Genomic DNA, 72,089 nt, shown 5'->3' on the forward strand with positions numbered 1-72,089 from the left:
ACATAACCATCGGTCCCTTCTGGGAGCGTGAGAACCGGTGCAGAAGTTAACCTATCCTTTAATGCCTGGAAACTCCGTTCACAAGCATCAGTCCATTGAAATTTTGCCCCCTTCTGAGTCAACTTTGTTAAAGGTGCTGAAAGGGAAAAAAATCCTTCCACAAATCTCCTGTAATAACCTGCCAACCCAAGAAAACTACGAACCTCCGTTGGTGTTGTGGGCCTAGGCCAAGTCTTTACTGCCTCAATCTTTTGTGTATCCACCAGGATGCCTTCACCTGAAATGATATGCCCAAGGAAAGTTACAGAGTTCAACCAGAATTCACACTTAGAAAATTTTGCATACAACTTCCTTTCTTGTAGAACTCTGAGCACCGTACGCAGATGACCAGCATGCTCATCCTCTGAACAAGAATATACCAGTATATCGTCAATAAATACAATTACAAACAGATCTAAGAAAGGCCTGAACACACAGTTCATCAAATCCATGAATACTGCTGGGGCATTGGTTAGACCGAACGACATAACCCGAAACTCAAAATGCCCATATCTAGTCCTGAACGCTGTCTTCGGAATATCTTCATCCTTAACCCTTACTTGGTGGTACCCGGACCTCAAGTCTATCTTTGAAAACCACTTGGCACCTTGCAACTGATCAAATAAGTCATCAATCCTCGGGAGCGGGTACTTATTCTTGATCGTCACCTTATTCAGTTGCCTATAATTAATACACATTCTTAAGGAACCATCTTTCTTCCTTACAAACAACACATGTGCTCCCCACAGGGACGTACTAGGTCTGATAAAACCTTTTCCAAGCAAGTCCTTTAGTTGTTCTTTCAATTCTTTCAGCTCTGCGGGGGCCATTCTATAGGGAGGAATAGATATTGGGTGAGTATCTGGTAGTAGGTCAATAGAAAACTCAATTTCTTGCTCTGGCGGGAGACCCAGAAGTTCATCAGGGAAGGTATCTGGAAACTCATTTACCATAGGGATGGACTGAATAGTTGGTGACTCTACTTCCACATCCTGAACCCGAACTAAGTGATAAATACAGCCCTTTCTGATCATCTTCCTTGCCTTGAGATAGGAAATAAATATATCTCTCGGCGATGCCGTGTTACCTTTCTACTCCAAAATAGGCTCCCCCGGAAATTGAAATCGAACTATCTTCGATCTACAATCAACATTGGCATGACCAGAAGCCAACCAATCCATCCCCATTATAACATCAAATTCTACCATATCTAACTCGATTAAGTCTGCTAAGGTAGGTCGACCATGAACTATTATTATGCAATCCCTATATACCTGCTTAGCTATCACCGAGTCCCCAACAGGTGTAGACACCTCAAAAGGTTTAACCGATTCAGGTTTTATTTCAAACTTACTAGCAATCAACGGAGTAACGTATGATAAGGTGGAACCTGGATCAATTAGTGCATATACATCATATGAGGAGACTGATAATATACCTGTAACAACATCAGGCGATGACTCTTGGTCCTGTCGTCCTGCTAATGCATAAATGCGGTTCTGAGGGATGCTCGAGCTAGATGCTCCGCCTCTACCTCTACCACGACTCATTGGTGCTTGGGGACTTTGCCTAGGGGGCGTACGATGATGATGATCCAGCCATAGATCCCCCTAGCTGAGCTATGCTTGCATCACCTCTCATCGGACAATCCCTCATAACGTGGCCCGGATGACCACAAGTATAACATGCACCTGACCCCATACGGCACTGCCTGGTATGCTGCTTACCACATTGAGTACATCGTGGTAAGGGTGGCCTCATCTGATTTGACTTACCCCTATACTGAAAACTTGAGGCCCTAAAATTCTGGCCAGGCCTTGAATATGTAGAACGATCAAATCTCTTTCCTCCAAACTGAGGGGCGCGCTAGCCGAGGGCTGGGATGGATATCTCGAATACTGTTGCCTCTGACCATCTCGATCACCAGAAGGACCCGAAGACCTCGCACTCTTATTATGGGCCTTATCATGCTCACGATCGGCCCTCTGTTTCTGTTTACGCTCCTCTACACCTTGAGCATATGCCTGAATACGAGAAATATCCATGTCTGGATAAAGTGAAACCGACATACAATCGTTAAGCAAGTAAGGTTCTAACCCCATCACGAACCGGTGAACCCGATCCTCCATCTTAGATACAATAGTGGGTGCATACCTAGCCAACGAATCAAACTGAATACAGTACTCCCGAACACTCATGTTTCCCTGCCGAAGGGTCAAGAACCTATCAACTCTGGCTCGCCTAAGCTCTGGTGGCAGATAATGACAAAAAAGCTTCTGTAAACTCCTGCCATGCCGCGGGATGGGAATTCTCACCTCTGGACAATTCCCAAGACTCGTACCAATTAACTGCAACATCTCGGAGCCTATAGGAAGCTAGCTCAACTGACTCAGTCTTAGTGGCCTTCATTACCCGTAACGTCCTCTGTACTCTATCAATAAATACTTGAGGGTCCTCATTCGGGTCTGCTCCAGTGAATACCGGAGGGTCTAAATTAATAAAGTCACGAACCCTCGCGCTCACGGACCTATCTGTGTGACAAATACCTGCTTCCTGACGTCGAGCCTGTGCGGCTACTAATCGGGTAAATAACTGAACAACATCTCTCATCTCCTGACCTGGCGTATCCTGCTGAGGTGCTGAATGTATAGGGGCGGGTGTTGGAGCTGGTGCCCTACAGAACTCTTCTGGAAAAGGCGGGGTATGTGAAGTCTGAGATGGAACCTCACCATGAGATTCTCCCCGAGCCTTGGTAACTCGTGGTGCTCGACTAGTAGTCTCACCAGCCATGGACTTTCCCTTCTAGGTGGCCGTACTCTTTGGAGGCATTGCTGAAAATATAACGTATCGTTAGGAACAAGAATTCTTGTATTGCACGATCTTGTGATAAAAGAGAGGATAACATCCTATATGTCCTGTAGCCTTCTGTTTATAAGTGTTGTGCACGACACACCCATAAACAAAACTCTACTACATATGGTCTACAAACAATCCTAGGACAGAACTACTCTGATATCACTTTTGTCACGACCCAAATCGATGGGTCTCGATGAGCGCCTGAGTCTTACCAATCAAACACCCCTAAGTATACGTCTAAAATATGAACCTGAATAACATCTGCTGCATTACAAAATTAACATACGTGAAAGAAGCCTGCCATCATGGCATATGTACGTATACAGACAGAATACAGTGGGCGAGCCGGCAAGGCTGCTATAGACAACTATACATCAAAAACTGAAAGCCGACAAGGCCACGTATAACCCAACTAGACATACAGTCTACAGACCTCTAACAGAAACATAACTGTACAAAGACAGGACTGAGCCATGTCATACTCATATACATATATATGTACAAACATATCGTACCAATATCAAAAGTAGCTCCGAATCAAATGGAGCATGCCAACTCTCGCTGATCAGGGATCCTAAGAAGGAGGACCGTCAGCTTGCCTACCTGCACCTGCAGGCATGAAACGCAGGCCCCGTGGAATAGGGAGTCAGTACGAAAAATGTACCGAGTATGTAAGGCATGAAAATTAGTACGTAATAGACATAGATGAAACATGGAATACTGAAACACATCTTTAAATCTGAATAACTTTGTATATTTTGAAACGTTTATAATGTGATGCACGTGCGTGTAAATGCCAAGCCATGCATAAGTATGGATTTACATAATATCATCAGTCTCTAAGGGCATTCCATCACATCATATCGGCCACTGTGGGCAACGTCATAATCGTATACCAGCTGATTAAGTGGTGGTGCATATATAACGCCATAACCATTCCCATATCCCATATACATATATATACATACATATATATGCGTATATAACGCCGTTTGAACACATACATATATATGCGTATATAACGCCATTTGAATACATACCCCTATATGCGTATATAATGCCGTTTGAATCATATTTCAGCCACTGTGGGCAACATCATTATCATATACCAGCTGATCAGGTGGTCTTGCGTATATAACGCCGTAACCTTTTCCCATATCCCATATATTTATATATTTACAAATATACGAGTATATAACGTCATGGGTCAATGCACATGTACGAAATGCATGAAAAATACGTAATAATCTCAATATTCCTTCCGGATAAATTTTTTCCAACTGCGTATTATTTTGAGACCCATGAACAGAAGGAAATAATAATTCTCATGGGGAATCAAGAATATAGTCACCCTTACTATTTCTATGAATAGAATAATTTATAGAAACCGTGTATCTGCTCGTTTCTTTCGCATAATCTAAACCATGCCAAAAGAAAGAAGGGAGGGCCTTAACATACCTGTTCCTGGAATTATTTAAACGAATCTGCTTCTCCAAAATTTACATTTGGATTCCTTGAATTCGTGGACGAATTTGTTCTGCTCCTAGCGTTTTTGTGTACTGGGTTTAATCTCTGTTGTAGAACTTTAAAAGATTGCTTGTCCTTGTGTATTAAAGGCAGAAGCTTAAGACTTGTGACCAAATCTTGGACGTACTAATCATTTCTTTCCCACAAGAGACCAAGCATTTAAATGTTGAGCAAGCTTTTAGAAGATGACTCATTCTTATGAGTTATGTAATTTACACGTTACTTAGTATGAAGCATATATGACCATGAGTCATATGCTTAAGTGGTAGTTTACTGCCACGTTTTTAGAGTAAGTTTTTGTTAATTTTTTTTATCCACTTATTAGTTAACCAAGTAATGTTTCGTTACCCGATAATTAATCTATTACCCGCATAATTTAAGAATTATCACAAATTACTTAAAATTCTATTTATTTTCAAAATACTTCATATATATACATTATATATTACACTACCGTGGTCATATGGTACCTTACATGGTACTAGTTTATAATTTTCGGGTATTATCGCTTGACCCATATTTTATTCCAAATTGTCCACTTTCAACGAAACTTGTTTTCGTTAATCCGTGTACCCGTTTATCCCTCATAACACTTATTTATTGCTTGTTAATACGTTAACTTAAAGATGATCTCCTCCCCGATTCTACGTTAGTTGACCGAAGACGAAACTTTTAACGTACGAAAATGTGAGATGTAACACTATCATTACGGATAATACTCCAAATTTGAATAGTTATTTGATGAGAGATATATGTGAACAATTCAAGATAACGCATCGGAACTCTACTCCTTATTGTCCCAAAGCCAATGGTGCCGTCGAAGCAGCAAACAAGAACATCAAAAAGATTTTGAGAAAGATGATTCAAAGTTCCAAGCAGTGGCATGAAAAGTTGTCGTTTGCATTATTGGGGTATCGCACTACTGTGCGCACATCGGTCGGAGCAACCCCGTACCTTTTGGGTTATGGCACGGAAGCCGTAATACCCGTGGAAGTTGAAATCTCTTCTCTCCGGATCATTGTTGAAGTTGAAATTGAAGACAGTGAGTAGGTCAAAACCCATTTGGAACAGTTAACCCTGATCGATGAAAAGCGAATGACTGCAGTCTACCACGGGCAGTTGTATCAACAAAGAATGGCTCGTGCCTACAACAAGAAAGTGCGGCCTAGAAACTTTGAAGTGGGGCAACTTGTCTTAAGGCGTATTCTCCCCCATCATCAAGAAGCCAAAGGAAAATTTTCTCCTAACTGGAAAGGTCCATACATCATCAGAAAATTGTTGCCAAAAGGGGCATTGTATCTGGGAGATATTGAAGGAAATGACTTTGAAACAGCTGTAAATGCAGATGCAGTCAAAAGGTACTATGTCTAATCCTTCTGCAGCAATAACATTATCCGATTGGGATGACGAAGGCTTTCATTCTCGCTACCCTAAACACTCCAATCCTTTGCTAACCCTTTGAGCCGCTTACCTTTCTTTCATTACCCTCTTTGGAACCTGAAAGTGTCATTAAAAAAAGAGAAAACAAAACAAAACAGAAAAAACAAAAGAAAAATCAAAAACAAAGTTTCTTGAACTACGTTCGACTTGATTCCGAAAGGATACATAGGCAGCCTCTCCCTGGGGTTCAGTCACACCAAAACAAAAATCTAAATTTCCCCAAAAGTGAAACTGGGGCAGACGTTATAATAATTCGGCGATGAACCCACCCGAACGGTTCCAAATTTGTAATTCGATCCAAGTTCTTTTTACCCAAACCTGTTTCAAGTCCTTTCGATCAATCGGCAAAAGGTTTTTCAAAATCAAAGAACGCAGTTGCTTGGATCTGATGCAATCAAGATGAGAGAAATAAAATGAGAGAGTCTTATTGGTGAAAACCTACGGGCACCATAAGGCAATGGCGAGCAGAGAAATCGAAAATGAGAGAGTCTTGTTAGTGAAAACTCGTAACGAGCACTATAAGGCGGCGGTAAGAAGAGAAATGAGAGAGACCGATTGGTGAAAACCCACAAAGGGCGTCATCGATCGAAAAGAAGAAACCCCTCACCACCATTGGTATTGAAAGAGTCCTGGCAAGGTTTCTCGGTTTTGAAACACAGGTCGCAATGGGTTTATGAGAAGATAGGATATTTGTGCGGATCAGTTGTCTAGTCCAAGAAGTATGTCATGTCTATTTGAAGTCTGCATGCACCTCAGATAAGTCTGTCCTTCCTCCCCGAAAGGGATGCTTCTCTTTTAAATTCATTTTCTTGTCCTTTGTTTACTTTTCCTTGAACATCTTTCGGTCTAACTCTGTTCCGTAACTAATACAAAGAAAAGGTGGCAAGATTGGTTTTACATAGTTCTGCTTGATAAAAACCAAGTTCAAAGAAAAGTACCCCAGCCTCAGCGGGTGCATCAAGTCGATCCCGACTGGCCATAATAGTCGATGCTCTAAAATCAGAGTTATTGAAAATGGAAAGAAATTCGAAGTCAAAGCCCTAGAGGTGGATTAAAGTGAAAGGGCCAAAGCCCCGCACGGTTGAACCGCCGTTTGGAAAGTTTGGAAAGTTGAGTTCCTCGGTTTTAGGAGAGAGATTAATCTTCAGCAAACTGCAGAGATTCTCACCAAAAGAGCTACGCCGAGATTAAGTGATCAAAAACAATGAAGGCCATAAAACCGACCACCGTTTCAAACTAATAGTTGTTCTTTGTTTGAAAAATTGAAACAGGTGCAATCCAAAGCAACCATGCAAAAAGCAGGTGCAACCAAAAGGAAATGCGCAAGGGTTAGAAATAACTATGCTGCAATAATCAACCCAAAAGGAAAGTCTCCTCCCAATTCTTTCCTGCATTTTTACTCATTTTCTTAAACTCAAAAATAAAAAATAAAATAAAAAAATAAAAAAAATAAAAATAAAAATAAAAATAAAAATAAAAATAAAATGAAGATTGATAAAAAATAAAAATAAAAAGAAGAAGAAGAGAAATTCAAAATCATGGTAGCATAGGGTCTCCAATCTCCAGCTACGTCCTTTCCAACATAGGATCCCATTCCCTAGTCGATGCCAGCATAACCTGGTAATCTTTTCCCAGCTAGGGTCTCATTCCCTAGTCACTGCCAGCATAACCTGGTAATCTCTTTTAGTATTAAGTTCCACTCTCTAGTTGATCCCCGTCATAACCCGAAGACCTTTTCCTTTCTCCGGTATAACCCGATGACTTTCCCGGCATAACCCGTGGATCTCCCCGGCATAACCCGAGGACCTTTTTTCTTTTCTGGCATAACCCGATGAACTTTTCCGGTATAACCTGTGGACCTCCCCGGCATAACCCGATGACTTTTTTTTCTTTCGCGGCATAACCCGTGGACCTCCCCGGCATAACCCGATGACCTTTTTCTTTTCCGGCATAACCCGATGACTCTCCCGGCATAACCCGTGGACCTCCCTGGCATAACCCAAGGACCTTTTTCTTTCTCCGGGCATAACCCGTGGACTTCCCTGGCATAACCTAGGGACCTTTTTCTTTTTCTCCCGGCATAACCCATGGACCTCCCTGGCATAACCCAGGGACCTTTTTTTTTTCTTTTCTCCCGGCATAACTCATGGACCTCCCCGGCATAACCCGATGAATTTCCCGGCATAAACCGTGGACCTCCCCGACATAATCCGAGGACCTTTTTTATTTCCGGCATAATCCGATGACTTTCCCGGCATAACCCGATGACTTTCCCGACATAACCCATGGTCTTCCCTGGCATAACCCGAGGACCTTTCCGGCATAATCCAATCATTTTTCCAGCATAACCTGGTAATCTTTCCAACTTGGGGCCTCCGATCCCCATTTGATTTCATTTTAGATATAGGGTCTCCATTACCTAATCTCTTTTTCTCTAGGATACACAATCCCGATTTTATTGCTTTCAATAAAGAAATAATTTAGATTTTGTTGCAATAACTCACAAAATTTTCCTAGTGAAAATTGGGGCAGAAAAATTTTGTTCGTTTGTTTGTTTTGGTGCCTAAGCAGGTTTTACCTTGAGGGACAAGTTTCGAGGCGACCAAAAGAAGAAGTCTCTTTTCAAATAAAAGAAAAGAAAAACAAGAAAAAAGAAGTGAGCTCTAAAGTGCAGAAGCGGAGAAAAGATGCGGACGACTTAAGATAGGATTGAAGCCACAAGCTTCGCATGTCCTGCCTTGATCCAAAAGCTGAAGAATGAACCAACGATTGCAGCTAACGAGCATCAAGATTCAGATCGGAGTCCAACAACAAGAACCAGCTAAGACTCAAGATCAAGCTTCAAGAGACTTATAGATGAGAATCTTGTAACTCATAGTTGATAGGCTTAGCTAGTTTAGCTTTTTATTTTTCCATTTTTTTGTGTAATAAGGAGCTCAGCAAGCAGAAACAACAGCAACAGCAGTGAAACCACAGTTTTCCGGTAATCCCAGCTACCAAAACTTTCAGAACTACACTGACTTGATTCCTTTATAGCTAAGGATATGTAGGCAACCTCCGAAGCAAGGTTCGGTCAAACTTTTTCAAAATTCTTCCAAATGGAGTTTCAAACGGGCAAAAATTGCTTGTAGTTGCTCACTTTATCTTTGCCCGAAAACTCTTCATGTTTTCGAGCAAAGAGGGGCAGCTGTGAGCAGCTTATTTTTGACCATGTTTGAATTTATTTCTACTTTTCTCTACTCACTACCCACTTTCCCCACTTTCTCCACTCACTACCCACTTTCCCCATTTTCCCCACTCATGTTCCCCACTTTTCCCACTTTCTCCACTCACTACCCACTTTCTCCACTCACTACTCACTTTCCCCATTTTCCTCACTCATGTTCCCCACTTTCTCCACTCACTACCCACTTTCCCCACTTTCTCTACTCACTACCCACTTTCCCCATTTTCCTCACTCATGATCCCCACTCTCCCCACTTTTCCCAATCATGTTCCCCACTCTCTCCAAAAAATATTTCCTCCACCCACTCTTCATCATTCTCTCTACTTATAACACACACATCAAGACCTCACCTTAAAAAAATTATATATAGAAAAGGGCACATTTTATAAGAGAGCTCACTTCTTCTTCTTGGATTTTTTCTCCAAGCAATAGACAAATACAGCAGATCTCACCTTTTCTTCCCAAGAAAAACGGTCGCACACACTCATTTTACCACGAAAGTTTCTTTGAAAATGCACACCTGAATTCACACCCAACATTTGAGAAACTCACTTTGAAAGTTCTTCACACTCAAAAGAGCTGAAAGCAAAGGCTTCAAAATTCAAAATTTTCAGCTGGATTCGGGTAAAGGTTTGCTGCTCTGTTACTACTGTTGAAATTGCTTCTTGAGCTCCTCATGTGATTTGGATTCTGCTTTTCTTTGGCTTATCTCTTGGTGTCCGCTTAACTCTGTTAGGTCAGTCCCAAATCCTTTGTATTATGTTTTGCTGAATGGCTATATAAAGTTATTGAATTCCTTTTAGATTTTTGGATTTGCTCAAAAATACGATTTCTGCTATTCTAGTGTGTCATGGATGAATGTTTGGTTTCCATTTGAATAAAGTAGTGTAATGAATCGAAAATGTTAAACTTTAGATTAAATGTTGACGAAGTAAATGCTGTAAAGATTTTTGAATCTGTTATTTGCTTTGGGAGTCTTTACTCATTTTCTTTAATTTCCACTTCTTGTCATCGAGGAAGAGAGTAAAATTCAAGCAAATTTGCTCTTAAATCGAGGATCTGATGGCCAGCAATGGTTATCTTTTAATAGCAAACAAGCCGTAAATTATATTCTATACTCCACTTTCAGAAATAAGATAAGCGGCATCATGAGGTATATAGTTTTTTTTAGTAGCAAAAATATAAAGATATATAGTATCACATGTTTCAACTCGTAGGCATAATGATTCCTCAATAGTTTGTTAATGAGTTGTTTGTGCACTCCAGCTTTTACAACCACAATCTACTTTATTTATTTGATTAGTTTAACGTCAAAATTTGTCCCCCTATCCTCTCTGCCTCACGTTTTCTTGTTCTTGGACTTTTTGCCTCCTGATTTATCCAATCCTTTTTTTTACTAGTCTATGTATTTTCATGACTTGTACATTAAGTTACATAAGTCGAGCAAATTTAAATATATATCTTCCTTTTTTACAAAAACTTTTGAAGTATGTATATCTTCGTGCATGTATAAAAGAGATAGAAAACGCAAGCTAAAAAAAATAGAAATTGGCTTGAACTTTCGTAGTTTACTTTAGGTGCGTTAATTGAATAATTGTCATAGCTACGGGTACGGTTCCCGTAACGTAGTTTGTGACACCTAGTTACTAAAATCCGGGGGTACAATTATGTGACCCGACCACAATTTAATCTATATAAAAAAAAATTAAACGTGTTGTAGATCGTGAGTACGGTTCTCGTGACATAATTCGCAATATGTAACAATAATTAAATAAAAGCGGTTATAAGGTAAAAATGCACAATAGTTTAAAACATGTATTAAAATCAGATAATATGCCAGTTATAATAGTTTAAGCGACCGTGCTAGAACCACGGAATCCGGGGATGCCTAACACCTTCCCCGGGTTAACAGAGTTCCTTATTCAAAATTTCTGGTTCGCAGACCTCAAAAAGGAAAGTCGAAATTTTCCTCGATTTTGGATTTAAAATAAATCGGTGACTTGGGACACCAAATAAACTATCCCAAGTGGCGACTCTGAACAAAATTGAATAAATTAATCTCATTTCGACTAATGTCACTTTAATTGGAAAAACTCCCTTGTACTACCTTCGGGTGTGTAAAAAGGAGGTGTGACAACCATTATTCAAGGCAACTTGGTCCTTCTTGATAAAAATCATGACTCAATTTGGTCAGCACTTTCTGGGAACGTCGTTCGAAATATTTCAGTAACAGCAGTTCTTCATGATGATGGAAATTTGATTTTGAGGGATATGTCCAATTCGTCAGCACCCTTACTACTTTGGCAAAGTTTTGACTACCCAACGGACACGTTATTGCCTGGTGCTAAGCTTGGATATGACAAACGTACCCAAAAAAAAAGTGTTCTAACTTCATGGAAGCATTTTTATGATCCGGCACCAGGATTGTTTTCTCTGGAACTGGACCCAAAACATGGTCAGTTTGTTCTTAAATGGAAAAGGACTACACGGTATTGGGCTAGTGGTTCATGGAATGGTCGTATATTCAGCTCAGTGCCTGACTGGCTGAACACAGTATACAATTACAGCTATACAGACAATGAGAACGAGCTATATTTTACATATTCCCCTTTTAATAGGGCAATCGCATCAAGGTGGAACATGGGTCTCTCAGGACAAGTTCAACAACTATCATGGTCGGATAGTTCCATTGCTTGGACTCTACTCTGGTCACTGCCTAGAGAACGATGTGAGGTTTATGCTAGTTGTGGGACGTTCGGGGTTTGCAGTAATGCTAACGCATCCTGCAATTGTTTGAGCGGTTTCAAGCCAAGATCAACTGGTGATTGGAACTCGAAAAATTATTCAGGTGGCTGTGTAAGAATTGGAAAGTTGCAATGCAGTGACATTGCTGAAGACAATGACAGTTTTTGGATGAATTTTACTATGAGATTACCTATTCCACAATATACTAATGTCACAGTTGAGGACGCCTCACAGTGTAGATCTACATGTTTCAACAGTTGCTCTTGTAATGCTTATACTTATGATGGTTCCAGTAACTGTTAAATTTGGGCAGGGGATCTGTTCAATTTGGAACAGCTCAGCGAAGATGAAACAGGAAGGACTATCTTTGTCAAACGTGGCTCACCTGAAGGTTAGAATAGCATACAAGAATAACTTATCTTAATTCTTTAATTCATAATGGTAAAAAGCACTATGTTGTGGATACAATTCCTTATTAATATTAACACCTATGACAATGATTCTCTTATTCCTTTTTCTTTGTTGAGGAGTTAGCGAACAAAGTAAAAATATCAAATCCTTCAAGATAGATGTTAAATATATCTAACTTGTTCTTGGCTCTCTACTTTCAGCTCAAACTAAGGCTACGAGATCGATGAAGCTGATAGCTTTACTTTCATCCATAACAACTTTTATGGCTCTACTGATAGGCAGCTTTAGCTACATCTACTTTAGTAGTAGAAGAAGAAGAATGGCAATAAGAGCAGGTATTTACTGAATGGAAGATTTTTTATTTATCCCTTTTTGGACTTAATTCCAAAGGACTTTCTCAATCCGATTGAGGTAATGAGCTATGTTTCCCAGACTCAGGTGCGGGTATCCGATCTGGGCTTGGATCTAATGGTCGTATCCTTCATAATCTAAAATTTTAGATACTTGGTTAAGCATAAAGGTACGGATAAAGGGGGAGATTCGGTTAAAAATAATTCAAAATTTTCAAAATAGATCTATAAAAATATCCTACACTATGAGATATTATGTGGAAAACTTACTTGTAAGTTGTGGAGTGCATCCAATAATTCAATCTTTCATTTTGAGAATTTTTCAAGTTGTAGGTACTACGCACTGCCATGCAGTAGCTAAATTCAATATTTCCTTTTTTTTTCTTCAAATTTGTCCATAGATTGTGGTCAAAGTACCCGATCTCGATTGATCACACCCGATACGAATCCCACACCTTTACTAGTCCTAGTGTCATGTCGAGACGGGTGCGGCGGCTAAAATGAAGAGCCCGCACAACATAGGTAATTGTATGATCCAAAACTTAGATTTAGGCTTATACAATCGAATTTTATAATAAAGTGGGGTTAGTCTTAGCCAATATTAATATTCAAAAGATTAATCAAATGCTTCTTGTAGTAGGATCTCATGTGTGCTGCTTGAATGACAATAAATAACAACAATAATGCTATAATCAATGATCAAAGAATATGGAAGATAGCAATAAATGACAATAAATAGTAATAAATTGCATTTATATAAATAAAATGGATGTGAGTCACCCGGGAAGGGTGTGATTCCTTGATATTCCTTCCGACAAAGATAGATGATGATAAGTTCTTTGAATATTCGGATCCTCCTTCGATCGTGGGAGAAAAGATAGATAAAGATGTGAGAGATAGGTAGACTTTATATGTATATGGTAAAGTAAAAATCTTCAGAGAATGTTAATGTATTGTTCTTTACAAAACCAGTATCCAATCTCCTCTATAACTACTTATTTTTCTATTTATAGGGGTACATAGACCAAAAAACCCTAATTAGTACAATTGGGAGGAATATTCCTAAAACTAGCCTTTACTGCAATAATAAAGGGACTGCTCGTCCTCATCTTCGCTCCTCGTCTTCACCCTATGTTGATCTACCTCAACCTCATCGACGACATATCGTTTCTTTCACGACGTCGACCTTCTGATACCAAATCATCACGTCCTGTTGGTGAAACGTGGTAGCCTCTGAAGGCTTACTTAATATTGACAAGGCCCACATATATTTATGGCAATTTTTAACCCATACAATTAGTCCCTCTGGTTGTTGAGGTCATCCTCGTGGGCGAATTCAATGAGCAGATAAGGGTAGTCGTGGTTGTTGTAAAAATAGTTAGTCCCTCTGCTTGCTGAGGTCATCCTCGTGGGCGAGTTCAATGAGCAAATAACAACAGTCGTAGTCGTTGTAAAAACAGGCGACGTAGCGCTACGCGGACCGCATATCTCAAATCTTAAATTTCCCGGGTGATTTAATGGAACTATCTTGTCAAAGAGACACGTGACGTCATTCGTCATTCGTCATAATGATGATGATTCTCGATGCGTCACGTCGGTTCACGCGCGCCCCTTGAATGGCTTTGTCGTTTCGATACTAGTGACAATTATGATAGACCATTTCAAGTCCGGTGCTTTCATATTGTGCCTCCATTATTTGAATTTCACTTTCTTTAGAGCCATCTTTTTTTTTGCAAAAATTTTACTAGCTTATCATACTCGAATATTCTTCGCATTTTGATATTTAACTTTCCTTAATACTCTCATCTTCCATACTTCATCATTCTACAAATTCCATAGCTATGTTGAATCTTTTTTTTTAAAAGTTAATGAGGAGGATCAACCTACTCCACTAGCCGTCGTGTTTCCCGTCCATGGGGGAGATGTGGACCAGCTCGCAGATAGCTCATGGTGTGACTCTGCTACATCCGAGATGGGGAAGGAGAGGACAATGGAGGTCGAGGGTGCGGCGGCCACTGAATTTGGACAATGGAGGTCGAGGGTGCGGCGGCCACTGAATTTTTGTGTTTTTGTTCATCTCTTGTACTTTTGGTTGGCGCCTTTGAACGCCTTTGTATAAACTTTCTCTATGAATATAAAGGTTCTTTTTGGTTTCATATATGCCTTTTGTCTTTGTGCGTTCTTATATTTGTACTTGTGTTTTGCTTCTGTGTTCTCTTCATTGTTATCTTCCACTCGAGTTTAGGCCTAGGGCTGATAAGTGTTGTTTGAACGGGTCGAACCATATCGTTGAGTTATGTCGAGGCCAAGGGCCGATAAATGCGATTCGAGTTTTCCGATCATACTATTTTGTTTAAGTCGTAGCTGAGATCTAATAAGAGTCAGTCGAGCTGTTCGAACGTACCTTTGATTGGGTTGTGGCCATGGGCTAATAGGAGTTGTTCGAGCTGGTCGAACTTTCCTTTTATTAGTTCATGGCTGAGGGCTGATAGGTGTTATTCGAGCTTGGTTGAAAGTACCTTTCGTTAAGTTAGGGTTGAGGCCCGATAGGTATTGTTCGAGCTTGGTCGAATGTACCTTTCATTGATTTAGAGGGCCGATAGGTGTTGTTCGAGCTTGGTTAAACGTACCTTTCTTGTTAAGTCGTAGCCGGGGGCCGATAGGTGTTGCTCAAGATGGCAAACACACCGTTCTTTTTAAGCCATGGCCAGGGTCGATAGGTGTTGTTCGAGCTGATCGAACGTAGTGTTCTTGTTAAGTCGCGGCTGGGGTCGATAGGTATTGTTCGAGCTGGTCGAACTTACTGTTTAGGAGAGCAATTTCAATAAATGTGCATCGTTATTATTTTGTCGTTGTTGCACTTATTACATCATTTTTCCTTTAGGCAATTTTTTGGAGAAAAATTACATGTTTTGGGTGTTAGCTGGCATTCCGGTCCTAGTTCCAGTATATCTAGTCCTTTCATTCAACTTGGAGATTCTTGAGGAGTCGGGCAATGAAATATGTGTCTGTTCTCGTTTACATCAATTCAAAGTGTCCCGTTCGTCGCCTCGTTTAAAACCTCCTTGAAAAAGCCCAACTGGGAAAAAACTCAAGTGAGGGAAAAAATAGTACGACTTACGGGACATTTGTTATTTTTTAGAAGTTGAAGTACATAAGATGATTGTTACTCCAATTGTTTGGTAGGAGTTTCCCTTCCATAGTTTCCAATTGGAATGAACCCTTGTCTACTCTGGCTATGATTTTGTATGGTCCGTTTCAGTTAGTTCTAGGGGTGTGCATTCGATTTATCGATTCGATTTGACCCTTATCGATAATTACTTATCGATTATCGATTTGTACATATGCTTATCGTTATCGTTTCAATAAGGTTTCGATTTTTTCAATTTCGATTTATCGATTTTTGGGGCTTATCGATTCGGTTATCGATTACACGAATAAGAAAATTTGCGGGATACCACGGAAAGTATATTGCTATAAACACGCCTAACTAATATGAACAAAAAGAAACTAAAATAAGACGAACACCGTTTATAACATAAAAATTGTGTCAACATGCACATGCAACGAAACTAAAGTAAGGGATCAAATGTATACCACCAACACTCCAACGATATAAAATAAAAATAAAAATACATCATCACGGCTAATTCTATTTTCCATTAATTTGAACTTCATTTCCTTGAGCTTTAAATATGATCATTCCTTAAATGTGGTAGATGCAATAATAGGGTTAGGGACTTAGGGTAAAGGAAAGGGTATTATAAAATAAGGGTAAAAAAAGGAATTTTTTTAGTATATCTTATCGGTTTATCAATAAACCGATAACCGAAGAGAATAAAATCAAAATCGATAACTTGATAAGGAAAATTTCGAAATTGAAATTGAAATCGATAAATCAATAATTCGATAATAAATAATTGATTTGATGTATCGATAAACCGATTCGAATGCACACACCTATTTAGTTCCCAACTTGCTTTCTTGTGGGGTCTCTAGTTGCCTGGGTCTTGGATTTGAGCACGTTGTACCCGACCTTGAGCAATTGAATTTTTGCCTATTTGTTGTAATAGCGTTCTGCTTGCTATTTTTGTGCGACCATCCTTATGTATGCCATATCTTGTCGCTCCTCGACCTCGTCGAGATCTTGTCTCCTGTTCTCGTCGTTATCGTTGCCGCTTTCATGGAAGTACCTTAGGATGGATTATTCGACTTCGACTGGTATTACTGTCTCCGTTCCATAGACTAGAGAATAAGGTGTCTCTCATGTGCTCGTCTTCAGGGTCGTTCTGTGCAGCCATAACACTTCAGGGAGTATTTCTAGCTACAGTCCCTTGGCGTCCTCAAGTTTTTCTTCATGATGTTTAACATAGATGTATTGGAGGATTCTGCCTGCCCGTTATCGGTGGGGTACTAGGGAGTTGAAAGTATCCTCTTAATGTGCCACTTATCGAAGAACTCAGTGGTTTTTCTCCCTATTGAATCGGGCAAGGAAGTCCCTCAATCCTTCTCCTAGGATTGTTTGATGGTGAAGATATCATTCACCCTTATTTTAACTTTCTTAGCCCCGACACGAGCTGTTACGAACTTATCGACCATCTCTTCGAATGTTTCTATGGAGTAAGCGGGCAACTGTGAGTACCATATCAATGCCCCTCCAGTGAGAGTCTCTTCGAATTGTTTTAGCAAGATGGAAGACACATGCTCTTTGGTGATGTTGTTGCCTTTCATGGCGGTGACGTAGTAGGTTACATGATCTTCAGGATTGGTTATACCGTCGTAGATTCTGAGATATGGGGACGTCTTGAAAGTTTTTGGTATGACGTGTGGAGCCGCTTCTTCTCGGTATGGCTGTTCAACAAACCTGTCGGCGTATATTTTTGGTATTAATTTAGGAGCGCCTGATATCTTGTCTACCCGTTCCTGGTATTCTTTCATTTGGTCCCTGAGTGCCCTGTTCTCGTTTTCCATTTCTTCCATTATTTTCATCACGGTGGCGAGGATGTTGTCACTTGCACTGTCAGTAATAGTGTGAGTTTTACCTGAAGTCAGAGGGCTCGGTTGGTCGTCCTGTTCGTTCCTGTGTGGTGCTGCATGGACTCTCGCGGTTTCTGTGGTCATGCATGGGGTTTGCTTATTGAGCATGCTGGCTAGAGTATCAGTTAGCCATGCTTCGAGGAGCTTTTTTACGATGGATGGCGCCTCCTCTTCTGTGGACGTGGAGGCCCTCTTCCTGTTTGGTTTTGTTGTGCTGCAGAAAGGTGTAGGTGACCTCTCTAGCTTGGGAGAGGCCGTGGGCATTACCTCCTCGTCATGGGTATCATAACCTTCGTTTATGGTACTCATGAGGTTGAGAGGAACATTATCTGTTACCTTCGTTCCCTTTCCTTGATTACCTACCATGGAGGTTTGTTTTGTTGGCAGAGAAAAAGATAAACTTTGTGTTCACGCAAGTTATAGATCTAATGGAAACTAAAAAGTTGGGTTAGAAAATTCCCACAGACGACGCCAAACTATATGACCCAAAACTTAAATTTAGGCTTATGTAATCGAATTTTATAATAAAGTGGGGTTAATCTTAGCCAATATTAATATCTAAAAGATAAATTAAATGCTTCTTGTAGTAGGATCTCACCTGTGTTGTTTGAATGGCAATAAATAATAACAATAATGCTATAATCAATGATCAAAGAATATGCAAGATAGCGATAAATGATAATAAATAACGATAAATGACATTTATGTAAATAAAATGGATGTGAGTCACCCGAAAATGGTGGGATTCCTTGATATTCCTTATGACCAAGATAGATGATGATAAATTCTTTGAATATTCGAATCCTCCTTGGATCGTGGGAAAAAAGATAGATAAAGATGTGAGAGAAAGGTGGACTTTGTATGTATATGGTAAAGTAAGAATTTTTAGTGAATGTTAATGTGTTGTTCTTTACAAAATCAGTATCCAGTCTCCCCTATAACCACATATTCTTCTATTTATAGGGGTGCATGGACCAAAAAACACTAAATAGTACAATTGGGAGGAATATTCACTTAGAAACCCTATTCCTAAAACTAGCCATTACTGCTATAATAAAGGGAGTGCTTGTCCTCGTATTCGCTCCTCGTCTTCACCCTATGTTGAGCTACGTCGACCTCGTCGACGGCATAGCGTTTCTTTAATGACGTCAACCTTATGAGACCAAATCATCACGTCCTGTTGGCAACACGTGGCAGCCTCTGAAGGTTTACTTAATGTTACCTTCTGAGACCAAATCATCACATCTTGTTGGCGACACGTGGCAGCCTCTGAAGGCTTACTTAATGTTGACAAGGCCCACATATATTTATGGTAATTTTTAACACATAAAGTAACGAGGTTGTTATGTTTTTCTTCTTTTTCTCCCCTTTCTATTTCAGATAGAAGAAAAGGTAATCAAGGGACACAAATATCTCACTGGCACAAAGTTGAAGGAAAAGCAAAAGTATTGATGAATGAAAACAATGATGAAGTGATTGATGTTCCATATATTCATTTGGAGACCATTTTGGCCGCTACTGACAACTTCTCAAATGCAATTAAGCTCGGACAAGGAGGATTTGGTCCTGTTTACAAGGTGAAAATTTCATTCTTAAGACTCTGTGAACTGGTACGGCCACATTGACCTTAGAGTAATGAGATGAAAATTTTTTGGCAGGGTATCTTTCCAGGAGAAAAGGAAATTGCAGTGAAAAGGTTATCTACTCATTCAGGACAAGGCATAGATGAATTTAAGAATGAAGTAACTTTAATTGCAAAACTTCAACATCGAAATTTGGTGAGGCTATTGGGCTATTGCATTAATAAAACTGAACAGATATTACTCTACGAATATATGCTGAACAAAAGTTTAGATACATTCATATTCGGTAAGTTAGCCAAAACAAGTCTTTTATTCTCAAATTTTTTGTTTTTATAATTGATCTATTTTTTTTGACAAGGATAATTGATCTAATTTTATCGACATCACTAAACTTTTTCATGGTAATGATGCAAGATAGAACACATTGTCAATTATTGGATTGGGAGAAGCGTTATGACATCATATTGGGCATTGCACGGGGTATTGCTTATCTACACCATGATTCACGACTGCGGATCATTCATAGAGATTTAAAAGCTAGTAATGTGTTACTAGATGAGGAGATGAATCCGAAAATTTCAGATTTTGGCTTGGCAAGGATAGTTGAAGGAAAAGGAACGGAGGCAAATACAAAGAAAGTAGTGGGGACCTAGTAAGTAGAACATCCCTTCATCTCATTAATTCCTAGCAGGAAGTAAAAAAATCTTATACTTAATGCATTTTTTCACCAGTGGCTGTATGTCTCCTGAGTATGCACTGGACGAATTGTTTTCCATCAAGTCAGATGTGTTTAGTTTCGGAGTAGTCCTACTTGAGATAGTCAGCGGAAGGAGGAATACAGGATTTTATCAATCAGAAGAAGCCTTGAACTTGTTGGGCTATGTAAGTGAAAAAACTTCCCATGATGTAGTAATATTGTATCTTTTACTTAGCTTTGATTCTCTGATAGAAAATCTATCACAGGCATGGAAGTTGTGGACAGAAGAAGCTGAAATACAATTGATAGACAAGTCCTTACTTGAATCTTGCAACACAAGTGAAGCAACGAAGTGTATAAATATTGGGCTCCTGTGCGTACAAGAAGATCCAAATAAACGTCCTAACATGTCAGATGTTATTTTAATGCTGGGAGGCGAAGGTAGTAGTCTTCCACAACCTAATCGACCAGCTTTTGTAATAAGGACGCACACTTCTAGGAAACTTTCTTCTTCCTCCAGTAAGCAATACATTGTCTCCAACAATCAGGTGACAATTACAGTCGAAGAAGGACGCTAGCAGGGAGGGGTACTTTCAAGTGTTTGTACTCAACATATATATTTTTTTGTACTTGAGAAATACTGGAGCAATATGTTAAGCCCTTAATCTAAAATGCTAGAGGAAGGCCAGAAAGGAATTTGTTGTTTAGAACACTTCAGTTAACAAGTACAAATTTGTTGTGATATGTTAACAGTCAGAGACAATATAACACTTAACAAACAGTGGCACGACCGATTAGTGCAGTTTTAGTGAAGGGACATTGAACCTTTCAATATATATAATGTTCTCACTCATACCTGCTAATTGCAACTTCTCTGCTTTATATATATATATATATATATATATCAAGCAGTCCAACAACATAGAACAGTTTCAAACCAGTGGATCAGATTCATCTCAACAAGTGTTCATTTTCGTTAGTGCTAACAGTAGTTATTCTTATTCTCTTCTCACTCAGCTCATTTTCAACCACAAGGTGTATAATACCACAACCAAAAAGCTCATGTTATGGAATTTAAATTAGGGATATATCCCGTCCACCAATACATACAAAATTCTCCATCTACTTGTAACTAAACTGATTGGAGGTCTCTGGCATACCAAGAATGGTTTCCACGCAATACTAAACATGTGTAATTGAAAATTATGAATTCTGGACCATTGGTTGCTTTAAAAAGGATGATCACCAAGCTATTTGGAAATGGCCATATTAGCTGATTCAAATGGGAAAATTCATGTTCGAACTCCAAAAAACTTGCTCAAAGGTCATAAAACCCAAACATGGTCGAGGAAGATAACACAAAGGATTGATTTAAAACAGAGGAACTTGAGGGTAACAATTGAGACCCAAAGTTTCTTTCCCAATGCAGTCGATTCTTTCAAGTTCTCTTTCACCTACTGCTCATGCTTTAATGAGAGATTCTATTCTACTTCCAGGAGCAACTCATTACATTGCCTCAAAATTAGAACTGTTAGCTAACACTAGGAGCAACTCATCACATTGCCTCAAAATTAGAACTGTTAGCTAACACTAGAACTACAAACAACTCTAACAATGATAGAGTACATCTACCTACAGGGGAAAGGCAGATATCACACATATTGGTAGTGCATGTTTGCTGGATAAAGAAACTATAAAAAATGTCCTTTATGTACATGATTTTAGGTTCAACCTATTGTCAGTCTCAAAGCTCACAATAGCACTGTCTTGCAATGTCAACTTCTTTCCTGTTTTCAGGATCTCTGCAATGGCAGGGTGAAGGAGATTGGTAGAGAGAGAGGTGGATTGTATTTGCTTAGAAATGGAAGACTAACTAACAAGCTGAAGGTCATTTGTGCAATGAGCAGATTGTGTGGAGGAACCAGCAGCCTATGGCACATGAGACTAGGACATCCTTTACTATCAACTATGAAGAATATAAAGGAGTTACATAGCTATGTTAGTAGTATATCAGAGAATAATTGCTTTGTTTGCCCCTTAGCAAAACTGACTGGGTTGAAATTCCCACTTAGTGACTCTAGAGCTAATGGATTGTTTCATCTTGTACATATGGATCTTTTGGGCCCTTATAAGGTTCCTACATTCAATAACAAGTACTACTTCCTAACTGTTGTAGATGATCATTCTAGATACACATGGGTACATTTCTTGCAACTAAAGTCTGAAGTTGTAGTAGCAGTAAAATAGTTTTTAAACATGGTTCAAAATCAGTTTGGAGTCATGGTTAAAATACTGAGATAAGATAATGGGACTGAATTTTTGAACTCACAATGTGCATCTTTGTTGAGTAATCGTGGCATCATTCATCAGAGTAGTTGTCCTTATACCCATCAACAGAATGACATAACAGAAACTAGAAAAGAAGCATGGGCATATTCTTGACACTGCTAGGGCATTGAAGTTTCAGGGGTCCATTCCTATGAAGTATTGGGGCATATGTGTGAATGCTGCAGTGTATTTAATCAATAGGTTTCCATCCAAAACTCTAGGAGGCAAAGTGCCTTTTGAGCTACTACATGGTAGGAAGGATTCTCTCTTTCATCTAAAGGTTATATGTTGTCTATGTTATGTAACAAATCTGCTCAAGGGAGACAAATTTGCTGAAAGAGCCAAAATAGCAGTTTTAATGGAATACTCTGAAACATAGAAGGGATATATACTTCTGGATCTACAAACTAGGCAATTCTTTACTAGCAGGGATGTTGTTTTCAGGGAATCTGAATTTCCCTTTGCCAAAGGAAGCACTAATATGAGCAAGGAATCTGAATTGTGTATGTCTTGTCCTCTACATATGAAGGTGTCAGATCACAGTAGTACTCCTTGTGGATCAAACTTACCAGAAATAACAGTAAATGTAGATCACACAGAAACAGAAGATGATACAAAACATGAAGTTGAGGTGGCAAATTCTGATGGTTCTGATGCAGATGCAGCAATCTTTCAGGATGTAGAAGTTCAGAGTCCTAATGTCCAGGATGTAGAGGCTCAAAATGAGTCACACAATGAAATGCAACAATCACTTGAAGAAGAAAATGAAATTGTACCACCAAACATAGGCAGGAAAACTTCAAGACACACCAATGAGCCACTATGGATGAAAGATTATATCACTACAAAGAAGGCTGCTACCTACAATTATCCAATTTCAAACTATTTGTTTTATGACAAAACATCCTCCATTTATAAATGTTATTTAGCCAAGTTCTCTCACCAGGTTGAGCCACAGTCCTTCAAAGAAGCTGCCAAGGACAATAGATGGATTGAGGTTATGAAGTAAGAGATAAAGGCTTTGGAAGATAACAAAACGTGGTGCATAATTGATTTGCCAAAGGTTAAAAATACGGTATGCTCAAGATGGGTATATAAGATTAAATATAAAGTAAATGGGGACATTAAGAAATATAAGGTAAGGCTAGTGGCAAAGGGGTATAGTTAAAGAGAAGGATTTGACTATCATGATACTTTCTCATCAATGGCAAAAATGGTCACTGTGAGGTCAATCATAGCACTTGCTGCCTCAAAAGGTTGGAACCTGTTCCAAATGTATGTATACAATATCTTCTTGAAAGGTGATTTGTATGAGGATGTTTTTATGGAATTGCCTGAGGGATTTAGAAAACAAGGTGACGAGAAAGTTTGCAAGTTAATGAAGTCCTTATATGGGCTTAAACAAGCTTCCATACATTGGAACATCAAGCTAACAGAAGCACTCCTAAGTGCAGGTTTCATTCAAAGCAACTATCACTATTTATTTTTTTTAGCAATCCGCTAGGCAAGCGCCTAAGGATATTTTTTATTAATAATAATAAAAAAAAAGAACAGAAAATACAACAATTAGGAACAGTACAAATAAGGGGGACAATAGCACCGGTATTGTTACCTATATGTCTTGGCTATATAATAACTCCTCTGCGCCTCACATTGCGTTATGATGACAGCCTCATGTAGAGGATTCATGGTGTAGCTGCCGGCAAAGTCTCACGAAGGCATATAATCTCATAGCCGTGTGGATATTTTTCCAAAGGCATAGGACCAAGGCAACTCAAACCGGGCTAAACCTTACCTTACTAATCTTATTGAGTCAATGAAAAGGCCTCACCTACTATCACTATTCCCTATTCACTTTGAGAAGCCAAGAAGAGGTATTGATTGTCCTAGTATATGTGGATGATCTTCTCATCACATGAAGAAGTGCAAACCTGATCAAACATGCCAAGAATACCCTACACCAGAAGTTCAAAGTCAAGGATCTAGGTGAACTTAATTACTTCCTGAGAATTGAAGTACTAAGATCCAAGACTGGCATTTTGTTGAACTAGAGGAAATATGTACTGTAACTCATCTTAGAGATGGGGTTAAGTGGGGCTAAGCCTGATTGTACACCCTTGGAGGCCAATACAAAACTTGCTTCAGTAGAATATGATCAGGAAAATGGAGTCAAAGATGATCCTCTATTGCAGGACATCAGTGCCTATCAAAGGCTAGTTGGAAGTTGTTGTATGTCACCATTACAAGACCTGACATCAATTATGTTGTGCAAACCTTAATCCAGTTCATGCAAAGGTCCAAGAAGTCTCATTGGGATACTGCAGTTAGGGTTGTAAGATACTTAAAGAATGCACCAGGACATGGAATCTTAATGGCTTTTAATCACACATGGGAGTTAATATGCTGGTGTGATTCAGACTGGGCAGAATGTCCCAATACAAGAAGGTTAGTTACTAGTTATGTGATAAAGTTTGGAAGTTCCTTGGTATCTTGGAAATAAAAAAAACAACAAACTGTGTCAAGAAGCTCAGCTGAAGCTGAGTATAGAAGCATGGCTGCTGCAACTGCTGAGATCATATGGTTACTGGGTCTGTTTAAAGAGTTGGGTATGAAGATTACACAACCAGTGACAATCCTTAGTGATAGTAAGTCTGCTATTAAGATTGCAACAAATCCCATACTACATGAACGGACAAAACACATAGAAATAGATTGTCATTTCATTAGGGACAAGATCAAAGAAGGGGTAGTTCAAGCAGTACATGTGAATACAAAGGAGCAACAGGTTGATTTGCTAACCAAAGGTTTGAGAACTGCTCAACATGTGCATCTTCTTGACAAGCTTGGAATGCTCAACATTCTACACCCTCCAGCTTGAGGGGGCATATTGTAATATAGAATAGCATCATATAGCACATGTATTAGTTAGTTAGTCACGTGCTTCTTTCTGTTAATGACAGCTGTTAATGAGCTTTCAATTAGTTAGTTGTTTAACTTAAGATAGTGGTAGTTAGGTGTATAAAATGTACCGATCATCTTCTTCAATAGAACAATTGTTCATTTCTCTCTTAGCGGACTCTCTCTTCTCAGAATATCTGCCATTGTTACACCTTCAAATCCTTGCATTTTATCAAGTAATTTTCTAAATTTTCTCAAACAAATGAATGATAAATTTGTTGTCTAAAGGCACAAATTGCTAAAAGATACAACTTTCTAAAATGCCAAATTTGGTGTATGAAGAAAACAATACAGAAAAAGTTGAAAGAATATTAATAATTACATGGAAGGAAGAGGCTATTATATTTTTGTAAAATGCCACAGAATACGACTAACGCAAATAGAAATTTCTTCTTCAACGCATAAAGAGAAGATAGAGAAGAAAATTATGCACAATTAATTATTGAGATAGTTGAAGTGGACCTTCGATAATCTACACACACACATATATATATATATGCATGACTTTGTTGAAGTCATTCCGTAGAGAGGTCACTGAGCACATCGATCGGTTGGGTTTAAAAATTGTCAAGTTGCTGGGGGTGAAGAAGGACGAAGAGCTAATGAAAAGGGGAGATGAGCTTATGAGGGCCATCAATAGGTGCAGCGAGCTTGAGGCAGCACTAAAGGCTAAAGAGGACGAGCTCGAGGTGAGTAAGGGGGTGATGACTGAGACGTAGGTGGCATCCTTAACAGCTGAACTCACGTAGAGGGAGGCAAGGGCTATCGATCTGAGGGGTGAGCTGAGTGCCAAGGTCGAAGAATTGAGTTGGGCCGAGAAAGGCAGAATGGACGCTATGGCTGAAGCGGCGGCCCTAGAAGACGCCCTCCATGTTTGCAGGTCCGAACGGGTTAATGACGTGGAGACATCAGCACTTAAGATGGCGAGGTTGGAAGAACGGATTTAGGGTTTGGAGGCGGAGTTGTCCAGGTTAAACGAGCAGGTCATTATCTTGAGGGCCGAAGAGACTCGACGGCAGTCGCAACTGTCTAAATCTCACACTTCTGTCGATCCCGGTGTGCCGCATAATTTGTATGAGATATGGGTCCATAGCGAGGCTCAACTTGACGTGTACAAATCTCTGAAGGCTGCTGGGAAAATTTTTGAAGTTGAGGTTGAGGGCGTCCGTTTCAAGGCAGGTGCAACCCATGAAGCTTGTGGTTACAACCATGGTACGGCTGGTACGGATGAGGATGACAACGCCGCAGATAGGCTTGCCTCTGAACCTTGATATGATGATGAGTACGCCGATGTGTATGATGTGGTGTGAAGCTGTTGTACTTAGTGTTTTTTGCTTTGCTATTTTTTTGAGGGCGTCCTCGAGACCTTTGTAAAAAGTATTATAATCCGATAATTGAAATGGAACAATTCTTTTTTTTCTTTGTATTTCTGGATTCCCGTTCTTTTTTCCTTTTTTTTTGCTATGTGGGGAATCCCCTGGTTTTTGCTATTTGTATATATTTGATATTGGTTTAGTCAAACATAGACTAACGTGAGGTCGAGTATTAATTAGCTCGAATGAGTTCGAGGTTTGATGAGGTTGAAAATCAAATTATTTGAGCGAGGTCGAAACTAAAATAATTTGAGCGAGGTCGAATGTAAAGTAATTCGAGCGAGGTCGAATGTAAAGTAATTCGAGCAAGGTCGAATATAGATTTATTCGAGCGAGGTCAAATGTAATGTAATTCGAGTGAGGTCGAATGTAAAATAATTCGAGCGAGGTCGAATGTAGAGTTATTCGAGCGAGGTCGAATGTAGAGTAATTCGAGCGAGGTCGAATGTAGAGTAATTCGAGTAAGGTCTAATGTAAAGTAATTCGAGCGAGGTCGAATGTAATGAAATTTGAGTGAGGTCAAATGTAAAGTAATTCGAGCGAGGTCAAATGTAAAATTTAATTCGAGCGAGGTCGAATGTAGAGTGATTTGAGCGAGATTGAATGTAAAATGTAATTCGAGCGAGGTCGAATGTAAAATGTAATTCGAGCGAGGTCGAATGTAAAATGTAAAGCGACTTGGTGGAGTTGTGCAAAGATGATGCTTTATTTTATTCATTGGAGAATATTACATGTTTCCGCTTGTTCCATACATATATTGGAGAAGTTCTAGTGTACCTAGTCCCTTTATCGTTTGGCCTGGAGAAGTAGTCGGTAGGAGGGGTGATGAATTATACTTGAACTTCGAGATATCGCTTTCGTCGTCTCATTAAAAACCTCCCCGAGAAAACCCAATTGGGACAAAACCCAGGCGAGGGAAAATGAGTACGACTTGAAGGGTGTCCGTTTTTAGAAGTTGAAGTATTTGAGGTGGGCGACATTCCAATTGTTTTGTGGTAGCTTTCCCTCCATTGTTTCTAGTTGGAATGATCCTTTGTTTGTTGCTGCCGTGATTTTGTATGGCCCGTCCCAATTGGTTCCTAGTTTACCTTCTCTTGAATCTTTGCTCGCCTGTGTTTTGGCCTTGAGTACATAGTCTTCGACTTTGAGTGGTCGTACTTTGGTTTTTTATTGTAGTACTGTTCTGCTTGCTATTTTTGGGCTATCATTCTTATGTGAGCCATGTTTCTTCGCTCCTCTGCTTCATCGAGGTCTTGTTTCCTGTTCTTGTCGTTGCTTGGTTAGCTTTCATTGGAGTATCTCAAACTAGGTTCCCCGACCTCGACTATTATCGTGGTGTCAGTCCCATAGACTAGTGGATATGGCGTTTCTCTTGTGCTTGTTTTTAGCATGGTGCGGTATGCCAAAAGTACTTCTGGTAGTAATTCCAGCCATAGTCCCATTGCGTCCTCAAGCTTTTTCTTCAAGATATTTAGTATTGTTTTGTTGGAGGATTCGGCCTGGCCATTACCAGCAGAGTGATATAGTATGGAGAGTATTCGCTTGATGTGCCTTTTTTTTGAAGAATTTAGCGATCTTTTTTTCGTTGAATTGGGGTCCGTTGTCATAGTTGATTTCTATGGGGATGCCGAAGCGACGTATGATGTTTCTCCATATGAATGTGATAACTTCCTGTTCGGGTATTTGGGCAAATACACCTGCTTCTACCCACTTGAAAAATTAGTTAGTTAGAACCAAAAGAAATCGTATATTACCTCGCCCTACTACAAGGGGTCCGACAATGTCCATTTCTACTTTGATGAACGGCCATGGAAATGTAACCGAGTGGAGATGCTCGCCTGCTTGGTGTATCATGGGAGAGTATTTTTGGCACTGTTTGTACTTCTTGACGTAGTCGGCGGCTTCCTTCTTCATTGTGGGCCAATAATAACCGACTCGAATGAGGCATCTGACGAGAGCTCGGTTGCCGGTATGGGCACCGCAGTGGCCTTCATGTACTTCCTCGAGGATGCATCTTGTTGGTTCGGCCCTAGGCATTTCACCTAGGGGCCTCCAAACGTTCATTTGTATAGGTCGCGGTTTATGATGTTGTACCTGGCCGCCTGCATTCGATGCTTTTTGGCTTCCTTTTTGTCTGATGAGAGTACTCCCTCCTACAAATATATTATAATACGGTTGTGCCAGTCCCAAGTCAAATTTACAGAGTGTACCTCAAGTTGATCTATTAACGAGTGGATAAGGAAGACCACGTTTTCTCTTGTAATGTGTTTGGTGGCCGCTGCTAACTTGGCAAGGCCATCTACCTCAATGTTTTGTGCTCAAGGTATCTGGTCGAGTCAACATTCATTGAATTCTGGTAGCAGTTTATGAATTTTTGCCTGGCATTTTTGTAGCCTCTGCTCTTTAATTTGGAAAGTCCCCGTGACTTGGTTGACAATGAGTTGTGAGCCGCATCTGAGGATGACTCGTCTTGCTCCGTATTTGAGAGCTAGCTTTAGTCTTTCAATTACAGCCTCATACTCGGCTTATTGTTAGTCATATTGGGGCACTATATGGATTGGCATATGACTTCACCTGTTGGGACCGCGAGTACGATTCCCAGTCCATGTCCTAACGCGTTAGATGCGCTATCGGTGTATAGGACCTATAGGTCAGGTTGCCTGGGAGAGGTACCAGAAGTTTCCTGCTCGACCTCAGACATTATTTTGGCACTGAAATCGGCGATGAAAATAGGGCCGTCACCACCGATATGGTGTGGCATTGAAAATAGGGTCTAAGCTTTCGTGAAGCTATAACCAAGGCCAAGGCTAATTTTTCGAGGTGGGGGTACCTCGTTTCGGCGTTGACCAGAGTTTTGCTAATATAAGAGATTGGAGATTGTGTACCTTTGTTTTCACGGACCAATATTGCGCTTACCACGACATCTGATACGGCCAAGTATATCAGGAGGTGTTCACCAGGTTCTGCTTTGGCGAGTAGCGGGGGAGAGGACTAGTATGCCTTTAGTTCTCTTAAGGCCTCGATGCATTCTCAATTCCACTGTAGCTTGTTGTCCTTCTTAAGCACGTTGAAGAATTTGTGGCATCTGTCGGAGGATCGTGAGATGAACCTTGATAGGGTGGCTATACGGCCTATCACTTTTTGCACTTGTTTCTTGCTGGTCAATACTTCAGGTATTCTCTCGATGGACTTGACTTTGACGGGGTTGACCTCGATGCCTCTTTGTGATACCAGAAAGACGACGAACTTGCCCAAAGTTAGGTCGAAGGCACACTTTTGGGGTTCAGCTTCATACCGTATCGCCTTAGTATACCGAAGGCTTCTTTCAGGTGGTCGATGTGGTCTTCCTTCCTTTTTGATTTGACCGACATGTTGTCTATGTAAACTTCCATTGTTTTGCCAAGTTGGTCCTTAACCATATTGGTGACCAGCCTTTGATAAGTCGCCCCTGCATTCTTCAACCCGAATGGCATGACTCTATAACAGTACGTTCCTTGATGGGTGATGAAAGTAGTCTTTTCCTGGTCCTTCTCCTCCATGAGATTTTGGTTGTAACCTGAATAGGCATCCAAGAAGCTCAACAACTCGTGCCCTACCGTTGCGTCGATGATTTCATCAATATGAGGCAACGAAAAGGAGTCCTTTGGGCATGCCTTGATTAGGTCTATGAAATCCACACACATCTGCTAGTTTTCGTTTTTCTTTTTCCCCATGACTACATTGGTGACCTATTGGGGGTATTTCGATTCTCCAATAGAGCCGTTAGCCACTAGTTTATCCACCTCATCACTAACTGCCTCGTTGATTGCAGAGTTGAATTTTCTTCCTACTTGTCGTACTGGAGGGTAAAGTAGATCGACGTTTAGCTTGTGCATGGAAAATGTCCTTCGGGATACCTGGCATATCTGCATGGGAGAAAGCAAACAAATCAGCATTGTCAATTAAAAATTTATGAAATCTACTTGGTTCAGAAAGTTTATGGCCGATGTAAGCTTTTTTGATGTTGTCGCTATTGTCTAGTTGGACGGGGTCGATGTCTTCTACCATGGACCCTGCGGCTTCCACGACATTGGGGTCTTTGATGACGTCTTTTCATTCATCTAGTTCGGCCCCCGACTTTGGTAATTTCTATGCTTATGAGTCTGTTCCCTTTAACTGTTGAGTGTATGTACAATCTTGGGCAATGTGGTAGCATTCTCGGTCTATGTGATGTTCCCCTCGTATGCTGAATATCCCTCATGGGGTAGGGAACTTGATTACTTGATACCGGCTGGATGGGATGACCCTTATGGCGTGTATCCATGGTCGCCCTATGATGGCATGGTAAGCTGTGTCCTGGTCCATGACATGAAACATTGTTTCGAAGGTGACGCCCCCGGCCAGAACAAGTAGCGTTATCTCCCCTGAGGTTCGCTCAACTGCTTGTTAAAACCAGTTAGTGTTATGTAGTGTTGTACTATCTTGTCCTCGAGTCTCATTTGTGTGATAACTCGAGGGTGAATAATACATGCACCGCTTCAATCATCTACCATTATTCTTTTTACATCAGTATCTGAAATACGTAAAGTAATGACAAGAGCATCAAAGTGAGGAAAAGTCAAACCGTGGGTATCTGACTTATCGAAGATGATACTGCCTTTGAGATCATCATATCGTTCGTGGGTGATCGACCGCTTCAGTTTATGTGTGGTGGTAAACTTCACGTGGTTGATTGCTGCATCATCTCCCCCAGTGATGATCATTTGGATGGTGCGGGTGGGGGAGGGTGGCTTTGGAGGGCCTTAGTATTGTTCTCGTCCGCGACCAAAGTTAGCTCTTCCTCAGTTGCTCATTAACTCCCTTAGGTATCCTTGGTGAAGCATGTTCACCATTTCTTGCCGTAGGGATATGCAGTCCTCGGTCTTGTGGCCCCGTTCCATATGAAACTCAAAAAGGAAGTTCGATTTTCTGGTACTTGGGTCGGATTTCATCATTTGTGGCCATTTAACTTTGGACCAAGTTTCTCCAGTGCGTACACTATTTTGAAGGGGAAACACAGAAATTGTGAGCGGATAAGAGTAGAGGCATACCTTTTTCATTTTGCTAAGTCTCTATGTGCATCCTTGACGACCCTTCTGTATGGAGAGTAGATGGTGGGATGGCTCTTCTGACATATGGTTGATGCCTGTTTCGGTTGAGGCATGAACCTGACTACTCTCTTTGACCGTCGTTACGACGGTCTTTCCTCAACTCCATTTGGACCGATGTTAGCCATTAGGTTGGACTGTTAAGGTCATCCTTGTCTGCTCTCACCTTGGTGCAATAGGTGTTGTGAATTTCTTCCCAAGTAGAGGGAGGGTATTTCATGAGTCTGCTTAATAATTTTCTGGTCGCTCTCGACCCATTCTTGTTCAACCCATTTTGGAAATCTACCCCTTCTGACACGTTTGGTAAGCTCATTCTTACTCTGTTAAACAGAGCGAGGAAGTCCCTGAGTCCTTTGCTAGGTGATTTCCTAATGGCAAATATATCATTTACCCTGGCCTCTACGTTCTTAGCCCCGGTGTGGGCGGTGACGAACTTGTCGGCCATTTCTTTGAACATTGCTATTGAACGTGCCAGTCGTTGTGAGTACCACATCAAGGCTCCCCATATCAGTGTTTCGCCAAACGTTTTTAGCAACACTGATGGTACCTGTTCTTTTGAGAGGTCGTTGCCTTTTACTGCTGTGACGTAATGAATTATGTGATCTTCGGGGTCTGCTGTGCCATCGTATATCTTCAAATACGGTATTATTTTGAAAGTATCGGGTATGGCATGTGGGGCTGCCTCTTCGCTGTAGGGTTGTTCGACGAACCAATCGACGTCTCATTTTGGTAGCAGTTTAGGGGCGCCGGGTATCTTATCAACCCTTTCTTGATGTTCCTTTATCTGGTCGCCGAGTGATTTATTCTCATTCTCCATTTATTTCATTTTTTTCGAATAATTCGGCGGTCTTTTTTCTAGTGAATTGGGGTCCATTATCACAGTTGATTTCATTAGGGATGCTGAAGTGGCATATGATATTTCTCCATATGAATGTGATAACTTCCTGTTCGCGTATTTGGGCGAACGCACCTGCATCTACCCACTTGGAAAAATAGTCAGTTACAACCAAAAGAAATCGTATATTACCTCGCCCTACTGGAAGGGGTCCGACAATGTCCATTCCTCATTTGATGAACGACCATGGCGATGTAACAGAGTGGAGATGCTCTCTTGCTTGGTGTATCATGGGATAGTATTTCTGGCATTGTTTGTACTTTTTGACGTAGTCGGCATTTTCATTCTTTATTATGGGCTAGTAATAACCTGCTCGAATGAGGCATTTGACGAGGGCTCGATTGCCGGTATGGGCACCGTAGTGGTCTTCGTGTACTTCCTCGAGGATGCATCTTGTTGGTACGGCCCTAGGCATTTCGCCAAGGGACCTATAAACGTTCTTTTGTATAAGTCGTGGTTTATGATGTTTTACCTGGCCGCCTGCATTTGAAGCTTTTCGGCTTCTTTTTTATCTGATGGGAGTACTCCCTCTTGCAAATATGTTATAATACGGTTGCGCCAATCCCAAGTCAAATTTACAAAGTGTACCTCAAGTTGGTCTATTGACGAGTGGAGAAGGGTGACCACGTTTTCTCTTGTAATATTTTTGGTGGCTGCTGCTAACTTGGCGAGGCCATCTACCTTGATGTTTTGTGCTCGAGGTATTTGGTCGAGTCGACATTCATCGAATTCTAGTAGCAGTTTATGAATTTCTACCTGGTACTTTTGTAGCCTCTGCTCTTTGATTTGGAAAGTCCCTGTGACTTGGTTAACAATGAGTTGTGAGCCGCATCTGAGGACGACTCGTCGTGCTCCGATTTTGAGAGCTAGCTTTAGTCCTGCAATTATGACATCATATTCGTCCATATTGTTAGTCATATCGGGGCACTATATGGATTGGCGGATGACTTCGCCTGTTGGGACCTCGAGTACGAGTCCCAGTCCAGATCCTGACACGTTAGATGCTCTATCGATGTATAGGACCCATAGGTCGGGTTGCCTGGGAGTGGTACTAGAAGTTTCCTGCTCGACATCAGGCATTATTTTGGCACTGAAATTGGCGACGAAGTCGGTGAGTACCTGCGATTTTATCGTTGTTCGTGGCTGATATATTATATCATGCTCGATCAATTCTATGGACACTTGGCCAATCTCCCCGACAGTTTGGGTTTATGTAGGATGCTCCGTAGGGGGGAGGCCGTCACTACCGATACGGGGTAGCATTGAAAATAGGGTCTAAGCTTTCGTGAAGCTATAACCAATGCCAAGGCCAATTTTTCGAGGTAAGGGTACCTTGTTTCGGTGTAGACCATAGTTTTGCTAATATAATAGATTGGAAATTGCGTACCTTTGTTTTCACTGACCAATATTGCACTTACCGCAACATCTGATATGACTTAGTATATCATGAGGCATTTGCCGGATTTTTCTTCGGCGAGTAGCAGAGGAGAGGACTATTATGCCTTTAGTTCTCTTAAGGCTTCGATGCATTCTAAATTCCACTGGAGCCCGTTGTCCTTCTTAAGCACGTTGAAGAATTTGTGGCATCTGTCGGAGGATTGTGAGATGATCCTCGACAGGGCGGCTATACGGCCTGTCAGGTTTTGCACCTGTTTCTTGCTGGTCATTACTTCAGGTATTCCCTTGATGGCCTTGACTTGGACGGGGTTGACCTTGATGCCTCTTTGTGATACCAGAAAGCCGAGGAACTTGCCTGAAGTTACGTCGAAGGCACACTTTTTGGGGTTCAGCTTCATACCGTATTGCCTTAGTATACCGAAGGCTTCTTTCAGGTGGTCTATGTGGTCTTCCTTCCTTTTTAATTTGACCAACATGTCGTATATGTAAACTTCCATTATTTTGCTGAGTTTTTCCTTAAACATATTGGTGACCAACCTTTGATAAGTCGCCCCTGCGTTCTTCAACCCGAATAGCATGACTCTATAACAGTACGTTCTTTGATGGGTAATGAAATCATTGTTTTCCTGGTCCTCTTCCTCCATGAGGATTTGGTTGTAACCTGAGTAGGCGTCCAAGAAGCTCAACAACTCGTGCCCTGCCCTTGCGTCGATGATTTGATCAATATGAGGCAATGGAAAGGAGTCCTTCGGGTAGACCTTGATTAGGTCCGTGAAATCGACACACATCCATCACTTTCCATTTTTTCATTTCACCATGACTACATTGGCTACCCATTGGGGGTATTTTTATTCTCTGATAGAGCCATTAGGGAGTAGTTTATCCACTTCATCACTAACGGACTCGTAAATTGGAGTGTTAAATTTTCTTCTTACTTGTCAAACTGGAGGGTAGAGTGGATCGACGTTCAACTTGTGCGTGGCAAACGTCCTTTGGGATACCTGGCATATCTTCATGGGAGAAAGCAAACAAATCAGCATTGTCAATTAAAAATTTATGAAATCTACTTGGTTCAGAAAGTTTATGGCCGATGTAAGTTTTTTTGATGTTGTCGCTATTGTCTAGTTGGACGGGGTCGATGTCTTCTACCGTGGACCCTGCGGCTTCCACGACATTGGGGTCTTTGATGACGTCTTTTCATTCATCTAGTTCGGCCCCCGACTTTGGTAATTTCTATGCTTATGAGTCTGTTCCCTTTAACTGTTGAGTGTATGTACAATCTTGGGCAATGTGGTAGCATTCTCGGTCTATGTGATGTTCCCCTCGTATGCTGAATATCCCTCATGGGGTAGGGAACTTGATTACTTGATACCGGCTGGATGGGATGACCCTTATGGCGTGTATCCATGGTCGCCCTATGATGGCATGGTAAGCTGTGTCCTGGTCCATGACATGAAACATTGTTTCGAAGGTGACGCCCCCGGCCAGAACAAGTAGCGTTATCTCCCCTGAGGTTCGCTCAACTGCTTGTTAAAACCAGTTAGTGTTATGTAGTGTTGTACTATCTTGTCCTCGAGTCTCATTTGTGTGATAACTCGAGGGTGAATAATACATGCACCGCTTCAATCATCTACCATTATTCTTTTTACATCAGTATCTGAAATACGTAAAGTAATGACAAGAGCATCGAAGTGAGGAAAAGTCAAATTGTGGGTATCTGACTTATCGAAGATGATACTGCCTTTGAGATCATCATATCGTTCGTAGGTGATCGACCGCTTCAGTTTATGCGTGGTGGTAAACTTCACGTGGTTGATTGCTGCATCATCGCCCTCGGTGATGATCATTTGGATGGTGCGGGTGGGGGAGGGTGGCTTTGGAGGGCCTTAGTATTGTTCTCGTCCACGACCAAAGTTAGCTCTTCCTCAGTTGCTCATTAACTCCCTTAGGTATCCTTGGTGAAGCATGTTCACCATTTATTGCCGTAGGGATATGCAGTCCTCGGTCTTGTGGCCCCGTTCCATATGAAACTCAAAAATGAAGTTCGATTTTCTGGTACTTGGGTCGGATTTCATCATTTGTGGCCATTTAACTTTGGACCAAGTTTCTCCAGTGCGTACACTATTTTGAAGGAGAAACACAAAAATTGTGAGCGGATAAGAGTAGGGGCATACCTTTTTCATTTTGCTGAGTCTCTATGTGCATCCTTGACGACCCTTCTGTATGGAGAGTAGATGGTGGGATGGCTCTTCTGACATATGGTTGATGCCTGTTTCGGTTGAGGCATGAACCTGACTGCTCTCTTTGACCGTCATTACGACGGTCTTTCCTCAACTCCATTTGGACCGATGTTAGCCATTAGGTTGGACTGTTAAGGTCATCCTCGTCTGCTCTCACCTTGGTGCAATAGGTGTTGTGAATTTCCTCCCAAGTAGAGGGAGGGTATTTCATGAGTCTGCTTAATAATTTTCTGGTCGCTCTCAACCCATTCTTGTTCAACCCATTTTGGAAATCTACTCCTTCTGATACGTTTGGTAAGCTCATTCTTACTATGTTAAACAGAGCGAGGAAGTCCCTGAGTCCTTTGCTAGGTGATTTCCTAATGGCAAATATATCATTTACCCTGGCCTCTACGTTCTTAGCCCCGGTGTGGGCGGTGACGAACTTGTCGGCCATTTCTTCGAACGTTGCTATTGAACGTGCCGGTAGTTGTGAGTACCACGTCAAGGCTCCTCATATGAGTGTTTTGCCAAACTTTTTTAGCAACACTGATGGTACCTGTTCTTTTGAGAGGTCGTTGCCTTTTACTGCTGTGACGTAATGAATTATGTGATCTTCGGGGTCTGCTGTGCCGTCGTATATCTTCAAATACGATGTTATTTTGAAAGTATCGGGTATGGCATGTGGGGCTGCCTCCTCGCTGTAGGGTTGTTTGACGAACCAATCTACGTCTCATTTTGGTAGAAGTTTAGGGGCGCCGGGTATCTTATCAACCCTTTCTTGATGTTCCTTTATCTGGTCGCCGAGTGCTTTATTCTCATTCTCCATTTATTTCATTTTTTTCGAATAATTCGGCGGTCTTTTTTCTAGTGAATTGGGGTCCATTGTCACAGTTGATTTCATTAGGGATGCCGAAGTGGCATATGATGTTTCTCCATATGAATGTGATAACTTCCTGTTCGCGTATTTGGGTAAACGCACCTGCATCTACCCACTTGGAAAAATAGTTAGTTACAACCAAAAGAAATCGTATATTACCTCGCCCTACTGGAAGGGGTCCGACAATGTCCATTCCTTGTTTGATGAACGACCATGGCGATGTAACAGAGTGGACATGCTCGCTTGCTTGGTGTATCATGGGAGAGTATTTCTGGCATTGCTCGTACTTTTTGACGTAGTCAGCGTTTTCCTTCTTTATTATGGGCTAGTAATAACCTGCTCGAATGAGGCATCTGACGAGGGCTCGATTGCCGGTATGGGAATCGTAGTGGTCTTCGTGTACTTCCTCGAGGATGCATCTTGTTGGTACGGCCCTAGGCATTTCGCCAGGGGACCTATAAACGTTCTTTTGTATAAGTCGTGGTTTATGATGTTGTACCTGACCGCCTGCATTTGAAGCTTTTCGGCTTCTTTTTTATTTGATGGGAGTACTCTCTCCTCCAAATATGTTATAATATGGTTGCGCCAATCCCAAGTCAAATTTACAAAGTGTACCTCAAGTTGGTCTATTGACGAGTGGAGAAGTGTGACCACGTTTTCTCTTGTAATGTTTTTGGTGGCTGCTGCTAACTTGGCGAGGCCATCTACCTTGATGTTTTGTGCTCGAGGTATTTGGTCGAGTCGACATTCATCGAATTCTGGTAGCAGTTTATGAATTTCTACCTGGTACTTTTGTAGCCTCTGCTCTTTGATTTGGAAAGTCCCTGTGACTTGGTTAACAATGAGTTGTGAGCCGCATCTGAGGACGACTCGTCGTGCTCCGTATTTGAGAGCTAGCTTTAGTCCTGCAATTAGGACATCATATTCGGCCTCATTGTTAGTCATATCGGGGCACTATATGGATTGGCGGATGACTTCGCCTGTTGGGACATCGAGTACGAGTCCCAGTCCAGATCCTGACACGTTAGATGCTCTATCGATTTATAGGACCCATAGGTCGGGTTGCCTGGGAGTGGTACCAGAAGTTTCCTGCTCGACATCAGGCATTATTTTGGCACTGAAATCGGCGATGAAGTCGGTAAATACCTGCGATTTTATCGTTGTTCGTGGCTGATATGTTATATCATGCTCGATCAATTCTATGGCCACTTGGACAATCTCCCCGACAGTTTGGGTTTATGTAGGATGCTCCGTAGGGGGGAGGCCGTCACTACCGATATGGGGTGGCATTGAAAATAGGGTCTAAGCTTTCATGAAGCTATAACCAATGCCAAGGCCAATTTTTCGAGGTAAGGGTACCTCGTTTCGGTGTCGACCATAGTTTTGCTAATATAATAGATTGGAAATTACGTACCTTTGTTTTCACTGACCAATATTGCACTTACCGCAACATCTGATACGACTTAGTATATCATGAGGCATTTGCCGGATTTTTCTTCGGCAAGTAGCAGGGGAGAGGACTATTATGCCTTTAGTTATCTTAAGGCTTCGATGCATTCTAAATTCCACTGGAGCCCGTTGTCCTTCTTAAGCACGTTGAAGAATTTGTGGCATCTGTCGGAGGATTGTGAGATGATCCTCGACAGGGCGGCTATACGGCCTGTCAAGTTTTGCACCTGTTTCTTGCTAGTCATTACTTCAGGTATTCCCTTGACGGCCTTGACTTGGACGGGGTTGACCTTGATGCCTCTTTGTGATATCAGAAAGCCGAGGAACTTGCCTGAAGTTACGTCGAAGGCACACTCTTTGGGGTTCAGCTTCATACCGTATCGCCTTAGTATACCGAAGGCTTCTTTCAGGTGGTCTATGTGGTCTTCCTTCCTTTTTAATTTGACCAACATGTCGTATATGTAAACTTCCATTATTTTGCTGAGTTGGTCCTTAAACATATTGGTGACCAACCTTTGATAAGTCGCCCCTGCGTTCTTTAACCCGAATAACATGACTCTATAACAGTACATTCTTTGATGGGTGATGAAATCAGTCTTTTCTTGGTCCTCTTCCTCCATGAGGATTTGGTTGTAACCTGAGTAGGCGTCCAAGAAGCTCATTTAACAATTTTCTGGTCAGTCTCGACCCATTACTGTTCACCCCATTTTGGAAAGCTGCTACCGCCATCCCTTCTGATATGTTTGGTAATCTCATTCTTACTCTGTTAAACCGAGCAAGGAAGTCCATGAGTCCCTCGCCAGGTGATTGCCTAACGGCGTATATATCATTTACCTTGGCCTATGCGTTCTTAGACCCGGTATGGGCAGTGACGAACTTGTCGGCTATTTATTCGAATGTTGCTATTGAACGTGCCGGTAGTTTTGAGTACCATGTCAAGGCTTCCCTGTCAGGGTTTCGCCGAACTTCTTTAGCAACACTGATGGTACCTATTTTTTCGAGAGGTTGTTACCTATTAGTGTTGTGATGTAATGAATTATGTGATCTTCAGGGTCTGTTGTGCCATCGTATATCTTCAAATACAGTGGCATTTTGAAAGTTTTGGGTATGGCATGTGGGGATGACTCATCGCTGTAGGGTTGTTCGACGAACTAGCCGCCGTCTCGTTTGGTATGAGATTAGGGGCGCCAAGTGTCATAACCCAAACTGATGGGCCGCGACGGGTGCCTAAGTCCTACCTGTCAAACACCCCTATGCATGTGTCTAAGATATGAACATGAATAATATCTGCTGAATTACAAAAATAACATGCAAGAAGGAAACCTGCCTTCAAGGCATATGTACGTATACAGGCAGAATACAGTGGGCGAGCCGGCAATTCTCGCTGATCCGGGATCCTAGAAGGGGGACCGTCAGCTTGCCTACCTGCACCTACGGACATGAAACATAGGCCCCGTGAAATAGGGCATCAGTACGAAAAATGTACTGAGTATGTAAGGCATGAAAATTAGTACGTAAATGACATAGATGAAACATGGAATAAGGAAACACATCTTTAAATCTGAATAACTTTGTAAATTCTGAAACATTTATAATGTCATGCACGTGCGTATAAATGTCGTGCCATGCATAGGAATGGGTGTACATAATATCATCAAGCCACTGAGGGCATCCCATCATATCATCTCGGCCAATATGGGCAACATCATCAACATATACCAGCTGATCAGGTGTTGGTGCGTATATAACGCCTAACCTTTTCCCATACCCCACATACATATATTTACATATATACGCGTATATAACACCATTTGGTAATGGGTCAATGCACATGTATAAATGAGTGAAATGCATAAAAAATACGTAATATTCTCAATATTCCTTCCGGATAAACATTTTCCAATTGCGTATTATTCTGAGACCCGTGAACAGAAGATAATAATAATTTTCATGGGGAATCAAGAACATAGACACCCCTATTATTTCTATGAATAGAGTAATTTATAGAAACTGTGTATTTGCTCGTTTCTTCAGTATGATTTGGACCATGCCAAAAGAAAGAAGGGAAGGACTTAACATACCTGTTCCTGGAATTATCTGAACGGAATGAAGCTTCTGCTTCGGTGAAATATGTTGAACGAAATTCTTCTTGAATCTCTTGAAATTTTAAAACGAAATTGTGGTTGCTCTTTGAAATCTCAATCGAAATTTTAGCAAGAATTAGGACGAAATGACTTCTGTTTCAAAGTTCTTGGTTTCCAGCCAAAGACACGAAATGATTTGGTTTCAAAGTTCTTGGTTTAAACGTTCTTGGTTTCAACATTTTTAGGACTTGGTTTCAAAGTTCTTAGGACTTTAAGTCAAAGATATGAATTGAAGCTAAAGACATAATGGATAAGATTTTTGACAAGTTTTTCTAAGACTTAATCTTTAAGTCTTGATTATGTTATTCATAGGTAGCCACCTAGAATTCTGACTACTTAGTCTTTTTCTAGGTTTGTGGCGTCTTGACACGTTGGGGGTGTAATTTATTAATGTTTTTATACACTTATTAGTTAACTGGGTAATATCATGTTACCCGGTAATTAATCAATTACCACAAATTACTTAAAATTCTATTTATTTTTAAAATACTTCATATATACTTTGTATATTATACTACCATGGTCATATGGTACCTTGCATGGTACTAGTTCATAATTATCAGGTATTATCGCTCGACCCGTATTTTATTCCAAATTGGTCACTTTCAACGAAACTCGTTTTCTTTAATCCGTGTACCCCTTTATCCTTCATAATACCTATTTATTGCTTGTTATAAATAGCGTAAGTACGTTACCATCAATATGATCTCATCCTCGAGTCTACGTCGGTTAACTAAAAATGAAATTTTAACGTACGAAAATGCGAGATGTAACATCCTTCCCCTCCTTAGAAACATTCGTCCTCGAATGTTCAACTCTCCGTGATCTATATAACTTTGGCAAGGTCGCTTTTGTAACAACACTACTACCAACTCTCCCTATAGAAGCTTAATAATTTAACGTCGCACTGGACCACAATTATCAATAACGACAATGGTCTCACATGGCCAACGACAATAACTAACACAAGAATTTATACACGTACCTTATGATTATGACGTCTCAGTCGGACCCTTCTCTGGAGGAGGAAATTGGCAGGGATATCTAGACTTCATGTTTTCCTCGACCTCCCAAGTCATTTCTTCCACATTTTTGTTCCTCCAAAGTACTTTCACGGAGGCTACCTCCTTATTCCGCAGCTTGCGGGTTTGTCGGTCTAAGGTGACAACCGAAATTTCCTCATATGACAAGTCTTCTGTAATCTGTACATCATCCGTGGGACCACTCGGGTAGGATCGCCAATGTACTTCCGTAACATAGATACGTGAAAAACCGGATGGACAGACTCCAACTCTGAGGGCAATTCTAACTCATAAGCTACTTGGCCCACTCTCCGAATGATCCTATAAGGCCCAATATACCGTGGGCTAAGTTTGCCTTTCTTGCCAAACTTCATTACACCCTTCATAGGTGATACCTTTATGAATACCCAGTCATCAATCCCGAACTCTAACTCTCGTCGCCGTATGTCAGAATATGACTTCTGATGACTCTAAGCTATCAATAGTCAATACTGGATAAGCTTTACTTTTTCTATGGTTTGCTGAACTAGGTCTGGCCCATGTAATTTAGATTCTGCAACATCAAACCACCCTATAGTCGACTTACACTTTCGTCCGTAAAGAGCTTCGTGTGGAGCCATCTGTGAATGGTAACTATTATTATATACGAACTCAATAAGCGGTAGATGATCATCCTAGCTACCTTTGAAGTTTATTACACAAGCTCGTAACATATCCTCCAGTGTCTGAATAGTACGCTCAGCCTGTCCGTCTGTCTAGTGATGAAATGTTGTACTAAGACTTACTTGAGTCCCTAATCCTTTTTGGAAGGACATCCAAAAGTTAGTTGTAAATTGATATCCTCTATCCGAGATAATAGATACAGGGACACCATGCAGTCATACTATTTCCTTAATATAAAGCCTTGCATAATCCTTTGAGGAATATGTAGTCCTAACGGGAAGAAAATGGGCTGACTTTGTAAGCCCATCAACAATCACCCATATCGAATCGAACCTACGCTGGGTACGAGGTAAGCGTACGATGAAGTCCATATTGATTACTTCCCATTTCCAAGTCAGAATCTCTATAGCCTGCAATAATCCACCGGGGTTTTGATGCTCAATCTTAACCTGCTGACAGTTAGGACACTAAGCAACAAATTCTGCTATATCCTTTTTCATTCTGTCCCACCAATATACTTCCCTGATGTCATGATACATCTTTGTCGCACCTGGATGGATAGAATAACAAGAATAGTGAGTTTCTCCCATAACCTGCCACGCAGCTATGCAACATTAGGAACATACAATCGCCCTTGATATCTGAGGACCCCATCTTTTGTAATTTCAAACGGTGTCTTCTCCTTCTGAAGAGTGGTATCCCTAGAATGAACTAGCATAGGATCCTCGTACTGGCATTCCTTTACTCCAGTTACTAAAGAGGATGTTGCCGTATCATGAAGAGCAATTCCAATATCACCTGAGTCCAGTAATCGAACTCCAAGACTAGCTAGCTAATGAACCTCATGTGCTATTCCCCTCTTTTCTGGCTATAAATAAAACAAGCTACCCATAGATCTACGGCTGAGGGCATTGGCTACTACGTTCGCCTTTCCAGGATGGTATAAAATATCAACGTCATAGTCTTTAAGTAGCTCCAACCATCTCCTTTGACATAGATTCAATTCCTTTTGCTTAAAGATGTAGTGGAGGCTCTTATGATCCGTATAGATGTCAACATGAATGCCATACAATAGTGCCTCCACATCTTTACTGCATGAATCACCGCGACTAATTCTAAATTGTGGGTCGGGTAGTTCTTCTCGTGCTTTCTTAGTTGTCTAGAAGCATAAGCCACAACCTTACCATGCTGCATCAGCACACAACCCAATCCAACGCCTGAAGAGTCACAATAGATAACGCAACCATCGGTCCCTTTTGGAAGCGTTAGAACCGGTGTTGACGTTAATCTGTCCTTTAATGCTTGGAAACTCTGTTCGCAAGCATCGGTCCATTGAAACTTTGCTCCCTTCTGAGTCAACTTTGTTAAAGGTGCTGAAAGGGAAGAAAATCTTTCCACAAATCTCATGCAATAACCTGCCAAACCGAGAAAGCTATGAACCTCTGTCAGTGTTGTGGGTCTGGTCCAAGTCTTTACTTCCTCAATCTTTTGTGTATCCACCCGAATTCCTTCACCCGAAATGATATGCCTAAGGAAACCTACAGAGTTCAACCAGAATTCATATTTAGAAAATTTGGTATACAACTTCCCTTCTTGTAGAACTCTGAGCACAATACGTAGCTAATCTGCATGCTCAGCCTCTGAATGAGAATATACCAATATATCATCGATAAATACAATTACGAACAGATCTAAGAAAGGCCTGAACACATGGTTCGTCAGATCCATAAATACTACTGGGGCATTGGTCAGACTGAACGACATAACCCGAAACTCAAAGTGCCCATATCTTGTTTTGAATGTTGTCTTCGGAATATCTTCATCCTTAACCTTACCCGATGGCACCCGAATCTCAGGTCTATCTTTGAAAAATACTTGGAACCTTGTAACTGATCAAATAGATCATCAATTCTCGGGAGCGGCTACTTATTCTTGATTGTCACTTTATTCAGTTGCCTATAATCAATACACATTCGTAAGGAATCATCTTTCTTTCTGAAAAACAACACAGGTGCTCCCCATGATGATGTACTAGGTCTGATAAAAGCTTTTTCAAGCAAGTCCCTTAGTTGTTCCTTTAACTCTTTCAGCTCTGCGGGGGCCATTCTATAGAGGGAATAGATATTGGATGAGTATCTGGTAGTAGGTCAATGGCAAACTCAATTTCTCGCTCTGGTGGAAGACCCGGAAGTTCATCGGAAAACTCATTAACCACTGGGATGGACTGAATAGTTGGTGACTCTACTTCCATATCCTGAACCCGAACTAAGTGATAAATACAACCCTTATTGATCATCTTCCTTACCTTGAGATAGGAAATAAATCTACCTCTCGGCGATGCCGTGTTACCTTTCCACTCCAAAATAGGCTCCCCTGGAAATTGAAATCGAACTATCTTTGATCTACAATCAACGTTGGCATGACAAGAAGCCAACCAATCCATACCCATTATAACATCAAATTCTACCATATCTAACTCGATTAAGTCTACTACGGTATGTCGACCATAAACTACTATTATACAACCCTTATGTACTTGCTTAGCTATCACCGAGTCCCCAACAGGTGTAGATACCTCAAAAGGTTTAATCAATTCAGGTTTTATTCCAAACTTACCAACAACTAGCGGAGTAACATATGATAAGGTGGAACCTGGGTTAATTAGTGCATATACATCATAAGAGGAGACCGATAATATACCTTTAATAACATCAGGTGATGACTCCTGGTCCTGTCATCCTACCAACGTATAAATAAGGTTCTAAGGGCTGTTCGAGCTAGATGCTCCGCCTCTTCCTCTACCACGACTCATTGGTGCTTGGGGACATTGCCCATGGGGGCGAACTGATGATAATGAACCAGCTATAGATCCCACTGGCTGAGCTATGCTTGCATCACCTCCCCGGTACAGGACTTAGAAGTTGTGAGATGCACAAATGACTTCGGGCAGGAGATCTCTCCATTTTCCTTTGGTGTCAGCCAACCTTTTCTTGAGTATTTGTATTATGGTTTTGTTGGTTGATTATGCTTGCCCATTTCTACTAAGGTGATATGGGGTTGATAAGAACCTTTTGATTTTGAGGCATTCGAGAAATTTGGTCAACTTGCCGCCGACAAACTGTATTCCGTTGTCATAGGCAATTTCGAATAGTATCCTGAATCGACATACGATATGGTCACCAGATGAAGTCGATGACTTCTTTTTCCCTAACCTTCTGGTAGGACTGCGCTTCAACCCACTTAGAAAAATAGTTAGTCATAAATAAAACAAATTGAGCCTTACCTGGTGACGATGGAAGAGGGCAGACGATATCCATCCCCCACTTCATTAACGTCCATGGGGATAGAATCGAATGCAGCATCTCCATGGGATGATGAATCATCAAAGCATGTCTTTGACATTTATCACATTTTTTCACAAACTCCTTTGCATCATTTTCCATATCAATGCAGTAATAGCTGGCTCTGATTACCTTTCAAACCTAGTGATTCGGTGCCTGAGTGGTTCCCGCATGTGCCTTCATGGACTTCCCTCAAAACATATTCGGTATCACCTGGTCCCAGACATATCGCTAGCGGACCATCGAACATCCTTCTGAGTAAGGTTCCATCCTCGGATAAGCTAAATTGGGTTGCCTTCGTTCGCAGGGCCCTTGATTCCTCCTGATCTAAAGGAAGTATTCTATTCTTCAAATACTCTATGTACTTATTTATCCAATCAAAGTCAATCTTGTGGAATTTATCTTGGCATGGCCATCTTCAACCACTGACCTCATGAGTTGTATGACAACCCCCAAATTGAGTTCTTCGACTGACGAGCCTAAGTTTGCGAGGGCTTTGGCTTTGCTATTTTGATCTCGAGGAACATATTGAAAAGTCCATTCTTTGAACCGGTGTAGAGTTACTTGTAGCTTGTCCAAGTATCTTTGCATTCGTTCCTCCCAAACTTCAAAGGTCCCGTTAACGTGATTTACAACAAGAAGGGAGTCGCATTGGGCTTCGATCCACTCTACTCCCAAGCCTTTAGCTAGTTCGAGACTTGCAATCATGGCCGGCTTCATTTTTGGCCTCATTGTTAGTCAATTTTACAGTTCTAATAGATTGTCTAACCACATTACCTGTGGGTGGTTTCAACACGTTGCTGAGTCCGGAACCCTTTACATTCGAAGCACCGTCCATAAAGAGGGTCCAGATCCTCGAATATGCAGCCGAGTTGACTAACAATTCTCTTTCAACCTCGGGTACTAGGTCCAGCGTGAAGTCATACAAGATGTCTGCCATGATTTGAGACTTGATGGCTATTCGGGTCGATAGTCAATATCGTACCCACTGAGTTACACGGCCCATTTGGCCAATCGCCCCGAAAGCTCGGGTTTATGCAAAATATTTCGAAGTGGAAAAGTTGTTACAACACATATGGAATGACATTGAAAATATGATTTTAATTTCCTATAGGCATTTATCAAAGCGAGCGCTAACTTTTCTAAATGAGGATACCTAGTTTCGGCATCACCTAAGGTCCGACTAACATAATAGATAGGGAATTGCGTATCTTGTACTTCTCGGACCAGGAATCCACTTACCGCTATCTTCGATTCTGCCAAGTGCAAGTAAAGTTGTTTGTCCACTTTCGGGGTATGAAGCAGCAGTGGGCTCAATAAGTACCACTTTAGTTCTACCAAAACCTGCTGACATTTTGGGTTCTATGCAAAATTGCTCTTCATCATAAGAAGTGAGAAGAATCGGTGACTCCTATCTGAGGATATCGAAAAGAATCATCCTAGGGCGGCTATGTGCCCCATTAGCCTCTGCACGACCTTTACATTATCTATGACTGTGATATCCTCGATAGCTTTGATTTTATCGAGGTTGATCTTGATCCCCCGATTGGACACCATGAACCTGAGAAACTTGCCTGAGCCAACCCCAAATGTGCACTTTTCTGGGTTGAGCTCCATCTGTATTTTGGCTGTACCTGGCGTAGGCATGGAGAAAATTGAGAATCTCGTGGTCGACCGTGGCATTGATCATGCGATCGATGTTAGGTAAAAGAAAAAAATCCTTGGGCATGCTTTATATAGGTCTTTGTAGTCTACGCACGTCCTAAGTTTTTCCCTTTTTAGGGACTACTACTACATTCACTAACCATTAGGATATTTTACCTCCTAGATGGATCCTATTTTGAGAAGTTTGGTGTAACAACCCGACCGGTCGTTTTGAGTATTTTCACTTTGCTGGCCAGTTCTCGGGCATGACTAGCCCTGTATGATGTACTATGACTTATGTGAATCATCGGTTTTAGTTTTCAGGATAATTGGAATAGATTTGGAAGAACAATTCTTATCTTAAAGCTTTGAATTTGAAAGGTTTGATCAAGTTTGACTAATTAGTATTCGATCTTGGATTTAGATTTTTATGATTTGGCTAGTTCTGTTAGGTGATTTTGTAATTGGGAGTGCGTCCAGAATGTATCTTGGAGGTCCGTGGTAGATTTAGGTTTGAATTGGCGAAATTGGAAATTTGACTTTTTCCGGTCGACAGTGGAAATCTTGATATAGAGGTCGGATTGGAGTTCCAGAAATTAGAGTAGGTCCATTTTGCTATTTGGGACATGTGTGCAAAATTTTAGGTCATTCGGAAGTGATTTGATAGGTTTCAGCGCTGTTTGTGGAATAGGAAAGTTTATAAGTTGTTAGGCTTGAATCCGAGGTTGATATGGTGTTTTGGTATTGTTTTGAGTGATTCGAAGGATCCACTATGTTTGAATGATATTATGGGATGTGTTGGCATATTTGGTTGAGGTCCTGGGGGCCTCGGGTGAGTTTCGGGTGGTTAAGGAATCATTTTGGACTTTGGAAAGGCAACAGATTTTCTATTATATTTGTTGCAGAGATTTGTTTTTCGAGTTCGCGAAGGGGAGCTCGCATTCGCATAGGTGTGGCCAGTGGAAGGATCTCAAACGCGGGGAGTTGAGTGCGTTCGTGAATAGGAAAGATGGAACTGCTGGACCCCAAGGATTTCTTCTATGCGTTCGCGTAGAGGTCAACGCCTTCACAAAGGGTCTGGCTGGTGGAGTTACGCGTTCGCGAGAGGGTACTCGCATTCGCGAAAGAGGAAATTTGAGCAGTGGATTTTTGTGCTTCGCGAACATGAGGCTTTGACCACATTTGCGAAGAAGGGTGTACCTCGGCAGAATGTTTAAGTTAAAAATTGAGGGTTTTGATCTATAATCTCAAAATTCATTGGAGAGCTTGGGATAAGGCGATTTCGGAGGGGATTTTCAGAGGATTGATTGTGTTAAGTGTTCTTCACTCAAATTTAGTAAAATCCCATGATTATGTCTTGATTTTTATCATTTAATTTGGGAATTTGGGGTGAAAATTGGGGAAAATGGAAGAAAATTTGGAGAGTTGATTTTGAGGATTTGGATGACCATTTAATATCAGATTTTAGTGAATTTAATATGGGTAGACTCGTGGGAGAATGAGTTTTCCAGTTTTATGATTTTTATCGGGTTCCAAGACGTGGGCTCGATGGCCGGGTTTGAGCCAATATCGGGATTTTGAGTTAATTTGATTATTTTTGCTTGGGATTTGTTCCTTTAGCGTATATTGATGATAATATACTGATTTTGGTTAGAATTGGTGCATTTGGAGGCTGAGTCGAGAGGCAAGGGCATCGCAGGCTAGAGTTTGGACCAGTTTGAGGTATGTAATGATTGTAAATGTTGTCCTGAGGGCATGAAACCCCAGATTTCACATCGTTTCACTACTTTGAGGTGACGCACATGCTAGATGACGAGTGCGGGTTTGTCCACCGTTGGGGATTGTGACTTGGTCCGTCCCGTACAACTATTATGTCGTGTATTTTATTGAAAACTATTTGATATTATTATGTTTTGGAAAGTATTACTATATTTTGGGCTAGATACCATATTTGGGCCTCGTGCCAACTATTTGGACCCTTACAGGTTTTCTTTAATGAAATTCCTCATTATTTTGATTTAATAAGTATACTCAGTCATGCTATGTTTTACTGATTTCATAACTCGGAGTTAGTTACTCCGTTTGATACTTTAAATGATATTTCAACTAAGCATCCTATTTTACTGTAGCCCGAGTGGCTTGATAGGTTTCTGACTGAGTGAGGTCGAGTGCTTGTGTTGTGAAGATATCATGGGATCGGGCTGCGTACCGCAACATGTTGTACTGATTTGTGATATATGAGAGGCTAAGGTCCTGATTTATGACTCCACGAGGTGTCTTGTTATGTGAGGCTGAGGGCCTGATTGATTATGCCATGAGATGGCTTGTTATATCGCTTGGGCTGTAGTAGCCCCTGCGGAGACTGAACACCCCCAGTGAGCACGGGTACTTAGTGCGAGTGATGTGATGTTGCCCGAGGGGCTGTTTTTGATTTATTTTGTTGCCCGAGGGGCTGATTACGAGTGATTGTAATGTAGCCCGAGGGGCTGGTTCTGTTGATATTTTTCCCGAGGGGCGATTTATGATTCATTTTCCCTAAGAATCTATATACGAGTTAGTTTTTGCCCGAGGGGCGACTATGTTTTCATCATTTCTACTCACTATTTCATCACTTGTTTGAAAACTGCTGAAAGATGTCTTAAATGGATTTTTACACATCTTCAACTGATTTCTACCGAAACTGGATTTTTAAGGAAATGATTTGATTTATATACTGTTTTGGAAACATACTATACTTACTATGGTGTTATGATGCGGATTATGTATTTTCTTACTGCATAATCTTTATTTACTTTTATTACTTACTGAGTTGGCGTATCACATTACTCCATGCACCTTGTGTGTAGATTCAGGCATTTCTGAACCTGTTAGCGGGTGTTGATTACTCAGTGGCAGGTTCATCGGAGTTAGCAAGGTAGCTATCTGGCTTTCGCATCCCTGCTCTTCTCCCTTTTATTTTTGTTAGACTGTTTTTAGTATAATTTCAGACTCTTCATTGTATTAAGACCTTAGTAGATGCCCGTGACTTGTGACACCCCGCTGTCGGGCTTGTGCTTTGTTTCCACACTGGTTATTTATACTTATATTATGAGATTTCTTGTTAATTAATGGCCTAAAAATGACTTTTATAGAATAATGGTTTGATTTGGGAATTGTGTCGGCTGGCCTAGTTTCACGGTAGGCGCCATCACGATTGAGTCCATTTTAGGGTCGTGACAAGTTGGTATAAGAGCCTAGGTTACATAGGTCTCACGAGTCATGAGCAGGTTTAATACAGTCTCACGGATTAGTACAGAGATATCTGTACTTATCTTCGAAAGGCTGTAGAACCTTTAGGAAATCCCGCATTCTTGAATTTTTATCGTGCAACATTGATTCAATTTTAAATGTAACTCTTTGAATTTCTTCCACGCATTCGTATGCGTGCATGGAGCGCTCGATATCAGCTATGCATCAATGGCTTGTGATTCCCAGATCGAAGGGTGAGATGTCATTTTTGTGTGTTGATGTTGGGCCAGTCTGGAGGACTTAAGGTTGGGTTTTGCCTATAGCTTGAACACTGAGGTGTTGATTGTGTAAGCACGTGTTTCTAGATTTATATTCGGTAGTGTCCCTATTAGTGGAAGTGATGACTTTATGGCTATGTGATGAGTATGATGTGACTGCGAGATGTGTTCATATGATTTGAATGTGATGACAGGGGTGTACTTGAGGGTAGAAAGAACTATTTGATGCTTGATTTCCATTTTGATTTGATGTGGAGCCCCGAGTTATGGGTGTATTGAAAGATCTTTTCATATTATCTAGTTGGAAAGTAAAGTAGATTTCATGTTGTGATATGAGTTCAGACTCAGGAAGATTAATTGATAGTGTGATGTGTGTGACGGTGGAAGGGTATGAAGAGATGTCAGTTTGAGGCAAAGTAGGTGGGTTATCTCCTGCGGAGTGTTCTGAAGTTTGTGTGATCCCTATGTTGTTTGTTGAAAGTCCTCTTTTACCAGTGAATTATATGTGCTGCAGTTTGAGTTTGGATTGGGTATGAGAGATGTCTTGACTATTACGAGGGTGAATGCGAGATTGGCAGATGATTTGAATATACTAGATGGTTTATGTTGCACGAGGATTTAGTTAAACCTCACTATGGTATTATGGCATCAATAGAGTATGGGTATTGTGAGTTTTTGGGTGTTTTGGCCTATGGATTTGAGCTAAGTGGGGGAGTCTGCTATTGATAAGTTGATTGCGCGGTTGAATGTCATATCGATTTCAGTTTGAGGTATTCAGGCAAATCAGTTATGGCTTACAGGGGTTGAGATCGAGGATGGCCCGAGTAAAGATTTTTTTTATAAAGGTTGTGTTATGCTTATGGGTATATGAGAAACGTTGGATGAATTAGTTTTGTTGAAAAAGATGTAACGAGTATGGAGTAAGGGATTACTCGGCTGCTTAGAAGGATAGGTTGCTTCCATATGTGTTGCTGTTCTAATGGGGCACAGGTCGTTTGGTTCATTTGATCAGTCTAATTGGAACCTGAGTAGAGTGGATGACTTTCGAAATGGTTTTGAAGGATTCAAGATTTACATGTAGTAATTAGAGATCTTCATGATGTATATTTGGCTAGGAACGGGGGCTTACATTGGAGAGTGTCAAGACTTGTGGCACTTCTATATCAATTATAGGATTTTGCATATCAGTATCAGGAAGGTGAAGGTAAGGGCTTTGGATTCACAGGAAGTCTCTTCAGGGTAAGTATTTTGAATGTGGTACTTTTGGGGATATTTAAGAGAGTATTCAGCAGCTTATAAGTCTTAGAAGGTGTAGTTTTATGCTTGGGTCTCGTGTGGTGAGTCTGGGCTGAGGATTACGGTATTATGGCAAAAAGAAGTATCAATTCGAAGGTAATTCAAAAGAAATTTGGATAAATAGGATAGCTTGGTAGTAGGCCAGATCGGTATGGTAAGGGATATAATTAGTTCTTTGGGTGCTTCTGAGGTAATGAGTTTCTACAGGTGTCTTGTGGCAATGCTCTTGGGTTTTGGGTGACCTGTGTACCTTGTTTGAGCTAGAAGGATTCAGTCCTGACGGTTTGGTTTTGTGCAAATGGGATTCGGAGAATTCTTGATGGTTTCTACCACAATTAGAGATGTATTTTTTCTATTGGCGTGAGAAACATGTGATGAATAGTGATTTTCTTTTGGATGCGATCAAATGGAAAGTTCTCGGCTAGTTGAGTATGTAGTTTCTTTTGGCTCGGAATGGATATGAAGTTCTCATGTTTATTATAGGATGGTATGGTATATGCGGTATGTTGTGTGGGATTGAGATTTGCATGTGTAAGGTCACTGTTCAGTTATGAAAGGAAGGTCATAATTTCTTAGACAACATGGGCAATTTTAGATGATTAGGCAAATAATATCACTAATTGGTGCGGCTTGATGAGGGTATTCATTTTAGAAAGGGCAATGTGTTTGAGTTAAGGGTACTACATTGGTATTGCGGTGCTATCTTGTTGGATCGACTGCTGATATTCAAGTTTGTTTGGTAACACAGAAGAATTCTAGGAGTAGCCCTCGTGGAATGATTGAGTGTTAGAGGTGTGTTATATATTCAAGCGGTAGAGTTTGGATCAGATATGGTGATTCGTACGCTTTATGGATTTGGGGCTAGAGTTCTCATAAACAGGTTATATCATAGTTGTGGACTGCGTATATCGATCTTGTGTGGCAAATATTGGGGGTCTGGAGACCCGAGTGGATCTTCATCGCTTAGCATGGTAGATGTTGATGTGATATTAGGTATGGACAGTTTGTCTCTGTGTCGTGATATTTTAGACTGTTGCGCTAAAATGGCGACGTTGGCTATGCCGGGAATACCACGGATTATGTTCCCGGTAGGGTGATTTCATTTTTGAAGACCCAGTGGATGGTTGGGAAGGGTTGTCTTTTTTTATTTGGCCTTTATGAGGGATGTTAGTGCAGAGACTCCTACTATTGATTCAGTTCCGGTGGTGAGGGATTTTCTGGATGTGTTTTCTGTTGCCGAACATGCCACCGGACAAAGTTGTTGTAGTCGAACAGGGTTGTTAATTTCGGTATTGATTTGGTGTCGGGCACCGTATCGTATGGCACCGGTGGAGTTAAGGGAGTTGAATAAATAGCTTTAGGAACTCCTTGATAGGGGGTTCGTTAGTAGGCCAATATGGATGTGTGTTCTGCATCGAGTCGACTTTGTTGACTCCGAATTGCTATTGTTGAGAGATGCGTTGTTCGATGGTTATTGAGCTTATTCGTGTTCTGGGGTGATCTATGAGTTACATTTCCGTGTTGTGAGGCGTTATAATTTGTTAGTTATAGGCACATATGGTGCGGTTCTATTGGGGTCTCATAGTGGAATTCGAGTGGAAAAAGTATTAGGTATTGCTCGGTGGATGGCGTATTGGTTATATCCTTTCGAGTTTGTGTGGTGTTATGTCATTTGTTTCGCGTGGTTATGATGATTTGCTTTTGGTACTAGGCATCAAATTGTGTGTGGTTGTTGATTTTGAGCATAGTGACTTGAGGTGTATCATATGGACCTGTGTTTGGATAGGGTCACACATTGCTGCGAAGTTATGTGGAGGTATGATTCTTCGGTTTAGGTTTATGTGTTCTGGTTCTACAATGTGTGATGGGTTCTCAGCATTATGTTATGGCGGTACTGGTGAGCTTGCAGTACAACTCTCTCATTTGAGTCATTTTTCCATGATTTGAGTACATTTGGATTGTTGCTTATTGGTGCGCGGGTCGCACGGGTTGTGGATTTAGATTGTATTGTTGTGTCATGCCACTAGAGTAGTCATGTTGGATGAGATGAGGTCATTGGGATCTAGAATGAATACTATCAAATTCGATTTCAGCATGTTGGAAGGATAATATCGAGATTCGGCATAGAAATTTACTATGGTCCTTGCCGAAGGAGAGGGAGCTCCATGACTAGTCGACCTGAGGAATGGTTATGACTTTCTGTATGTTTCATTCATCATTGGCAGTATACGAAAGTATTAGAATATGGCCATGGTTTGATAAGAGGATTATTACTATAATTGGGTTGTTTGAACAACTGTTGCGATTATAAGTTATCACTATGAGTGTTTGAGTTATGTGTTATATCATGTGATTTTCATCTTGAATTGCGGTTTTGGCTTGATACAACGTCTTTAGACTTATTCTGTGTGTAGATGTGAGATTCTGATCTTATAGATAATTTCAGAAGTTGAAAACTAGTTCTAAGGTTAAAAGCTAGGGTGAATTATGAAATTTCAGTTATGTTGTGTTATCGGACCTATTGGGGATAGAGTGACGTGGGATCACCCCCAGGTATGTGCATGGTAAGGTTATACAACGATTGGATAGTTTTTTAAACAACTCTGGGCACGTTCGAGGATGAACATATGTTTAAGTGGGGGATGATGTAACGACCTGATCGGTCTATTTGAGCATTCGCACTTCGCTCGCCGGTTCTTGGGCATGACTAGCCTCGTATGATGTATTATGACTTATGCGAATCGTCGGATTTTATTTTCAGGATAATCAGAATAGATTTGGAAGAACAATTCTCAGCTTGAAGCTTTAAATTTGAAAAGTTTGACCAAGTTTCACTTTTTGGTATTCGATCTCGGATTTGGATTTTTATGTTTTGGCTAGCTCCATTAGGTGATTTTGGGCTTGGGATCGTGCCCGGAATATATTTTAGAGGTCCGTGGTAGATTTAGGGTTGAATTAGCGAAATTGGAAATTTGGCATAATCTAGTCGGCAGTGGAAATCTTGATATAGAAGTCGGATTGGAGTTCCGGAAATTGAAGTAGGTCTGTTGTGCTATTTGGGATGTGTGTGAAAAATTTCAGGTCATTCGGAGGTGATTTGATAGGTTTCGGCATCATTTGTGGATTTTAAAGTTTATAAGCTCTTAGGCTTGAATTCGAGGTTGATTCGGTGTTTTGGTGTTGTTTTGAGTGATTCGAAGGATCGACTAAGTTTGAATGATGTTATGGGATGTGTTGGCATGTTTGGTTGAGGTCCCGGGGGCCTTGTATGAGTTTCGGGTGGTTAACGAATCATTTTGGACTTTGGAAAGGTAGCAGATTTTCTGGTATTTTTGTTGTAGAGATTTGTTCTTCGCGTTCGCCAAGGGGAGCTCGCGTTCACGAAGGTGTGGCCAGTGGAAGGATTGCAAACGCGGGGAGTTGAGTGCGTTCGCGAAGAGGAAAGATGGAATAGCTGGACCCCAAGGATTTCTTCTACGCGTTCGCGTAGAGTTCAACGCGTTCGTGAAGGGCCTGGCAGGTGGAGCTGCACGTTCGCAATAGGGTACTCGTGTTCGCAAAAGAGGAAATTTGAGCATTGGATTTTTGTGCTTCACGAATGCGAGGCTTTGACCGCATTCGCGAAGAAGGGCGCACCTGGGCAGAATGTTTAAGTTAAAAATTGAGGGTTAGGTCCATAATCTCAAAATTCATTAGAGAGATCGGGAGAAGGCGATTTTGGAGGTGATTTTCAGAGGATTGATTGGGGTAAGTGTTCTTCACTCAAATTTGGTTAAATCGCATGATTATGTCTTAATTTTTATCATTTAATTTGGGAATTTGGGGTAAAAATTGGGGAATATAGAAGAAAATTTGAAGAGTTATTGATGATAATATACTGATTTTGGTTAGATTAGGTGCATTTGGAGGCCGAGTCGAGAGGCAGATGCATCGCGGGCTAGAGTTTTGACCAGTTTAAGGTAAGTAATTATTATAAATGTTGTCCCGAGGGTATGAAACCCTGGATTTCACATCGCTTCACTACTTTTAGGTGACACACATGCTAGATGATGAACGTGAGGTCGTGCACCATTGGGGATTGTGACTTGGTCCATCTCGTATGACTATTATGACGCGTATTTGATTGAAAACTATTTGATATTATTGTGTTTTGGAAACTACTACTATGTTTTGTGCTGGATGCCATATTTGTGCTTCGTGCTAACTATTGGGACCCTTAGGGGTTTTCTTTACTGAAATTCCTCACTGTTTTGATTAAATAAATGCACTCAGTCATGCTATGTTTTACTGATTTCGTAACTTGGCCTTATTTACTCCGTTTGATACTTTAAATGATATTTCGACTGAGCATCCTATTTTACTGTAGCCCGAGTGACTTGAGAGGTTTCTAATTGAGTGAAGCCGAGGGCCTGTGTTGTGAGGATATCATGGGATCGGGTTGCGCGCTGCAACATGTTGTACTGATTTGTGATGTATGAGAGGCCAAGGGCTTGATTTATTACGCCACGAGGTGGCTTCTTATGTGAGGCCGAGGACCTGATTGATTATGCCACGAGATGGCATGTTATAGCGCTTGGGTTGTAGTAGCCCCTCAGGAGTCCGAACACCCCCAGCGAGCGTGAGTACCCAGTGTAAGTGATGTGATGTTGCCCGAGGGGCTATTTTTGATTTATGATGTTGCACGAGGGGCTGATTACGAGTGATTGTGAGGTAGCCCGATGGGCTGGTTATGTTTATATTTTGCGCGAGGAGTTGTTTATGATTCATTTTACCCGAGGGGCTGTATACGAGTGAGTTTTTGCCCGAGGGGCCGACTATATTTTCTTCATTTCTACTCGCTATTTCATCACTTGTTTGAAAACTGCTGAAAGATGTTTTAAATGGATTTTTACACATCTTCAACCGATTTCTACCGAAAACTGGATTTTTAACGAAATGATTTGATTAATATACTATTTTGGAAACACATTGTACTTACTGTGGTATTATGACGTGGATTATGAGTTTTCTTACTGCTCAGTCTTTATTTACTCTTATTACTTTCTGAGTTGGCGTACTCATATTACTCCATGCACCTTGTGTGCAGATTTAGGTATTTCTGAACCCGGTAGCGGGTGTTGATTACTCAGAGGTAGGTTCATCGGAGTTAGCAAGGTAGCTTCCTAGCATTCGCATCCCTGCTCTTCTCTTTATTATCTTCCTTAGACTATTTTCAGTATAATTTTAGACTCTTGGTTGTATTCAGACCTTAGTAGATGTCGGAGACTTGTGACACCCCAATGTCGGGCTTGTGTTATGTTTTCCGCACTGGTTATTTAGACTTATATTATGAGATTTCTTATTAATTAATGGCTTAAAAATGACTTTTGTAGAATAATAAATTGATTTGGGAACTGTGTCGGTTGGCCTAGATTTACGATAGGCGCCATCACGACCAGGTCGGTTTTAGGGTCGTGACATTTGGTTACCTTATCTTTGATGAAAGCGTGTTTTACCTCCAATGGATGCCTCCTTTTTTGTTTCATCACCAAAACATCGGGTCCAAGTTTAGCTTATGAGTAGTGATCTCCGGTGGGATCCCTGTCATATTGAGATAGGACCAGGCAAAACAATCCATATTAAATTTAAGAAATTGAATAAGTTTTTTCCTGAGCTGGGGAGTTAACATCGTGCCAAGTATTCCTTTCGATTGGGCAGATGCTCGATCAGTATGATCTATTCCAGCTCTTTGACCATTAATTTTTTGGCGTCGTAATCATTTGGGATTATGAAGGATCGAGGTATCATATAGTCATTATCCTCGTAAGTTCCCATCTCCTCCGGTTGGGTCGAGGCTGGTGATTGTGCTTGCTATTTGGCCTCATGTTTTCCCTTCGAAACTTATCCCTTTGCTAATTAAAGTTTCCATACTGGTATCACTTCTTTGATTGTAAACATATCCTTGGCGGTGGGTTGTTCCGTGTACACTGTTATTGACTCCCTCCGATGTCATGAACTTTAGAACTTGGTGAAGATTCACGGGTATTGCCCTCATATTATGGATCCAAGGCCTTCCGATTAGTATGTTGTACCTCATGTCACCCCCGATCACATGGAACTTTGTTTTTTAGATGGTCCCGACCACGTTTACTAGCAAAATAATTTAACCTTTGGATGTTTCGCTTGCCATGTTGAAGTCATTAAGTAGTCGGGTTGCGGGCATAAATTGATCTTGTAAGCCGAGCTGTTCTATGACCCTTTATCAAATAATGTTGGTCGAGCTACCTAGATCAATCAAAAGACGTTTAACTTTAATTTTACTCATAAGGACATATATTACCATTGCATCGTTGTGGGGTTGTTCTATCTATTTTGTATCCTCGTCATTAAAAGACAAGGTCCCTTCCGGTAAGTAGTCCCGAGTTCACTTCTCCCTTGTAATTAACACCTTGATGCGTTTAAATACTGGTCCTTGAGGAATATCAACCCTTCCAATGATCATGTGGATCATGTGTTGTGGCTCCTCCTGCTCATTCTGCCTAGTGGAATCTCTATTTTTGAAGTGATTCTTAGCCCGATCGCTTAAGAATTCTTGAAGATGCCCCTCGTTGAATAATCGAGATTCTTCCTTCCTTAGCTTCCTGCAATCTTTTGTTTTATGACCATGGGAGCCATGATACTTTCATATTTGGTTGGGGTTTCACAGGGCCAGATCTAGTATCCTTGATACGTCCGATGGCTGATACGATTTCATCCAAGCATGCTGCCTCTGTGGTCTCCATTGTACGATTGATATCGATCTCTATTCGACCTTGGGTCTCGATCGAAATCCCTCTTGATTCTATCCACGGGCCTATTTGGATAAATGGACCCCGAAGGAGTCCCCAGTTGATCATCCTCGACCCTGATCTTTGACCGATATCGACTGTGTACATCAGCCCATGTTACAACTAGATACTCTATCAAATTTTTCTTCAACTACTGTGAAGATTTGGAACTACAAATGTTGAGACCTTAAGTGAAAGCTTGAACAGCCCAATCGTTAGTGACAGGTGGCAAATCTATTCTCTTCGTTTGGAACTGAGATACGAATTCCCTAGGCATCTCGTTATCTTTCTTGCCTTACCTTGAAAAGGTCCGACTTTCTTTTTGTAACCTTAAAGGCTCTAGAGTGCGCCTTTACCAAAGAATATGCAAACATAGCAAGCGAATCAATAAAATTGGGTGGTAAATTATGATACCATATCATGGCACCCTTCGATAGAGTCTCCCCGAATTTCTTCAGCAATACGGATTCAATATCTTCATCTTCCAAGTTTTTTCCTTTGATGGCGTATGTATACGAGGTGACGTGTTCATTTGGATTAGTCGTCCCATTATACATAGGAATCTCGGGGATATGGAACTTCTTGGGGATTGGCTTCGGAGTCACACTTAAGGGAAGGGTTTTTGCACAAACTTTTTAGAAACTAGTCCTTTCAATATCGGTGCTTCCCCCGGGATTTGGTCGACCATGGAGTTATAGGTTTCCACCTTCATATATTTTTCCTCGATCTTCTTTTCTCCTATCTTGATTCGCTTCGTCAACTTTTCGAGCATTTTTAGGATAGCGGTATTTGCCTCCGGTTCCTTCTCATTCAATTTTCTCTATGTCGATTCGACCTTGTGCACAACTTCGTGGGACGACTCGAGTTAGACCATGCTCGGCATATGGTTCTGATTTTGGAGCTGAGCTATTGTTGCCTGTTGGGCCTACAACATTTCGAAGATTACCTGCAGGCTAATCCCACGATCTTCACCGCCATGCGTATTCTGAGTAGTTGATCGGGTACCTCTAGGAATGCTGCTTTCGCGATCGACGGCCACATTTTCATTGATGGCTACATGTGAACTGACATCAATTAGGTCTGCAACCGGAACTCCATCTAGGCCAGTAGGGGGTGCTGTGTTTCCTGGTGTAATGTTCTTATTCCTGCTGTGGTGGCTGAGATCATTGTCAATGTGTTGAGGTGCTGATTGAGAGTTTGACATCTTTTGATACTGTAATCAAAGACACTTTAAAGAACAAGTGTACAATAGTGTGTGTTACGAAAATTTGTACCAGGCAATCACTTAAAAATATGTGATTTAACTTAGCACAAACTGAGAATTAATGTTAGGAATTAACTGTAAAATAAAGCAAACCAATATAATGAGCAGTTATGGCCTTCAAGCTAGATCACCCTCGAACCAACAGAGTATGCTAATAAAAAGCATGAACTGAACAACAGAGCTTAAGAGAGAAAATGTAATGTATTTCTTTGTTATGCGTGGATATGATGATTACAAAATGATTAGAACCCCTTTATATAGTGGAGGAATTCTACGTATGGTACAATTCTAAATACATAAGAAAATCTCATGATTGGCTAAATGTGCGGTCTTGACTCAATATATACCGAGATTTCTGCCACGATCCTTGCCCGATCACATACATTTCGGTTTTCTGTTATTCGGTTTAGTAGGTTTCCTTTGATCTCGCTCGGTCTCTATCTTGCTTTGGTCTCGATCACGGCTGGTCTCATCTTGATCGATCATCGACTCATGAGTTTAGCAATCTATCTTCGTGCCATGGTTTGATGCAATGTGAGGCCGAGCCATGGTCTGCCACCCCAGTTTCGATTAACCATACAAAATTAGGGAAGCCAGATTCTGACCGTATACATATATTGTCATTGTAATTTTTACCGGTTAAATTTGCTAATTCGTACACCTTATTTACGGAAAGCTGAATCTGATGAATTGAAATCAATAATTTGGTTAAACCACACGATGAAAGCTTGATGGTAGTTTCCTGCCTCTTATAATAATTACATGTTGTATTTACTCTAGTCATTTTTTATACGCTAAATTGAATAAAAATTCTTCGACATATAACTTCTTGAAGTTTATTTAGATTAGTTAATCACATGACACCAAAACTAACATACGGATCCCAAGAAAAAGACCATACAATATGATGATACAAACATAATTTGATACTATTTTCTAACAATGACTACAATTCTAATGAATTGATAGCGTTTTATTCTTTCAAAACAAGACAACACACCAATTTTTATTTATCATAAATAAGAAACGAGATCTTTGAGAGCTTTTGATGCTTATGCTTATTTGCACTTGTGAAAGCAGTAGCAAAAACGTCCAAATATGCTCTTTTTAATGCACATACCCCTCTTTGCCCCCTCTTTCTCTTTACACTCTTTGTCGCAATGTTCACTAATAAAGCAAGAGCTAGAAAATGTCTTGCTCCTCCTTCGACAAAGTTTGCCCTCGGCGGCTTGCATCTCTACATGGAACAACAACTTATCATAAGAGTTTTTTTTTTGGGTTAAAACCATTTAATTTAATTGGAATATATAAAAATTTCTTCTAAAAAAAGTGTTAAAATATATGGATTTTTTTTTGCTATAAGTTATAACAATAACGATAATCATTTCATATTAGTGAGTTCGTATATGAATGTGCAAGTGCTAGCTGCCTGTACTACGAAAGGATTATAGCTATAAAAATTCGATTTTTGATGAATCCTCGCAATTCTATTTAATATCAAATTGTAGTTCTGGGTCCAAATAAACAAAAATGGATAATAATGAATAATATTTATAAAGAGAGCGACTACAATTAGCTTGGAATTTAATCATAGATACCCTTATTTTGTTATAAAAACACTATTTTTGGAATTAAAATATATGGAACGGTACGTTGTATTCAGAATAGTGACTAATGAAATGACAAATTAAGAAGTACCCACCAGTGGATGAAATGAGGAGGAAGCACAGGAGGAGAGCAAGGAATGTTGTGTAGCTCACTACTGACTTTGCCATATTCCTATAAATTGGAGTTAATGATATCTCTATTTTCTTTAGAGTGATTTGTATTTGGAAACAACTAAGGGAAAACATGTATCTATAGAAAGGCCTTAATATTTATTTAATGGTTTAGTCAAATTTCCCAATGGAACTGTACGCAAGTGGTTGGCTATTCAAAGAAGAAACGAGTAGTTTATGTAAGAAATTCACGTCTCTGTAAGCGATTTTAAACTAAATCTTACTATACAAATGTTGGTTAAAAGTTAATGTTGGACATAATTTGAGTTTCCAATGTCAGAATTTTAGATAGATAATTTTGAAAATTGCCAAGACATGGACTAGGGTTACTATTAATTATCAGCGGCATATAAGTCGTACCCAGTAAAACTTATGAGTAAACAAGATATGAAGATGGTGACTAAGGTTGTTGTTCTCATTCCTATCATATTTATATAATTTCAAGACCCAATAAATCCATGATATGATAGTTTATTTCGAACGAATTGATATACAAAGTCAACAGATCTCACAAACTAGAAAATAAAAAGTTCATTATCCGAATATTGAGATATGACAAAGTGAATGATCAGCTACACAACCTTGATTAATTGCTCTTCTCTTTTATATATTTTCTGCGTATTGCCCTATTATATAATTTGTCTCCCCAACCTTGACAACTATTTATAGACGTAGGTCCTGACAGTGCCTCTCGTGCCGCATAAGCTCATCGCGATGAGGTTTTCTTGCCCAGGCTGTCTTCTCGCGATGAAGCTCGTGAAAACCAAACGCGAGAGGCATCTGAGTTCCTCCTTGCTCACCATCAAATTTTTTGGTTTCTTTGATTTTTATAACATATTTGATTTTCCTTTCTCTTGGAAGAAGGGCAATACTTTTACTATAATTAGATTTTTTTCCTAAAAGAAAATTATAAATCTTCCATATTAGGCTAGTTCTTTTTCTTGGAGGAAAAATATTGGACTTCTTTAAATTGAAAATCCTTCTTTCTCACTTAGTAGCATCCACAATGTAATCCATAAGAAATTGTGAGTCTTGTTTAGGAAAAGAAAATTGAGAGATGTTATTTTACCACTTGTGCCTGCCTCTTTGTAAAGATGTTCTCTCATATTTTATAATCTATTTTATATAGTGGACGACTCATCTCCATTTGTGGATATAGCTTAATTGGTCGAACCACATTAAATGTCGTGTCTCTTTTTCTATATTTCTCTTTTGATGTCTGATTTATAGTTGTTGAGAATTTGCTTTGTTTGCTTCCATATAATATTTGATTATTTTGATCCTTACAATTTTGACACCTCAAGTAAAACTAATATCCATTAAATACTACAAATTCTATAAAAGTATGTCTTGTATTGGTAAAAATAAATATTACACGTGGATTTATATGAGTGACTGATTTGATAAGACACGCGGATCATTAAGAAAGCGACAGCTGAAAAAGTGCATCAAAAGAGGCACGAGTCATAATAGATACGAGCAAATCACCCATGAGAGGAAAGTGTGTGGTCACTCAAGTTTAAATGATTACATGAAGAGGCACCGGTAGAATGAATCAAGATAGTAAAGAGGAAAGGTTCACGAATCATCAATTAATGATCTCAAGCATTACAGAATCTTCATAAACAGTTACGATTACCAATTATAACGTCTCATTAATGTATTTAGTGCTCATAATGAATCGGCCATAAAAGGGGAAAGACGTTGTACTTACAGACTCGTATATAAGGGAAAGAGATATCATTTGTACAGACATTCTTATTATTATTGAATATAATTATTTTCTTTTGCTTTCTATTAAATACTTTGCTATTTCTCATCACTGTGAGAATATCGAATTTCTTGATTATTAGTAGCCCGAGTACTTCTAAAAATAGGCTTTGACCAAAATATCAATTTTTGGTTTAATATATTGGTTTTGTTACCGTAAAACTGATAATCTTTTCACTTTCCAAATTCATCTTTCTGTCAAAAAATCATGTCGACCAACGACAACAACCAACAAAACCAGCAAGATAAGCTGAACAGGCAAAATCAACAAGAGAATGCCACCCCAATCCCTTCACCCCAAAATTCTCCTCGACACTCTCAAGACAATTCACCTGACAGATCAATATCACATGTGAAAAATCAACAAGGGGACGATCAAAATGTTGATGAGGCATTGAAACAACTAATTACAGAACACGTGAACACTACTTTTCATGCTTTCATTAGCGGATTACCAATTGTACCACAAAAGTAAAGATTAGTGGTAATAGTTTCAATGTTAGCACATCTAAGTTGGTAGCTATTTTGAGAAGCATGGGAGATAAGATGCGGTGGCCAAAGGAAATGAGATCGAACCCAAATAGAAGAAACCCTGATTTCTGGTGCGAGTTTAACAATGATCACAGTCACAAAGATTTCAGCTTGCTACAAGGTGAAGTAGAGCACTTTTAAAACAAGGCTACTTAACCGATTTGTTTAGTGAGAAGGGTAAGCAAGCATATATGAGGAATAGTCGGGAGCCACCAAAATCTTCGTCACCAAAAAGAGCAGTTAATGTCATAAGTGGAGGGAAGGAGGTCAATGGCGTGACATATACGACTGCAAAGAAGGTGTCAAAAATCACAGTCACCCACGGGAAGCAAGTCCGCCATGTTTTGAAAGAATACAGTATGACATTTGATGGTGAAGATGCAGATGGTGTGTTGATCCTACATAATAATGCACTGGTAATATCTTTACTTATATATGATACTAATATAAAACGAGTTTGGATTGATCCAGGTAGCTCTATAAATATCATTCTTTTAAGAGTGGTAAACGAGATGCAAGCTGATGTCAAATTGGTACCCAAAGCACGTACCTTATCTGGATTTGACAATTCAAGTGTTGTCACAAAAGGGGAGATAATACTCACTACATTCGTAGAAGGAGTATTCAAAGATACGAAATTTCAAGTAATAGATATGGATAGGGCGTAAAATATTATTCTCGGCAGACCTTGGATTCACGAGATGTATATTGTTCCATCTACTTTACATCAGGTTATTAAGTTCCCTTCACAATAGGGAATTAGGCAAATCCGTAGTGATCAGCAGGCTTCTAGAAGTATCAATTCAGTGGCAGATTCAAGCATACAAAATGACGTTGTAGATGTGAAATAGCAATTAGAGAATTCAGTTAAGGATCTAACAACATGAACCTTAACTAAAGATGGACAAACAGACGTAAATTCCAGGCCTAATACTATTCAAGATCCAAAAGAGAACGAAAACATCAAAACAACAATTGAGGAACTCGAAGCAGTAGTGTTGTTTATTCATTGGCTAGACAGAAAAGTTTACATCAGAACCAACCTGAGCCTAGAGATGAAAAGTAAATTAATTGAATTTTTAGAAGCTAACGCAGATTGCTTTGCTTGGTCGTATTCAAATATGATAGGTGTACCACCAAAGGTGATGACCCATAAGCTGAATGAAGATCCAATATATCCACCTATCAAACAGAAGAAAAGGAAGCAAGAATCCTTTAAAAACAAGGTAATTCAGGATGAGGTACAAAAGCTTTTAAAAATCGGGTCTATACATGAGGTAAAATATCTTAATTGGCTAGTTAATACTATAGTGGTACCCAAAAAGAATGGGAAGTGGTAAGTTTGTGTATACTATACTGACTTAAATAAAGCATTCTTGAAAGATTCTTTTCTTTACCTCACATAGATCAACTAACTGATGCTACTGCAGGGCATGAATTGTTGAGCTTTTTAGATACATATTCAGGATATAATCAAATAAAAATGGATCTTTTAGATGAGGAAAAGATTTCCTTTATTACAGACAGGGAGACTTATTGTTATAAAAAGTTATGCCTTTCGGCCTAAAGTGTGTTGGAGCCACGTACTAGAGGTTAGTAACGAAGATGTTTCAAGAACATCTGGGAAAGACCATGGAGGTTTATATCGATGATATTCTAGTCAAGTCACCACAGGCGGTGGATCATATCCAACATGTGTCAGATACGTTTCATATTGTCCACAAATTCAATATGAAATTAAATCTCGAGAAGTGTGCATTTGGCGTGTATTCAGGTAAATTTTTAGGTTTCCTTGTTTCTAATCGAGGAATTGAAGTATATCCAGCACAGATTAAAGCCATCGAAGAGATACCAGATTTACTCACGAGCAAAAAAGAGGTGCAGGGTTGACAGGTAGGATAGCACCATTGGGGATATTTATTTCTAAATCTTCGGAGAAACGTTTTAAGTTCTTTTCAGTATTGAAAAATCAAAGGCAATTTGAATGGACTGAAGAATGCCAACAAGCGCTCAAAAATCTGAAAACATACTAGTCAAACCCACCGTTGCTGGCTAAACCAAAGGACGGTGAAAGGCTATTCATCTATCTCGATGTATCAGAAATAGCGGTAAGTGAAGTGTTAGTTCGAGAAGATAAAGGTAAACAATCTCTAATTTATTATGTCAGCAAGTCCTTACTAGATGCTAAAACTCGATATCCTCATTTAGAAAAACTTGCTTTAGCGTTAATTATGGCATCTAAAAAATAAGGCCTTATTTTCAATGTCACAATATTTCTGTTGTGACCGCCTACCCATTATGAAATATATTGCATAAGCAAGAGTTATCAGGTAGATTAGCCAAGTGGTCCATAGAACTAAGTGAATATGACATCACATATCAACCTAGAACTGCGATGAAATCACAGGTTTTAGCAGATTTCATGGCAGACTTTAGTCCATGGATGGTAACAGAAGCAGAAAAAGAACTCTAGGTATTTAACAAGTCTAATCCAGGTACTTGGACCCTATTTACTGATGGCTCCTCGAATGTTAAAGGAGCAGGTTTAGGCATTGTTCTAATCCCACTTGCGGGAGAAACTATAAGGCAAGACATAAAGTGCCATCCTATTACAAATAATGAAGTAGAATATGAAGCTGTGATTGCAGGTTTAGAATTGGCACGAGAGCTCGGAATAGAGCAGGTTATAATCAAAAGCGACTCACAGCTCAATCAAATGCAGGGGACTTATATAGCTAGAAAGGCGAGGATGTAGTAATATTAGGAAAAGGCATGAGATTTTATTAGGCAATTCCAATCTTGGAAAATCGTGCACATACCTAGGGAAGAAAATGTCGAAGCAGGTGCATTAGCAAATCATGCATCCATTGCAGAAGTAACAAATGAAGAAAATGCTTCTGTATTACATCAGTTTCATTCAGCACTCGACCAAGATAAAAACGAGGTAAATTTCAATAATATAACCTGGTATTGGAGAAACGAGATCGTTAATTTTTTGAAGCATGGAATTCTACCTGAAGATAATAAAAAGGATGTACATGACAACAATGACCATACAAAAACAAGGTAAACATGGAAAGGAAATACAGCTCAGCACCAATGATAACGATCGGGGATCTCCCAGGATATCGTCTTGTAGTCCCATATGTACATATCCAATGGATCTCCCGGGATCCCGTCCCGTAGTCCAACTCATAGTGCGTGAGGATCTACCGAAATCTTGTTCCGTAGTCCCAAATATAACTACCCAGTACTGGGGAATCTACCGGGTGCATTCCTGTAGTTCCATATAACTGTACAGGGGGATCTACTGGAATGCCACATCCGTTGTCCCAGAATAAACAGGCAAGGGGGAGCTACCAAAATCCCACATCCGTAGTCCCAAAATAAACAGACAAGGGGGAGCTACCGGAATCTCACATCCGTAGTCCCAAAATAAATACACAACAGCAACAGGAAAATATACAGAAATGACAATATTTCATATTAAGGAAACAAGTGATACTAGCCTAGCATGCTGCACAGAATTCAAGTAAGGTAGGTTGAACAAATAAAGAAATTAAGTCAGTTAGGCATGCTTTCCTAAGCTAACATTATGCTTAATAATGCAAGTAATAGAAACAGAAAAGGAAACATGCTAGTAATTACTTAAAGAAAACCAGATTTCAACCAATTAGCACAAGTACGCACTCGTCACCTCACGTACAAGGCATTTCAATTATCAAAAATATCAATCCTAAGGGGAAGGTCCCCCACACAAGGTTAGACAAGCCACTTACCTCGAACCGGCTCAAAGTCAACCTGAAATCACGTTCTTGACACGAGTACTCGACTTCAGATGGCCCAAATCTATTCAATTGAATCGCATAATGTAAATAACACTTCAAGTAACTGATTCTACAATTAAATTTTAAGATAATACGCAAAATTAGGTAAAATGACCAAAACACCCTCGGGCCCACGTCTCGGAATCGGGTAAAATATATATTTTCAAAATCCTCACGCCCTCACGAGTTCATGCATACTAAAATTATCCAAATCTAACGTCAAATTCCCAATCAAAAGTCGAATTCTAGGTCTAAGAACTTTATTCCAATTCTTCCCCAATTTCATCTCCAATCCAAAATTAAATGATGAATTCATGTTTAGATTAATGGGTTACAAGAAAAAAGGAGTTAAGAATCGTTACCCAATCGATATCTCTGAAAATCCCTCAAAATCTCGCTCAAATTCGAGCTCACAAGCTTAAGTTTTGATAAAAATGGCTAAACCCTCGATTTTGAATTTAAACATTCTGCCCAGGCGCGTTCTTCTTCGTGAATGCAAGGACACGGTCGCGAACGCGATGCACTAAAGTTCCACTGACTAGTCTCCCTCTTTGCGAACGTGATGAACATTTCTCTTGTCATGCGCGAACGCGAGACTACCTTCGCAAACGCGTAGGTACAAAGTTCCACAGCCTGGCTAATATGTTATCTCCTTCGCGAACGCAAAGCGTTAATTCATCACCAGCCCCAACTCCTCTTCACTAATGCAAAACCCCACTCGTGAACGTGAAGAAAGAAACCAGAACTGGGATGCTACAATTTTCTACAATTTCTGTAAGTTCCAAAATGACCCGTTGAGCATCCGAAACACACCCGAGGCCCTCGGGACCTCAACCAAACCTACCAACATATCCCCTAACTTCATTCAAACTTGCTCCAACCTTCGGAACGCTCAAAACAACATCAAAATACCTATTTTCATCGGATTCAAGCCTAAGAATTCCAAAAACTATAAAAATATGCTTTCGATCAAAAAGTCTATCAAACCTTGTCCGAATGACCTAAAATTTTGCACATACATCACATTAAACACTACGGAGCTACTCTAATTTCCGGAATTCCATTCTGACCCTCGGATCAAAATCTCACTTTCGAACCAGAAACTTCAAAAATTCAACTTTTGGCATTTCAAGCCTAAATTAGCTACGGACCTCCAAAACACAATCCGAACACACCCTAAGTCCAAAATCACCCAACGGAGCTAATGGAACAATCAGATTTCCATTCCGAGGACGTCTTCACACTGTTCTGACTACGATCAACTCTCTAACACTCAAGCTCTTATTTAGGGACTAAGTGTCCCAAAACTCTCTGAAACTCAAAATCGAACATCCAGTCAATTCAAATTAGTAGAAATAAACTTGGGGAAAGTAGTTAATAGGGGATCGGAGCCTAAATTCTTAAGACGACCGGCCGGGTCATCACTTCCTCCTACACTTAAACATTCATTCTTCCTCGAACGAGCATAAAGACATACCTGAAGTAGTGAAAAGATGAGGGTAATGGCTGCGTATATCTTGCTTGGTCACCCAGGTCGCCTCCTCAACCGGCTGGCCCCGCCACTGAACCTTTAATGAAGCAATGTTCTTTGACCTTAGTTTTCTAACCTGCATGTCCAATATTGCCACTAGCTCCTCAACATAGGATAGATCCTTGTCCAACTGGACTAAACTAAAATCCAACACTTGCGAAGGATCACCGTGATACCTCCAGATCATCGAAACATGAAATACCAGATGAAATCCGGCCAAGCTGGGAGGTAAGGCAAGCTCATAAGCAACCTCCCCAACACGCCTTAATATCTCAAAAGGGACAATAAACCTCGGACTCAACTTTCCCTTCTTCCCAAATCTCATAACACCCTTCATAGATGAAACCCAAAGCAGAACCCGCTCTTCAACCATATAGGAAATATCACGAACCTTTCGGTCCACGTAACTCTTCTGTCTGGACTGGGCTATACAGAGTCTATCCTGAATCACCTTAACCTTCTCTAAAGCATCCTGAAGCAAGTTTGTGCCCAATAGTCTAGCCTCACCCAGCTCAAACCAACCCACTGGGGATCTACACTGTCTCATATATAAAGCCTCATACGGTGCCATTTGAATGCTGGACTGATAGCTATTGTTATAAGCAAACTCCGCTAATGGCAAGAACTGATCTCAAGACGCTCCAAACTCAATCACACACGCACAGAGCATATCCTCAAGAATCTGAATAGTGCGCTCGGACTGTTTGCCTATCTGAGGGTGAAATGTTGTACTCAACTCCACCTGAGTATCCAACTCATGCTGAATGGCCCTTCAGTACCGTGATGTGAACTAAGTACCTCTATCTGAAATGATGGGCACTGGAATACCATGCAGTCGAGCAATCTCCCGGATATAAATCTCCGCCAACCGCTCCGAAGAATAAGTAGTACACACAGGAATAAAATGAGCGGACTTGGTCAGTCGATCCACAATCACCCAAATAGCATCGAACTTTCTCAAAGTCCATGGGAGCCCAACTACAAAGTCCATGGTGATCCGCTCCCACTTCTATTTAGGAATCTCTATCTGCTGAAGCAACCCACCCAGTCTCTGGTGCTCATACTTCACCTGCTGACAGTTGAGGCACCAAGCTACAAATCCAACAATATCCTTCTTCATCTGCCTCCACCAGTAGTATTGCCTCAAATTCTAATACATCTTTGCCGCACTCGGATGAATGGAATACCGTGAGCTATGGGCCTCCTCTAGAATCAACTCTCGAAGCCCATCAACATTTGGTACACAAATCCGACCCTGCATCCTCAATAACACATCATCACCAATAGTCACATCCCTAGCATTATCGTGCTGAACCTTGTCCTTTAGGACAAGCAAATGAGGGTCATCATATTGTCGCTCCCTGATACGATCAAATAAGGAAGACCGAGAAACCACGCAAAATAGAACTCTATTGGCTTCCGAAAGATCCAATCTCACAAACTGGCTGGCTAAGGCCTGAATATCCATCGCCATATACCTCTCCGATGCTGGGAAATAAGCCAAACTCCCGAACTCTCCTCCCGGCAACTCAAAGCATTGGCCACCACATTGGACTTGTCAGGGTAATATAGAATAGTGATGTCATAATCCTTCAGCAACTCTAACCACGTCCTCTGGCGCAAATTTAGATCCTTTTGCTTGAACAGGTGCTGCAAGCTCCGATGGTTAGTATAAATCTCACAAGGCACACCGCATAAGTAATGGCGCCAAATCTTCAGGGCATGAACAATGGCAACTAACTCAACGTCGTGAACATGGTAGTTCTTCTCATGTATCTTCAATTGTCTGGACGCGTAGGCAATCACCCTACCGTCCTACATCAACACCGCTCCAAGGCCAACCCTTATGGTCAAAGCTGTCTTGAGATTCTGAAAGCTCGCCTCACACTCCTCCGTCCACTGGAGCAGAGCACCCTTCTGGGTCAACCTGGTCATAGGGGCTGCAATCGATGAAAACCCCTCCATAAAACGATGGTAGTAGCCCGCCAAACCAAGGAAACTGCGGATCTCGGTAGCTGAGGATGGTCTGGCCCAACTCTGCACGACCTCTATTTTCTTCGGATCCACCCGCATGCCCTCACTCGATACCATGTGTCCTAAGAATGCCATTGAATGTAACCAACACTCACATTTCAAGAACTTGGCATATAACTTCTTCTCTTTCAGAGACTGAAGCACAGTCCTTAGGTGTTGCTCATGATCTTCCCGACTCCGAGAATAGACCAGAATATCATCAATAAAGACAATGATGAACGAGTCAAAATACAGCCGGAACACATTGTGCATCAAATGCATAAAGGCTACTGGGGCATTGGTCAGCCCAAATGACATAACAAGGAACTCTTAATCACTATACTGAGTCCTGAAAGCAGTCTTCAAGATATCTAGCTCCCGAATCTTCAACAGATGGTAACCTGAGCTCAAATCAA

At 40.6% G+C, this 72,089-nt stretch overlaps 3 protein-coding genes across 3 annotated transcripts; all 3 read left to right on the forward strand.

The window, feature by feature from the left end:
- The first annotated feature begins 11,359 nt into the window (after nucleotides 1-11,359).
- On the forward strand, nucleotides 11,360-12,136 carry LOC104243381 (G-type lectin S-receptor-like serine/threonine-protein kinase At2g19130). Its single transcript, XM_009798563.2, has one exon. The coding sequence runs from the start codon at nucleotides 11,360-11,362 to the stop codon at nucleotides 12,134-12,136; it is 777 nt and encodes a 258-aa protein (XP_009796865.2).
- A 6,710-nt stretch (nucleotides 12,137-18,846) lies between these two features.
- LOC104243379 (G-type lectin S-receptor-like serine/threonine-protein kinase At4g03230) lies at nucleotides 18,847-20,540 on the forward strand. The gene is made up of 6 exons (XM_009798561.2): nucleotides 18,847-18,943; nucleotides 19,012-19,208; nucleotides 19,290-19,500; nucleotides 19,629-19,866; nucleotides 19,946-20,096; nucleotides 20,178-20,540. Exons 1-6 carry the CDS (start codon nucleotides 18,847-18,849, stop codon nucleotides 20,487-20,489), a joined length of 1,206 nt encoding a protein of 401 aa, XP_009796863.2. The 3' UTR covers nucleotides 20,490-20,540.
- A 43,953-nt stretch (nucleotides 20,541-64,493) lies between these two features.
- On the forward strand, nucleotides 64,494-65,153 carry LOC138880960 (uncharacterized). Its single transcript, XM_070161147.1, has 2 exons — nucleotides 64,494-64,946; nucleotides 65,058-65,153. Exons 1-2 carry the CDS (start codon nucleotides 64,494-64,496, stop codon nucleotides 65,151-65,153), a joined length of 549 nt encoding a protein of 182 aa, XP_070017248.1.
- Nucleotides 65,154-72,089: the final 6,936 nt, after the last annotated feature.

This window comes from Nicotiana sylvestris, chromosome 11 (genome assembly GCF_000393655.2).
Source record: "Nicotiana sylvestris chromosome 11, ASM39365v2, whole genome shotgun sequence".
Lineage (NCBI taxonomy): Eukaryota > Viridiplantae > Streptophyta > Magnoliopsida > Solanales > Solanaceae > Nicotiana > Nicotiana sylvestris.

What these genes read in the sequence shown, in the direction of transcription:
- LOC104243379 (XM_009798561.2), top strand. Translation starts at nt 18,847, where the DNA reads ATGTTACCTTCTGAGACCAAATCATCACATCTTGTTGGCGACACGTGG. An exon ending in AAGGCCCACATATATTTATG is followed by an intron (nt 18,944 to 19,011) that starts GTAATTTTTAAC and finishes TTTCTATTTCAG; the next exon opens with ATAGAAGAAAAGGTAATCAA. An exon ending in GATTTGGTCCTGTTTACAAG is followed by an intron (nt 19,209 to 19,289) that starts GTGAAAATTTCA and finishes ATTTTTTGGCAG; the next exon opens with GGTATCTTTCCAGGAGAAAA.
- LOC138880960 (XM_070161147.1), top strand. Translation starts at nt 64,494, where the DNA reads ATGAGGAATAGTCGGGAGCCACCAAAATCTTCGTCACCAAAAAGAGCA. An exon ending in TCAAAGATACGAAATTTCAA is followed by an intron (nt 64,947 to 65,057) that starts GTAATAGATATG and finishes CCTTCACAATAG; the next exon opens with GGAATTAGGCAAATCCGTAG.
- LOC104243381 (XM_009798563.2), top strand. Translation starts at nt 11,360, where the DNA reads ATGTCCAATTCGTCAGCACCCTTACTACTTTGGCAAAGTTTTGACTAC.